The following is a 72089-nucleotide window of genomic DNA, read 5'->3' as shown; positions in this document are numbered from 1 at the left end:
GAGGAGCAGAGACTGACAGAAATAAGCTGCATGGAGGAGGCAGGCCAAACCAGAAATAATCCATCATGTGCCACAGTTCCCAGATTCTTCAGGATCTTTTATGAGGAATCTGATGTCAGGCATTGAGCATGTCAGTACGACTTGCACTTTGGTGATTTTCCATCTGTACCTGCTGTTTCTGATATTACACACAGGGTTACCACTGACACATATCACTTTATGAACAGCTGGAGGAACAGTGGTCAAACTTCCTTTGCATACTGGAAGTTTTGCGCAGCCAAAACCCACAAGACACACCATATTACTCTGCAAGCCTGGGAATACATCACCCAGGCAAGGATAGCAGCTCCGCTGGAGTCTTACTGCTCTAGTGTGTGTTTGCACCAGGCTGTGCATACAGTGATAGCAGGCTTAGCTCCTTCCTGGTTTACTGCCAGACAGATCTGAAGTCACAGAAAAGCCTCCAGAGCCCCACAGGCCCCCACTCCTGGTTATGTGACATGGTCAGTGTGTGAGGAGTTGTACTTACAAGGCAGCTGTGTCTCCAGAACCACACAACCACCTTGAGAAATATCAGGGCATTACTGAGGGGAGTCAAGTTAGCAGCCAGAGACAGACAGATTTGTAGTTCCTTAGTCCAATGCAACACTTGGAGCATTTTTGAGGGGAGAGTAGCTCAGAGTTTTCACTATCTGGTTTGACCAGCAAAACAGCCCTTGGAGAAAGCACTAGCACAAGAGGACGAGGATGCTACACAAACCTCCTCCCCACTTTGCCTGCTATAACTGTCTAGAGTCACACAAGATGGGGCACCCACTATTGCTACCTTCCTCCCTCCATCACATCAGCATTGCATTTAGCTCTCAAAGTAGCCAGCTACTTGTACAATTCCCAGCTTTGCAGGAATGTCCAAATACCTCTCAAAGAGTTAAGACTATCTTAACGGTGTCCAAAGGGTAGGGACATCCATCACAGTAACCATGTTCAATGGTACAGAGACCAGTCTTGCATGTATCTCCAATTTGCATCTCTCCAGCTACCTCTGTCACCAGATCCCCTCCTGAATGGGACCAAATTCTCCTAGCAGATCCCTTTGTTAAAAGTTTTTGGAAGCAACAAAAGCTCAAGACTCACACAAGTTCCTCCATCAGTAAAGAGCAGAGACAACACTCCTTTTCTGCCCCAAACCTGGCCATCAGTCTTGTGCTTCTCGTTCGCTCCAAGGCAGATGCCAAATTCCTGAAGATCTTCCATGGCGCTACACTCTGCTGCCAGCCCGTTCTGGCCATAGAAAGGGAGAAGGAACCCAGAGCATGTCCCTGCCCTGGAGACACTAGTCAACAAAACAGTTCCACAGAAATTGAAGTCTGGATCACCCTCAGTGCATGCACACACATTTCACCATTGCTCTTCCACGCACTCTTCATTGCCATGTCTGTCTATTCATAGCCACGTTAGATATTTAAACTAGATGTGAGGAGAAAAGGATCCATGCAAAGGAGGTAGTTTAAAATTAACTAAAATTGTACAGTTAAGATTATTTTGGGCAGCAGAATAGTCTCAGGAAATAGCAGTATTAACAACTAGCCAGTTTCATCTCATTTCTGTTTGCCGTATGGTTGGAGCTATAGCACAAGCTTTAGAAGGTGTGGAAAGATGCAACTCTGACATGTTCAGAAGTAAAACACTCAAGGTCAGTGGAGGAGACACCAAGCAATACATTGAACAAGAAATTAAAAGGTACCTAAGAAATGCCAGCAGTCACATTTCTCAGCCACATGTCCCAGCTGAACTTTCTGTTCCCTTCTGTCATTTAATCCCAGCTTTTCCCAAGTGATCAGAGTGCTTCAAAGGACTCTGCTCACCAGAGTGCCCAGAAGCTGCACAGCCGTCCTGTTCCAAATTCAACACCTCCTGAGCTACTGCCTTTCATACCATTAAAAGGGTCTTATGGGAATATTTCAGGTGCTAAGCAATCCTTTGCAGCATTCACTGCAACAAGTTCACTGCTGCTCCTGTTCTCACCTTTATCCAGGGAACTTTGGTTTTTTATTTTAAAAACCTTCTTCTCTGATTTCAGATGGTTTTCCTTCCCCTGTCCACTCCCTCATTGATGTTTAATGTTCTTCCGCACAGTCATGCCGCCCTCCTGTGTTGCTCATTTCATTTTCCACGTTATCCTCCCTTCCCCCTCCCGCCCAAGCCTTATATGCTTCTTTTCTCTCTTCTCATTCAGTTGTTGCAATCAAGTTCCTCTAGCCAACTAGATACAATGGAGAGATTCCTGCACAGGGCTCTCCTCAAATCTCAGCCCCCTCCCTGCCCAAGTGCACTCAGTGTTCACACAAAGAGAATTAGGTCATCTGATTGTAAGTGTACACAACAAATGCTACAGCAACAGATGTTACAGCAACACAGAACTGTGGGCTGTTCAGTGATCCAGTTTACCATGACCCGGTTTTGAGCAGCTATCTATATCACTGGTGTTCTGAAAAGCAGGGGATTGATTTAAAAAAAGGAAAAAACCTGCATGTATACAAAGCTCCATGGATAGTTATATGGCTGAAGCGCTCATACAGCCAAAGAGGAGCAAAAAAGGCATTTGTGCAAAATAATATGCAGAGTTGCAACCGCTAGCATTGATTTCAAGCCATAATGCTAACATATGCCACCTGAGGATCAGGCAGAGGTTCAGTACACGTTGCAATACGATGACAAAAACCACACTCACTCTAGACTGGGGTAGCCAAGCCGTGGTAATGTGGATCATCAGTGGTTTGTAGAGCTTGGTTCCACCACTGCCAATGACTTTCTGCAGTCATTGCTGCCAAATGAAAAATGTTTGTCGAAGCCTGAACTAAACCAGTACAAATCAGTGTAGACTAACCACTGCTCAGTCAGCAGAAGTAGGTTTCTGCAAGGTAAAACCGCATCCCATGTTTGAGAGCGTGCTCTTCCATCAGTGCCTCATCTGCTAGTAAGAATGAAGGTGACAGTAGGATCAGGACTACTGGAGGACCACCATTAGAGAGGTTATTTGGCTTTATTTTCCGATTCCCACACTTGCAAGCATAGGAACTGCAGTTTTCACCAGGCCCCGCAGGAGAACAAAGCTGCATCTCTCCCTGCCTCATTCCCTGCTCCCTAGCACTGCCATGTGATGCAAGAGCTGGACAGTTCAGCCCTCCATATGTTCAGCTGTTTATTGTCTCATGCACCACAAGCCAGCAGAGACAGTCACAGCAACATAACCTTTTCGTAAAAGTAAATAATAACAAGCTATTCTATCTAGAGGCGTTTTTGGAAACAATCCCTTCACTTCTTAATTAGGAAACTCAACACCCTCTGAAGTAAACACAGCACAACCTATTGCCACTAATTCCCAGCTCTGGCAAAGGAGCTGAGGTTCGTATTTCTAATCAAGTCCACCACCAATGTTTGGTTTTTGAGTGACTCACTTGGACCTAGCAGGGAACCCCAGAGGAGAATCCAGGCATGGAGATCCCATAGCATCAGCATCCTTTTTTTAAAAGTAACTTTTTCTAACTTGCTCCCACCCAAACCTTTCCCCCTTTAAATAAATTTTTTCAGCAGTCTAATTCCAGCTCCAACTCCTTTCTCCATTTCTTGCAGGCCCTCTTGAAAGTCTTGGACTCACCAACATTAGGGATTAGACTGTACATGGCTGTCCTAGCACTGAACAGAGAGAACATCATGTAATTTCCATTTTTCTCCCGGTTGTGCTGTTTCAAAGCCCCACACTACTTATGGTTTCCACGCCACATATTCTTCTGTCCGTTACCATGGTGCAGCCACTGGTTCGTCATTAATATTGTGGGTAACTTCAGATCCTTGACCTCAGGGCTTTCAGAGCTTTTCATGGTGTATTTTCCTCTTGATTGAATTGCTCTGCATTCCCAAGCAGAGCTAAAACAAAAATAAAACACTGCTGCTTTTGAATGGGGAAAATTCATTTCACAAAGACAGGCTAGCAAAGGCTGGAAACCCATTGAAGAATAGCAGATTAAAAGGAAAACAGCCATTCTCTGCAGACGTAGTGACTGTGGCATGGATTTAAATTTACCTACAGCATCTGAGTCAAGCCATGGTCCCCAGGGTCTATGCATGAACTCAATATCTGGCCCAGTTCTGACTCTAATAATATGCCGCCCCACTGCCACAGGACCTCAAATCATTCTATAAATTATCATCCATAAAGTTTCACAACAGTTTTGAGAGGTGCAGAGCTACTTGTTCCCCGATTGCAGATGGGAAGACTGAGGTACAGAAATAGTAAGCTAAGTGACAGATGTAGCTCATGGCTTCCCATGCATTTGCTTTACCTTGATTTGTGTTCTTGCCTAAGGGGGCTACAGGGGTATTTGCAGACCTAGGGATACCTTACTCCCAGAGCAGGCCTGTGCAAATACTTTTATACCTCTGATTTTTGCCCAGTGGGATTATTACCTAGACAGCAATTGGTAATTCAAATGCTATCTGTCATTCTCCATATTCAAACCTTGAATTTACTGAAAGCGGAATTTCATCCTAAGTATTTTTTAATTCTATCAATAATTCTCACTTCAGAAAGCAGTCCATTTCTAAAGTCCATTATAAATCAGTAAGTTCACATATGCTAGACTGAGTTAAGCAGGTTAGGCCTGCTTAACAGAAGTATGATTTAGGGGTTTTTTCAGGCTGAAGAAAATAGCCATTACCATGGAAAATGTGATAATTGTCATACCAACAGCCAATTGCCAAAGCTAAACTACCCTTCAAGTTAAGAGATTTTAAAAACTGCATACCCCTTAAGAAGTTGCTTTCATATAAGCTCTTTCTGTTAAATGAGCTCCCAGAAACACAGATTTGCATTAAAAAGGTCTAAGCCATTGCATTTCTGAAGATCCAACCCTCCTGCCCAGCCTGGTAGTAGTTTATTTGGTGAGGGACCCTTCAGGATATAAAAACCCAAAGGAATAGCAGCACTAGCGTTTTCCTTTCTTCTTTCAGGTATTATTTGTTTAAAGGGAAAAATGCATCTATTACCTATTTTGAGAAGATGCTTCAGAAGCTGCAAACAAAACTCCTGAATCTACATGCAATGTAATACTGCATACATCAGGCAGGCAGTTTTATGCACTTAAAAATGCCTAATAGCAGGTCTGGGGATGACAATAACTACTTGGTTATATCAGAATCAATACAAACACCTGCCTGGAAAAATAAAGAGCAGAAAATGGACAGTAAGATGCAAAGCCTGAGGATTTTTCTGTAAATGCTGGGAGAGCAAAGAACAACCAAAAGAGAGAAGCAGAAGTGGCATAAAGGTACATCCATTCTCCTTGGATTTGAGGCCTGGTTGAGCTCATGTTGCCACTGAAGCAATTTTAGCAATTTGCTCTCACTTCAAGTCTGTCTCCCCTAGTTCCCTTACAGGGCCAAGAAAGCCTTAGCCCTGAGGACAGAGCGTAGCCGTATCACACCGTGTTTAGGGACAAAACCCTCTCCCTGCCACGGACACGTCCCTCTTGCCAGAGGCTGGGACTAAAGCCAATCCCACAACTTCTTCCCAGCAGAATAAGGACTCCCTTTACGATTTGCTCAGTCAAGAGGACACTCCAGCTGGCTTCGCTCCCTCGAGAGGCCTTTGCTCCTGTGTATCTGCCTTTCCAGGCCAGCTATATCAGAGCCCCTCTTTTACTATTGCAATGAAGGCAAGTTTGCTGCAAGATCCCCCAGGCAGCCTATTTAAAAGCCTTTCATTGGGAAGGCCGGTCACATTCCACTTTAGACAAAAACGCTGCCTGACAAACAGTCTTGTTCCTCAGATCCCCGACTGAAATAAGGAGAAGAGAAAGAAAGAAAGAAAGAAAGAAAAATAAAAGAGGAAAAAAAAAAGGAAAAAAGGGCTATGAAATCCCATAGCTCCTCAGGGAAAAGTGTCTCTGTGTGTGTCAATGTCCCTCACGACCTGCAGAAGGGCTGTACCTGATATTTATCCTTATAAAAGCCATAAAAAAATGCTTCGTTAAAAAAAAAAATAAATCTTATGTTGCGGATTTATAGAAGCCCAGTAGAAATAAGGGGAAATGCCAGATATCCCTTCCTGGGTTAAATCCTGTGAGATGCTGAACATTGCCACCTCCTTATGAATGAGGCAGTTAAAACCCCAAGATCATAGTTTAGTTTTCCTCATATTATCAGCCCTACATCTGCATTCAAGATGCTCTCTTTGGATCCAGGTACCAGCCTACTGCTTCCCAATATCAGAGGTGGTTTGTTGGTTTGTTTTTTTTTTTTTTACGCATTTATGAACAAAATAATGCTACAAGTAGGATCTCTGTCTATATATTGCAAAAAGCCACATCTGTTCCCATGCAGCGAAGCATGCAGGATTACCCTAATAAGCTCTGCAGTAAATCAGACTCAAAGCATCTGTACTGTGCTTAGGAAGAGCAAAATGCAGGATACCTACAGAAAATGAGCTGCCTGGCCTTTTCCAGGCCCAAATCCATCCATCCATCCCAGAGCATAGCCATGCTATCCTGAAGCATGTGGGGGCTTTTCATCTCCAGTACTAGGGCTGTCTCAGTGTCCAAACAGGGACCTGATGTGACTCTGAGTCCAACAGAGAACAGACCTGAACACAAACCTTCATTTACTGTGCTGACGCACCTCAGCAGCCTCATCTTTCTGCTTCTCAACATACTGACCCAATTTTAAGAGATTAATGCAACTGATAGCATTGCATGGAAAAGTCATTGCAGAGGCCTGTTAATGCCCTCAAGGAGCTGTTCTTCTATCCAAGGTTATGTGGCTCTTAAACATAAAAAACTGAGAACTTAATGTGTATTTAATTTCCACACTGTATACATTTTTGCTACCATCTCTGCTCCAGAAGGGTCAGGATTCAGTGTGGAAATAGAACTGCACCTCCTTATCACAGAGGAAAGAGATTAATGAGCCTCAGAACAGAATTTTTCACTTGGAAGCATTTCATTAGGCAAGCTTTCTCCCACGTGGAGAACATGATGTTGGAATGGAAATAGCTTAACCCATTTTATAAATTGGCATGAATCAAGGTAAACAGCAGGCGTTGAACAGATTCCAGTCGCGGTGTTGCATGCTTCACTTACTGGATGATGATATCATTTCATCACTGTTGATTAACTAATTTTGTTAGCATCTACTGTAGTCATCTATCAGTGCCTTGAGGTCTTCAATTATTTCTCTGCCAAAGTTGTGGCCTACTTATACATCATCCAATTACCTAACAGTGACAATAAAAACGACACTTGGTAGTTAAACTGCAATGGTGAAAGTCAGAAAATAGTTTTGTCCCAGCTCTGTTACTCACTTGCTGTTTGTGACCAATTCACTTAGGCCACAGTTTCCTCCTGTCCACTAATCTGGGGAGTCCTGTTTCAGACAATCAAGATTTCCATATGACATCAAGAGAAAATACAGATACTCAACAAATCAATCCCTCAGTGCCTCCAAGTGAGCCCTCAAAAGCAGCAGAGTCTCCTAGAATTCAATTCTGTAATGATTCCTTAGCCATTTAATCAGATATAGCAAGCTTCATCCACCAGCTGGTTCCTGCCCAATGTTCCCCCTAAAAGATGCCTGAAACACTTGCAGTGCAGACCCCTCTCTCCTGATCCAGCATCCCATGCATTAAATGCACTGTGATAGCCACACAGCTATGTTTCTTATGTGGAGTCAAGAGGAGAGGTCATAGCTTTGCACTGCTTGGGGTTAGGCCACTTAACAGCCCTGAGGCCACAGGGGCCCCAAAAAAAAACACCCAGACGCATCTGCATGGTGAAAAAAATCCCACAATATGCTGCCTCATGCAATGGGGGGAAAAAAGAGCTCTGCAAAACAGGGACAACCAGTATGCATGTATACCTCACCCAGACTCTGGCAGATCTAATGAATGCAAACAGATTTTAGTTCATTTATGGAAAAGGGCTGCACAACTCTCCATTCTGACACTGTTCTCTAGTGTAGCGCAGCAAAACGCAATGTTTTTACCGGTTGTTTTTAATCCTGTAGCCTGGTTAAAAGGATACACGGTTCCACCAAAAACTGTATGTGCTCTGGACAGCAAATTTAAAAGCACAACTTTGTGCTGAAGCTAGAACAAGGTGAATCCTTTATACAGTGGCACATACCCATGGTATAATGTTCAAGCATGAAAAATTAAGCCAGCCAAGTTTCGCACAAAGCTTGTGTGTGTGTGTGTGTCTGATGTCCTCTGTGAATCTTTTGTCACAGCTGTCTCCAGAGAGGGACAATTTTTTCCCTTCCCTCAACTGTGTTTTATGGTTTTATTCTAATTTTACAACACAATCTGTGACAGCTGGTCACACGGTGTGTCTGGGTTGAATAAAGCCCAGGGACCCTTTGCCAAGCCTCTACGCAATGTGCTGAGCTTAATGAAATGTGTCAGCTCCACTGTGAATCGTGCATTCATGGAACTGAATGAATCTGAGTTTTCAAGGAAAACTTAAGGGATACATAACTGCACACAGCAAACCCTGAGGGGTGGAGAGAGGCAAGGAATCCCAGAGAAACACTCACCAGCTCTACTAATAGCAAAATAGATCCTTATAGCTGAAATTTAATCAACCCGTTTGAGTAATAATTTAAAACTATCAGTCACTGCTGAGGCCTCAGAGAAGAACAAGTACAGTTCAGTGGCTGAGTTAAAATGCTAGGTCCCAGTGGTCTAGGTTATAGTGCAGCTCTGCCACATACATCCAGCACAATCCCAAGCAAGTCACATCATTTTTGCGCCTCTCTCTCCTGTTTATATAATGGGAACAAAAGTACTTCCTTCAGGCTCAGTTTGTTTCTCATCTCTATTGAAGTTACCAGCCCAGGAGGACACTGACCGCTCCTGGACACACAACAGTGCCTAGTTGGTACTTGAAGCTGTTACCATATTTGGGAGAGGATAGCCACCTGTGAGAGTCCTGAATGTGGGGAATACAGCATTGCAAGGTACACAAAGCAAAGTGAATAATATAAACTAGGTTAACCTTACTTTTTCTTCACCCAAAATGCTGTAAAACAAAGAGGACCCTGATGAACGTGAAAAGTGATGATTTTAACAGAATAAGAGGTCTTCAAAAGGTTTAAGATTTTCCTGCATCATGTCAATCTGTGAAAGTCACCATCCCATTGCATTTCTCCTCCTTGTAGTTTCTTGCTAGAAGTCAGTCTATCAGTAAACAAATTAATGGCTTGATTCTCCATTGGAACAGAACAAAACAAAACACAAGTGCGCAGCATCCCTGAAAATCACGCAGCATATGCTCTGGGAATTTTTCTGACATAAGAGATTCACAGGGGAAAATGGGTAAATTGTCACCCTAATTGCTGTAAAGGAGTTGCTCTGTTCTTCTTTTCCTCAATGTTTTCAGCTACCTGTCAGCTGAACTGCCCCAAATCCAGACCTAGTTGTGTCATCCATGAGCACACTGCTACAAAGTGGGGAAATGTGTAACAAACACTTGATGTCCATGGTTGGGCCCCACTGCAGTTTGTTGTCAAAGTCAGTCTGACATTTCTGGATCAGACAAGAAGCCATCTGACCTTGTCACATGAGTTTAACCAGGAAAACAGCAAACACACCACTTGCACAAACATTATAAAACAGAAGTACAGATGCCAAAATGTGGATGTCCTTTGGGGTACAGTTAAAAGTCAAAGACAGAACTCCTGGATGTGTGAACATTGCTTTCCTTTTCTACGTCTCACTAACAGCTTTTACCTCAAAAGTGCTTTACTAAGGAATTAAGCCTTAAAATATCCTTTTAGATAAGAAGACGCTATTATTCTGTTTTACATTAAAGGAAAAGGAAGGTTAAATGACTCCTGCAAACCCTACACCTGTGTTGGGATCAGAAGTAAAACTCCAGCTATTGTTGCTCCACTCCTTGACTTTAGCCCAAGGTCATATTTTTCCACCTCCTAACACAGGCCCTGCAGAAACATGCTCAAGAAGAGAATCTTCCCCTGCAACCAAGAGCCCCTAGCTGGAAACACAGCACTGAACTGCGCCAACCTGCCACGTGTGCCAACAATAAAAAAAAAACAAACCAAACACACAGCCATTCAAGAAGTACACTTTCAAATATGGCCCAGCACCCACCACCCTGTCTCCAGCCACCTTCTTTTGCACCTGAAGCAACTGCACCATTCTCCTTGTCCCTGAACTCTCCTTCTTCCACATCTGTTGTCTGCAAATCTTCCTGTCACCACCTCCTTTCTTAAATGCCAAGGTCTGGACTGCATCCCCATTCCTTCAGGCCACAATCACTGCTGGCCATGGACAACAGCAAACTCCTCTTCTCTTATGGACCCTCCCCAGTTGCCCGTGACACCGAGCCCACCAGGTGCAGTGTGTAATTTCCCACCTTCTCACCCCATGCAGAAGGGCAAGATGAGGGCTAGACCCATCCTGATCAGAGCAGACACATAGCCTTGTAGATTTAACTGCATCAGGAATGTGAGATCCTGCATGTCATAGGATGGCATCTAATGCAGTGCTAGTGGGATCCAGGCCAGGACCTACAGCCCTCTGATTTCCCCAATAAATCTTTGATCCAAGACAAGCTTTGCCTGCAATATCTTATCTATACCCCATTGTTTCTAGGATCCAGTTCTGGATTTTCTACTCCTCTCTCTCATCGCTCCCTCTATTCCCAGCTCCTCTCTGTCATGACGCAAATGCACTGCTGGTGCAAGACCCCTCCATTGTCCGGAAAGCCACAGGGTCTTCCTCTCATCTTCTGCTAACAAGTTTGTGAATATTCAAATATATTCTGTGTATTTTTTTAACCAAAGCTTTATGTAATTACCAGCATCTATTCTCTGCCATTCTGTACATCATTCTGGAAATGGTTTGGGAGTGAGATTTATTATAGGCCATTGCAGTGTGCTCTTTGTTGAGCCTAATGAAAGCAGCATTTACTCAAGAGAAGGGATTCATTTAAGTGTCCTGTATCTCAGCTATAGCAATACTTTTAATCCATATGTTTGTAGACAAGCCAACCTGTTCAATTCTAATGACCTGTGCAAGAAATACATTTTTCAAACAAATTCTCAGCAGGATACTTTTCTTCAGCATCTCTGGCTAGAAGGGGCTAAGTGAGGTGATGGAGTTCTGAATCTTACATCTTGCTCTGGAAGTGCCCTTAATGATGGTTGTGTTCTGAGCTTGTAGAAGTGTTTTTAATTACTAAGGGAAAGAAATGAAGTCAAAGCTGAGCCAGCTGCCAGAGCTTCCAGAGGACTGACTACATTCACAAATCTTGTAATCTTTTTATGTTCATTATGAGAATACTACAAAAAAAAGGGCAATCAGATCTTGGCCAACAAATTGAATGCTTATTCAAAGATTAATTCACATCATCTGTACTCCATTAGGTGTTCTCTTTTGCCAGGGAATATAATGCAATATTTTCAGGGGGAATAGTTGCTGCTATTGCCAAGAGCTTGCAATTTACTGGCTCTTGCAGCATTGACATGGGAGTCACTGGGCTATGGGCACAGCTAGAGCAGATAGTGTAGCAATATACAGTACAAAACATATGGAGTAAATCTGCTTCATTCTGGTGTTAAAAGGTACTGATTATGACTCTGAGATGCAGCCAAGTGACAAGGGGGAAGCAAACCCATAAACCAATAAAAGTTTATCCTTCGTTGTATCATGAAGAGAACAATTTGTTGCTGCTGGGTTTGAGGTTCTTCCCCCCCATCTATAAATACATCGAGATTTCATTTGAAAATCAGAAGATGTGGCCGAGAAAAGTGTGACTTAATTTCGATGCATCTAACCTGAAGCATCATAACAGGGCAATCTTTCCAAGAATAAATGCATAGTACTGCTAAAGGCAGATCCCCATAATAATAATAATAAAAAACCAGCTTCCCTAATCAATTTATAAGAACACACAGTGCCAGAATGCAGTTCTTCTATCCTGCCTATTTTTACATTTACTAAACATGAAAATTTTACCTTTTGTTTCCTAACAGCAAAGGCCAGCACTGTAGTGCCTACCTTTGGGGACCTTATGGGTAGATGCCAGATTGGCATATATACAAGAGTGCGATTCATGAAAGCCACCATGCTCAGTGCAGAATTGCCTACATTAGCTCATAGGAAATCATAACTACTTAATTTTTGCCCCTTAGGGAGCTATTAATACTGGATTTAAATAGCTACAAGGACAATTACACAATGCAAAGGTGTTTGCATCTTTCACTGGATTTAGCCCCTGACCCCTTTTCTGTGCAAACATTTCTAGAGACACCATAGCAATAAATATCCCAAAATAGTCATTAATTATCCAAGATCCAATCTTTTTTCATTGTTTCTTGGTTTTTGTTTTGCATCCAGGGTTCCTCACATAGTAAGCACAAAGAACTCAGAGAGGTAAGTCTTTTGTGTAAAAGCTGGCAGCATCTAAATGACAAAGATAGTACTGCAAAAGCAAACACAGAGTTCATCTGGGAAGAAGGAGCAGATAATTCCAGCTGCTAAACTGATCTTGAGAATTCAACTGATGAGATGTAGGCTGACTGACAGACTGCACCGCGGATTTAGGTAGGCAGGTCTTGCTAGTTGAACATATGGTCCTTTCCAGATGTTCTACTGTATCTGTGTTGTTGAAAGACATGAATGTACAGATGTCACAGAATTCGCCTGCAGTTATATTCTTTTCATTCTACAGTATTTACCATAAACAAATCACCATGAAATCTAGGTGCCACACTGCCACATAGTATACCCCCTCAGTCACTTTGTCTGAGGCCCAAATCAAAACCAAATGGCATCCTTCTATTGACTTCCCTGGGTACTGGAAACAACCCTGCTTGTATTTGGCTCCCTCTGGAAGCCAGATGCTACGAAGTGGCCATTTTAAATTGTTGAAGGGCAGAACTAAGTAATGGAAAGTTGTTTTTTCCTGTAGAAGCTATACAAGATCTGAGCTACCTAGCAAGGCTTTTAGATACAGAAGTAAATAGGCAGTATGTTCCCAAAACAATTTTGCATAAACTGCTCCTTTCTGCTAGATAGATGGAGATTTAATCTCTATTCCCCGCTACAATGTGCACTGCCTGTTTCTGCCACTAGCCTCTCAGAAGTAAGGGGGGAAATGCAACTGCTCTGTTTAATGAGCTGCTATTATTCTTATTCTCATTATGATGCCCAATAAAAAAAAAATATTTTCCTGAACTCCTTCCTTTAGGAAATGTCAGCCAAACATAACCCAGCAAAAGCGAACACCATGTTTGCCTTGGCTTCTGGGACACGCCATGTTCCCAGAACAAGGGCAGAACAAAATACTGGGGCCTAGGCACACCGCCTGGCTTGAAAATTGGGCAATGTCTAAAGCTAGTTTGCAGATATTGAAAGCCAAACCTGTACTCTGGGCTTTTCCAAGTCTGGTGCTTTTCCTTCAGTTTCCCAAGTCTGTGGTAGCCACATCAATATATGTATTTGAGAAAAGTTTGAGCACATCCAAGGTGTTTTGCAAATATCCTCTCATGTTCTGCTGCAATACATGTATTGAAATAACCTCTTGTAAAGCCTTTACAGACATCCACATTTTTGGATTAATTACCAAGCAAAAGCCAAGAGTTTTCCTGCCTTACTATACATTAATATAACCAATTAGTAGTGTCTAGTTGTCAAGCAGTGTTAAAAATCAGGTGTCATGCCAAGTCTGTGAAAAACAATTTGGACACCATGCTCTCTGGTTTTGGCCCATGTATTGTAAACAAGAGGACACCCTTATTTCTTCAAATGTGCCCCTGATGGAATAGATTCATACTATAAATCACTCAGATTTAAATTGCGTGTTTTTATTTTCTGCATTAAAAATTCCAGAACATGATTCATCTTCTTGTCACTATGTTTTGACATGAATACAACTCCTCCACAATCAATGGAGTCACACCAAACCAGGGTGCTAAAACAGGCTTTTAGGCAATACTGGTTTTACTAAGTCCATCCCCTAAGCAACTGCTACTTTCACTAGGACAACAAGACTGAACTACAAAATTATTCCATTCCATGATGTTTATATGTGAAATTCTCACAATTCAAGTGTGGATTCCTTGAGGTTGTACTAAACCCACACACAAAACCAAGCAAACCACAAACAGGGCATGAATGCTAGTTTGCCTCTGTACCCCAAGATCTTCTGCTTTGAAGGAAACCTGCAAATGAGGATGGGTTTAAGAACTGTGATCCCAACCAGCTTTCTCAAAGGACAAGAAAACTTTAAGATTTTATCTTTGGATAAATAAATTTGGCCTGGTTTTCAGTCATATCTGTTGTAAAACAATCCATTCCTACAAATGCTGAAGCTGTTAAAAAAATGGTCCACTTGCTAAGCCCAAAATTTTCAGGATATAAAAGCATAACCTGCTATACAAGCATAACCTGTTTATCCCTATCTTAATCAGGATACCATAGTAGGAATGGATGTGTGTATCGGGTTTGTGTGGCAAGGTTTTGGTACCGGGGGGGCTACAGGGGTGGCTTCTGCGAGAAGCTGCTAGAAGCTTCCCCTGTGTCTGACAGAGCCAATGCCAGCCGGCTCCAAGACAAACCCGCCACTGGCCAAGGCCAAGCCAATCAGCGCCTCTGTGATAACATATTTAAGAAGGGAAAAAAAAACAGTTAGAGAGGGCTTTTGCAGCCAGAGAGAGAGGAGCAAGATGTAAGGAACTGCAGACACCAAGGTCAGTGCAGAAGGAGGGGGAGGAGGTGCTCCAGGCACCGGAGCAGAGATCCCCCTGCAGCCCGTGGTGAGGACCATGATGAAGCAGGCTGTCCCCCTGCAGCCCATGGAGGAAGGATGAGGGGGTGTAGCGATTCCACCTGCAGCCCGTGGAGGACCCCACACCGAAGCAGGTGGAGACACCCAAAGGAGGCTGTGACCCTGTGGGAAGCCCACACTGGAGCAAGCTCCTGGCAGGACCTGTGGACCCGTGGAGAGAGGAGCCCACGCCAAAGCAGGTTTGCTGGCAGGACTTGTGACCCCGTGGGGGACCCACGCTGGAGCAGTCTGCTCCTGAAGGTCTGCACCCCATGGGAGAGACCCACGCTGGAGAAGTTTGTGAAGGACTGTAGCCCGTGGGAAGGACTCACGTTGGAGAAGTTCGTGAAGGACTGTCTCCCGTGAGAGGGATCCCACACTGGAGCAGGGGAAGAATGTGAGGAGTCCTCCCTCCCTGAGGAGGAAGGAGCGGCAGAAGCAACGTATGATCAACTGACCGTAACCCCCATTCCCCATCCCCCTGTGCCACTGAGGAGGAAGTAGGTTGAAAACCGAGAGTGAAGTTGAGCCTGGGAAGATGGGAGGGGTGGGGGGAGGTGTTTTAAGATTTGATTTTATTTCTCATTGCTCTAGTCTGTTTTGCTTGGTAATAAATTAGATGAATTTTTTCTCTAAGTTCAGTTTCGGTCTGTTTTGCTCATGACGATAATTGGTGAGTGATCTCTCCCTCTCCTTATCTCGACCCACAAGCTTTTCATTATACCTTTTCTCCCTTGTCTAGTTAAGGAGGGGGAGTGATAGAGCAGCTCTGGTGGGCACCTGGCCTCCAACCAGGCTCAACCCATCACAATGTGATAGCAAAATAGATGTGACCGTACATCCTGCCTTTTCCGAAAGACTCACCAGCTCCTTGCCCCCATCAGTTGCTGCTCTATGGCCTAACGTTAGAGTCCCTCCTCTGAGATGCTGTCTGAAGACTGTTTCATTAATTTACATTGTCTTCACAGATGTTGAGACTTACAGTCCCCCAAAAGCCACGTGAAGTTGTGTGCTTCAAAAAATCCAAATCAGGTCAGGCTTTGAGGGTCTTACCTGGTTCTTTCTGAGTGTATGTTCCAACATCTCTGTACATTACCGTGCTAGACCAGAAAACTTCCAGCATAATTACTCCTTCCTAACAGGAGAAATTGCCAGTGTTGTGGTATCAGACCGATTTTACCATACGCCACTTTTAAACGCGGATATGTTTTCATTGGCATAATAGTAATCTGAAACATGCTGGGCCTTTGGAAGGAAAACCTAGGGGGACAGAAAAAGAGAGAGGAAAACAGTCTCATTCTTCTAACAGGTTACCTTATAAGTAACCAGATTTCCGTAGCTGCCCAGGATCCTGGCAGACTGGGAGCTACTCTAGGGGACAGAAGCGGATGCTGAGACCTGCGTGCAAAACACAGTCCGTCATGTGGCAATGGTGTTTATCATTCACACTGCACTCCTGTACCGTTGGTAACATGCACAGACACTAAAGTTGGACTTTATCAGCACGTCTATGTTCCTACACATGCGACCATCATCAGAGAGCTTTGGCAACAGCTGAAGCACTGAACAAGAAAAAACTGATGATAATCCTGGGCTCCATAGTTTTCTCTTAAACAGCTTTGACAGGACTTGTTGAATAGGCAAGAGAACCCTGAAACTTTCAAGATGAAAGCAGAAATACAAGCATAACTGTCAAACTTCATTTGAATTAACACCTCTAACATTGTGTCCAGAAATACTTTTCCAGAGAAATGCAGGCAGAAAAGTAAATTTGTAACTGAAAGACATTGCTCCTGGCCTGCAATCCCAGTTCTGCCACTGACTTGTTCAGTCATTTCATTTGGGGTATCTAACCCCCCATTATACCGCCTTCCCCACTGGCAAATGAACAAAAGGATATTGAACTTCCTGGGTGAGGCTAAGGTAAGTGGATATATTCTGCCATACGTTTCCAAGGCAAGCACTGTACTTGTGTAAAATATTCAATATGCTACCCATATATTCATTCCTGCTTCCATTTTGCTAGTGCTGGCAACTCCACTATTTATTTCAAATGAGAAGCTTCATATTCCTTTTTCCACAGATGCACAAACTATACTACACCTCATGGGAAGCTGCTTCTAATAAACATCTCTAGATATACCTCATTCTTGATTTAAATCCTTATTTAAAACCAACTCTGCCACAAAATCACTCTAAAACATCACAATGACAAGGCAAGCTCATAAGCTGAAACCTTGTATTACACCAAACCGGCTATGTCTGCACTGCAATAGGAACATGAAAGGGAGATGTCTGATCTAACACTGCTCCACATTTGAACGAGCCAATGTGTTCCCACAGTCCTGTACACGACAGCATGGAGAAAGTAGCCTGGGTCCAAGTAAGCTGACAGCAGGTTTGAAACAAACCAGAGGAAAAAGTTTTCCATGCAATACAAATGGTGGAGCTTGTGACCACGTGATATGAGTTCAAAATTGGATTAAACACATTCACAGAGTCACAGTCTATTAAATCTCCAACTCAGGATAAGGCTAACCTGATGGTCAGTGTTGTATCAGGGGACAGACCACTCAACACATGGCCTGCTCCCTCATCTCTTCCTTTCAGCCTTCATTACCAGTCGTTGTCAGAGAGGATGTCAGGCTAGACAGACCTTTGCTCTCACCCAGTAGCATATCCTTTAAGTTTTTAGGTAAAATACTAAGACTTGCTTTTCAGCAAGAGCTTATTACCTCTGGCACAATGTCATGCTGTATTGCTTCTAGCAGCCTTTATGGAGTTGGGCGTCCCTGCACACTCTTGTTATGTTCCTGTGTTTCTTGTCCCCAATTACTTGCTGATATATTTTTATTCAGTATGCACATTATAGGGAGTGGGACACTTGTTTGGTCCTATGTTTATTGAATGGTCAATATGACTATGTATAAATATGAGGCACAGGAGATACTAAGGTAAGCTGTCAGAAAGTCCCTGTGGAGGGAACACATGCAGGCCTGACCTCCAGCCCCCTCGATCCATCACACAAGGTTAACTGATATGATAAACACCATAAATAGAAATGACTTGTTCTGAGCAATAGCTGTTAAACCAATAAACAGCTAAAACTTTGGAGAAAAACCACTATTTTTCCTCATTTATCAAACAAGACTCTGTATCTTTTTTTTTTTTCCTGCACCTTTTTAAACAAGTTCAGTTTGTGAAGATCGAAGAAAAACAAGACGTCCTTTCAAATCCCTTCTCTGGATCAAACCTCATTAGGTTTTGATGTCAATGGTGCATAGAAGGCTGACCGCTGCCAGCAGAAGTATTTGGCAGCCGGACTGTTACATAATACAATCCTGTCTTTCACAGAAGAGAGATCTCTGTGCTACTAAATGTGCTAAAATTTAACCCACTGCTTTGCTCCATCCAGCCAAAACAACTCCATACACTTTCCATAGTACTAAACGATGGTTATTAAAAAAAGTCAAGCTTCTGCTTGAAAAATAAAATACCCATAAATACTGAAAACACATATAGGTATTTATTTAAGGAAGTACACATTTCCCTTTCCCCACCTCTGACCAAAATCTGCTCTGAGAAGAGAGATGTTTGTCCCTACAAGCGAGAGGAGTGTTTTAAAAAACTTGTACATCTATTAGAAAAAATACACTAATGAAAAGAAGTGTGTTACTCTCAAACTGTGTCACTGCTTCATGGAAATGTTTGGATTCAGAACTCTGGAAACATAAAATGTTTTCCAAGGCTGTTTACAGTAAGCTTGAGTTTTCAGCTCCCATGAGTAGGAAGAAAATGTCTAACTTCAACTTTTTTTCCAGAATGGCTTTTTAGCTGTGCCTGTGTATCCTGTGATGCTAAAAAAATAGTATCGGCTTTGAGTGGTGTAAATCAGGGGCACTTTTGGTCCCGTTCGTAGTTTCTGCCAACAAACTGACATGGCAATTTACAGATGCTGACAGGTGATATTCCCACTGAACCCAAGTTTTAAAAAACAAATTATCTTCTCTGAGCCCAGTATAAAACAGCCCATATAATTTCACCCAGCCATCTCTGGACTAGTCCCAGTATCTTGTGTTCAGCTAATGAACACCCTCCAGCAACAGTGATATTAGCAAATCTGGGAAAGAGAAATCGCAGTTATGGGACTGACTGAAACTGGAAGAAAGGCCTTCAGGATTTGCCCCACAGGGAATCAAATGGAAAGAGCCCAGGAGGCCCAGCTCTACCCAGTTATAGTTTATAGTCACCAGTAAAGATTATTCAGTGGGCCTCTCAGCTGAAGAAATACTTTGAGGATACAAATTCAGATGCAGGCATAGAGTTAAGGGGAACTGTGGGGTAGAGCAGAGGGAAGCCATGTGCAGTCAACTTCATAGTGAAGACATCGAGCATGGTGTGACCAGCTGTGTCTCTACTCTCTGGCTAGTGCCAGGTGGACAAAACCTTTCCCCAAAAAACCCTGGTGTCAGCTACTGATGAAAGAAGATGTTAGAGTTACAGGCATTTCTTTACGCAGCATGGACGCAGGTAGCCACAGACTTCCAACACACAGCATGTGCCAGAACCGACTGCGTCCCCTGTCCTGGGCTCCTACAATAGCAAAGATTGATCCTGAGGGAGCAAAGATTCACTGAGGCAGCTAAGGAAACTGCTTACCATATGCCCCTCTGATAGGAAAGTCAATAAAGGACAGTGATATATATAGTCTGAATTATCCACTGAAGGAGCCTGTCCATCCATGGACAGCAGAAGGCTAGAGAGACCAGGGAGATCCAAGCTCACCTCTTAGAACATACCAGCCCAAATGGCCCAACTCAGCAAACAGGACAAGCAAAGCACCATCTCCCAGTGGATAGTGGCCAAGTGGGCCTGTGTTACTAGAGCATTCCCATTTAGAGAGGGTGTTACTGTAGTTTCCAGCAAAATTCTTCTCACCATGGCCTGAAGATCATTTCTTGGTACTCCTCCAAACCCGGATTGAACCCATTATGTTTTCAATTGAGCTGCATGTTTCATGGGTGGCCATTTTACTGTAGGGAGGAGCGCAAGAGGAGAGAAAGTAGGTGGGAAGAGTTATTTAGCTTTAGGAAAACTTAATTTACTTAAGAATTTATCTTTTGTTTCCCTGAATCAGGAATTAATTAGCCCACATTGCGCTCTGCAATATTATGTTTTGGTAGGCAGATAGTGGCCTAGAGCAACTACTACATAAACAAACACTTGTTAATGGAGACTTGGAGCATGACAGAAAATCTGGGGACACAAACCAGCTAAAAAGAGAGACAGACCAGTCCTGCTCTGGTGAACGGGTATTATACACACATCCAAAACCCTCAATACTCCCCTTTCACATGCCATGATCCCTACCACCGAGGTCCCACATGACAGATCCCACTTGGAGCACATTCCCATGGCCTCATGCTGCAAAGGGTGCCAACGTAGCCTCCTCTGACGGGAGGGTTTGGGGAAAGGACGTCCCTCTCGGCTCTGGGAGCTGAGCAGCCCCTGTGAGCCCCAACCCTGGCCCTTTTCTCCCGCCTGCCCAGTCCCTCAGAGGGATGATACAGCAAAAACCTGGCTCCCACCAACTGTTGTTACAGCCAGAGAGCTCAGAGGTTTCTCTTGGCTCGGTGGCTGACTTGTGTAACCTGGGTGAGGTGGTGTGGGGAGCACGAAAGATGAGAGACCGGATCTGCAGTGCTATAGAGAACGGAGGGGAGCTTAGCTGCATTTTACTGGGTGTGAAAAACATAATTAGCAGTTTGGAGTCACTATGGCTGTGCATGGACAAGGGCTGGGTTATGCAAAAACAGTGACTATACTGAGAGAGCCAGGGATCGCCTCTGTGGGCAAGGACACAAGGAAATCTTGAACCAACAACCCTTGTGCAGGTTCCCTTCCTCTTCCTACTTTACTCAAAAGCAGCACGATTCTCCCTCATCTTCAACATTTTGTGTTGGTTTAAAGTCCAACTCCTTGCACAGGTCCCCATTGGGGCATTATGAGTATTTTGAATAATCATCTGTATATGATTTCCTTATAATCATGGCCAGGAATCAAACTGCTTTTCTTTTTTTAACGTGAAGGAATTTGAGTAGATTGATAGAGATAGGCAGCACTTATTCAGACAAAGGACACCAGTCTCTCATGACACGTCCATCTTCTAGAAACCATATTGCCTGCCAGAATTTGCCACATTTCTGCTGAAACCAAAATCTTTATTGTCATCTTATTATTACAACATCAGTTCATGTTCACTCTTTGTAACGACAGGTACTGAATTGTAATTTTATGATAGTCTCTTGATGCAAATAATCCAGCAGAAGCCTAATTGCATGTTATTCATGCTTGGATATTATTAAACTTCCATTGCCAAACAGAGTAAGTCTTTATGACTATACATCTAAAAGGGGAACTATTTCAATACCACACAATATTTTCTTATGCAAACACTACAGTCTACATGCATCACTCAAGGTTAAAGCATGCTGAAGAGTATTCGAAAGCCTTTGGTGCCTAAATCACTTAAAATCACTGGATGAAGTATTTTAAATCTCACTGAAATCTAATCCCTCTCAAATCCCCTTTTTCCCCCTCCTAATATCACATTACACACTGTTGTAGCCTACAGACATGTTAGGCCTGAACTTCAAGCCATGCCAAGTAAAACTCTGATCTACTTATGAACATCTATGACCACACAAGAGGGTATTTTGCATGTAAAGCATTGTTTGCTGGCTGAATTTATCAACATCTAAAACCTTTGGGCCACCAACTTAGTCCTCAGCCATAAAACAGAAAATCTGGCTTTGGACTGCATTTAAAAACCACATAACACCTTTGGTATTCACATTGCAATTTGGCTTCCTTGCCCTTGCCTGCAATCACCCAAGAAATTAAACTCAAGACATTCATTTAAATCCTCTGACTTCCCTAAGATTTGGGGTGTGCTGAACAATTTAACCTACAGACCTGTTAGCTGAGCACGAAGGTACCATATAAGCGATCACGTTGTTACTACTGCTTGGTACAGATTTGTTTTCCAGGTGAACAAGTAGACAGCAATGACTAGACAAAAGCATTTTTAAACTACTCTCCCATTATATCATCCAAATACTTCAGAAACACTTTAATTAACCACTGATTCATTCATTGCATCCTTGAATTTGGACTCCTTTTCTAGATATGTCCCCTTATAATTATTACATATGCTATTCTTCTTTGCAGATAGCATATTCAGCTGTATCCACATCAAATAAGGATAGATTCATATCCCATAAAGTCTACCCAGAGTGACAGCCTTTGGCTCCAGCAGTTCCCTCAGAAATAAGAAATGAGGCTTTCGGCTGGTCCACAGGCACCATAATTTACAGGCTACTAGTTACTGGCACCTCAGGACAAGGAAATCCTCGCAAAAATCATTCTCCTCCAATTTTTTCTCAAATTAAACAATCTGATCTAATCCTAGTTTTGTGGGGGGGGGGGGGAAGAAAAAATCACACCAAAATGAAACAGCATTCAGGACTTCAGGCTGGAGGCAGATTTGAACTGCACAGAAGCAGACGCTTCTACATAAATCTTAGGTGAAAAGACTGGTAAAATATTCAGTTTGACCAACATATTGAGGATCAAAACAAGATCTTTAGAGCTTAAGTCATTTGTCACCATAACTCAAACTGGAAGTCCAGTTTCTTTGAGCTAGACCTATAAGACTCAGTCTCTAGAGACTAAGCAGAGATCTCTATACTGTGTGCTCAGCAGACAACACATGCTCCCCAACATCTTGTACTGTAGACTGAAGCGGTGCCAGGACTCACCCCCACTGCCCACACAGAGAATCTCCTGCTCCACCCTCAGAGAGAAAGAGATGTCTCATTAATTCATGAGTGCTAAAAATTAATTCAAAATTAAATAAAAATTTTACCAGGTTGGGATATTTTGTGCTACAATACCACCTGACAATTTATTTTTTTTCTTTTTAAAGCTTCAGTGGCAAAGCAGCCCATTTCCCAACATGGACCAGGGACCCTGGGTTACTTCAGAGAGAATGTAAACAAGCCAAGTTTTTCAGATTTGCAAATTAGCTACTGCACATGTACATGTAACATTTGCAGAACAATTTCCCAACACGTACATTTGTACTAAGAGCCTTAACGTCCCTATGGTGCAGAGTGATTTATATCCGAGGCGTGCGTGACAGATTCATGTTACCCATCCAAAGAGGCTGTGGTATACACCATATATCAATTCTCAGGCTTGTTTTCTTTTCATTTTCTCTATTAAAAAATTAAAGAAAATGAATCAGGGAATTAAGAAATACAATTTGCCAGCCTCTCAGATTTTTCACAGTGGTTTAAATAAATCAAATCAAGATTATAAAGGGCCAAGACCAAGAATAACTATTGCATTAAAGAACATTGTTCTGAATCTGGAGTGACTAACAGAATAGCCTTGTGTCTTGACTCTTTTCTTTGAATACAAGCTATACAGGAGCAGGGTTCAAGAAATGAGCACAAATAGAGAATTGTCTTCCTGAAACTGTATTAAGTACCAACTTTTTTATATAACAGCTGGATATTTACAGCTTGGGAAAAACACTACAGTGAGCCACATTGTCTCTGGCCCTTACATGGGACAGGCATGGCTGGGAAAGGAGAAGACGCAAGGAGATGGCACCATTACACATCTTGTTAAAAGTCTGAAGACGATCGCAATCCCTCTGCAAACTTCTGCTTGGGAATGTTAACGCCAGGGCTCTGCCTACATCGCACACTCAAAATCAACTCATGCGCATGTACATCCAAGCATTGCCTGTTCTCACCAAGGGGAGGCCAGATTTAAACACTCCTGAGTTTTGGGAAGGTCTGGATGAAAAACCACATGGCCCGGGTCCACTTCTCACTGCAGCCAAGTGCCCAGTCCTGATCTCATTGAAAACAGCAAAACTCCTGGAGAACAATGCTGCTCAGAACTGGCCAACTATCGTTTTTCTCACTACATAAGCTCTAATTTTTACTATTTACCTGACTAGACTCTCCAAGTTGTGGGTTTTTTCCCACCCTGATCTCACTTGAATGATGTCAGATAGAGGGGTAGGGAGACAAATACAGAAATACGGTAAATGACGAAGCTGGAACCAGCAAATCCAAGAAATAAATATAATAAGTAGACACAGTGCCAAGGCTGGATACAGCAGCCGAGGAAAAAGGGAAATGTAAAACTTTCTTGGCAGGGGCACATGGATTCATCCAGCTGAAAGAGGCACATTCCAGCCCACACCATTGTAAGCAATAATCTATGTCTCCCTCGAGAAAATACAGATGTTTGTAATTTTTTTGATTTTTTTTTTTAAACTGCTCATATGAAATAACCTTGTTGTCTTGAAAAATTCCTCTAGGACTTGGTATTGCAAATGTTACTTCTGTACAAACTGTAAACTGCTGACTCAAACCAAACACACACAAGATTACATACAGGGCAGTTTTGAAATGCATTCTAATAATAAAAATGTACTTGAACATTGATTGAGGCTAATGAATTAAAAATGCACTCAGGCTAGAAAAGATACAATTAACAATAATAATAAAGAAATTGCAATCAGATCTTTTCTTGTCTGCAACAGTGTCCTCCTCCTTTGCATCATCTATTTCTGAATCTTCTTTGCAGAAATGAAAGCCATGAAAACTGAAAACTACTCTAATCCTTTTATTTCAATTGAGCAGATACTGCAGTAACTTCATTGTCTTTTAATCAGATGTTGCTGATTTACAGGAGTGTAAGTGGTTGAAGAGTACAGTCATCACATTCTTCGAGAGGCTTACTGAATTTGGCACCAAGGCCTTTGCTGGCAACTCCTATGATCTGGGCCAGAGAAATATTTTAACAGAAAAGGCCTGATTCTTCTCTGCTCTCCACTGTGCATTGTTGTTTACATCTACATATGGTAACCGTCAACTGCAGCAGCCCTTCTGATTGTCACATCTTCTTGTGGATGTGAACAGCTGTGTGCTCTTGAGTACACAGGTGAAAAAAGTTCAATGTGCAAACACATTTTAGTACACAAGTTTTCAGTTTTCATAATTATTCTTTCTCTACATTAACCAGAAGGTTTTTTGTTTTGGTTTGGTTTGGGGTTTTTTTTAATCTGGCTTAGAAGTGCCATGGCTTCAGTCAGCCTCCTGGCTGAAAGTCAGCCATTGGTTTTCTGTCTAGCTCTAGGGAAGATGATGAATTGGAGAATTTAAAATACCTCTTCAGAGAAGGCCCCAAGAGCACAAGAGTCACCACTCAATCTGTCAAGCTCAGAATTGAACCCCAAGGCAGTCGCTGGGAAGAAATGTCAAATTTGCAGCTGCTGTAAATCCTTCTGGCTTTCTTGAACACTGACAATTTACATTAGCAGAGAAACCAGCCCAAAAATTTGAAAAATGCTCAGGATGGACCTAACTGTGCTCTTTTGTGCAGTTAGAATATTCAGAGAAGGGTGAACCTTTGAGTATCTGTAGATGATAGACACCTTCTTCAGATCACGAACATCAAGAACAATAAGATGAACTTCTGAACTCCCATTGAGTAGTGTGCACATCCTCTTCTACAAGCATTGCAAGTGACAACAGATTCTAGTCCTTTCTTTGACCAAGCCCTCAATGGGATGAGGTGACAAGGAATTCTCCACGTAGGTTATAGATGCTTTGTATAGTATTCCCTTTTATGTATTCCATATGTTATCTTTTACTTGCAGTAAGCACCTCCTTAGCCATAGTGAGACAGACCAGGAGGGTGCAGGTGAGCGGAGAAGTGGCTTACCACATTGCTCTTCATTCTCTGCTTCATTCTCAAGCAGATTTTAAGTGTTTCATCTCTTCTACCTGAACACTTCTCTGACAAGCCCTCAGTGACATCCCTGGCAAGCAATTCTGTTGTCTAATTGATCACAGAGTTAAAATGTTTTTTAAAACTTCTCATTTAAATCTACCTGTGCTAATTTCACAATGTAAATCTTTGCATGCATCACCTATGTCTCTCAGACATCATCTCCTCCTGGCTTTAGTTTTTTTCCACTCTCAATTATTCATATCCTGGTCCCTCTCCTAAGCCCTGCAGGAAATTAAAATTGGTCATTTAAGATGCACTATAAAAATAGGACCACTCCTTCCTGCTAAGAGGACACATGGTTTATTATTTTCCAAGCTCTGCTGTGTCAGCAGTTCCAACCAACAATTATAAAAATGAAGCCACCAAGGTTGGTAAAAGTCACTTTCTTATTAGCATCTAATTATCTACCAGTAGATCTGGGTCCAGTCTTCAGTGCCACTGCATATATCTGATATTGGCTGTGGCAAGTGGAAAATTTACCATTTCATTTTTAAGGAGTCTTGTGAACAGAAATGCAGAAAGACTTGGAAAACACAAGGAAAGCAATTAAAAGCCTGATGCAAACTTTGTGTATTGCCAGAATCCATGCCCATCAATTCATTTCACTCCCCAGATCATCCATTATGTCTAACAGACTCACTTTTCATACAAGCTGCACTTGTCCCACTGGTGTTACCCCCTGGACTGAGAGTGCTTTTGAGTGTGGAGCTGTATCACATCTTCCCTTCATCTGTAAAAGTGGAATCAGCGAGGAAGTGATCAGACTGGTTTTCCTAACAGTATCTCCCAAAATACAACACTGACTTGACACAACAGAGATATCTGTTACCTCTGAAGAAGACAAGACTCCAGTTCAGCATGGGGGGGATGTGGCTCCTCACACAACAGGTAACTGACCTGTGTGATTCCCTGCCAAAGCGTATTTTGGATACAAAAAGTTTACACAGGCTGAATGGAAGTAATTTACTTGAGAAAAAGATTCATTGAGGTTTACTAATTAGACTATCCACAGAAGGCTCATGAGATCTTCTCAGTGAACACAGTTGAATGTTGAAAGACTATGATATATGTTTGCCCTGTTCCTGATCTTCCCTGAGTATGCACTTGGACATCATTAGAGATGGAATATTGACCGTGGCATGTCCTCAGCACAGCCATTTTCATGCTTTTAAAATTATGATATACTTAAGGAGAGACTAGATGCAGTGGTCACATTTCAGGTGTGTATCATCCTCCTTTTTGGCTCAAGACTGATCTATAGTCTAAGCCTCACATCTGGAAAGCAAACATCATCCTTGACAATTTGGTTCCAGAAGTGAGGCAGATGACAGGACAGTTTTTAAGCTCTTACAGCCTTGGGGCCCCAACCTTCACACCAGTATGTTTCCAGGCACCTACATCAGGATGCCATCTACACAACGATACTAACTTTGAGCCGCATCTCAGGGTCTGAACCTCCTCTGGCCTCCTCCTCCTTGAAGCTGAACTCTCCATGGAGTTGCAAAGCAGTGTTCTTACCTTCCTCCCCCCATCCTGTTTCTCTGCAGTTTCTTAATCACGCTCTTCTGACCTCATGTTTATAAGCCCTAAGATGCTCCAGTTTATTGGAGCAGATCTTCAGGGCAATGGTAGAAAACTCAGGAAGAGAAAGTGAACACATATTTCTGAAATCAGTCACTTTTACCCTTGAAATATGCACATATCATAGCTTTCTAGCCAAAGCAGCAAACACCTGCCTCTTCTTCCTCTAATGTGTTCAAGCCCTTTTGTTAATCCACAGACCCACGTGATGCCTCCTGTTACCAGGAGTTAACCTGTTACATGGTTAACAAGAGAGAGGGGCAAGCTTTCACTGTCATTAAACCATTTTTCAATGTTAAACTCAATCAGGATCAGTTAGAGAGGCCCTTCTTGCCTGAAACCCCAGTCCATAGACAGATGTCTCCCTTTGAGGAAAATCCTTGCTCTGAAGGCAGACACTTTTCCCTCGGGAGCCATCACAGCGATTGAAGGAGGATGGAGCACAAGAAAAAGGACTTCCTCTTATTTTCCACACTCCCATGGCAACCCTCTCCACATCTGTAGGCCTTGGAAAGGTCAAAGTCATCCTAGGACTTCTCTCTTTATACCCACAAAGGTTTAAAGTAAGAACTTACTCCCCCGCTGGTTTTCTGTGAAGACGCTAACCTGCCTGAGGAACAAGCTCTGAGGGAGGCTGAGGTAGCTCTGCTCCTGTCAGCCTCAGCCAACAGATCCTGCCAGCAGGAAAATATTTTTAACTTACTTTTCCTGCTTCCTTCCAGCCCACACTCACCTGTAAAGAACAAAATTCACTTGATAACCTTGTCTGAGATGGTCTTTTCTCTGTTTTGTTTCATTTCCCATTCCTCTGAGAGAGTGTGAAGGGGTGGGTGTTAGGAGCTCATCTTCTGTAAGGCCTTACAGGCCCTCTCACACACCTTCCCCTGCACAAGGGATCCACTTGAGTGCTGAGGTAGCATACAGAAAACTGCTAACACACTGGTTTGTATCAAGAATCTGCATGAGAATAGGTCTGGGAAGTCCTTCCTCGTTCCAGTTTCCTTCCAGCCTGCTAGAGCAGTAGTTTTCAAATGGGACAAATGAGATTAATAGGGTATCACCACATAAGGGAACAACTCCAAATTCAGCATGAAAACACAGCAGCAGTTTCATTTCCCTCTAGCATGCTTACTCCACCGGAGCTGGGAAGCCCTGGAAACCGTGTCTCAGAAACCAGAACGACAGAACAGGGGCACCTCTGCACTAGCAGGTTGACGAGATCTGTTGGTAGCCTTCACTGGATGTTCTTTCTTCTGGTCTTCCTCCACTGAGGGGTATCAGAAAGCCAGATCCTAAAAGAGGGAAGAAGCAAAGCTTCACAAGCTGTGAGAGCACCCTGTCTATCTACGTACTCACTCTCATTTTTCTTAAGGCCCATTTCTGTCACTCAAGTCCAGCAGCACCTTATGCTGTTGATGGCACTGTAGTTTTAGATAGCTCACCAGGAAAAAAGGGACTAACCCAAAGTCCTTTGAAGTTGACTAAAAGCCTCATAAAGGGACTTGGAACCAAGTCTTTAGCCCAACTTCATTCAGTCACTAAGTGATGCCATGCCGGTGAACCACTGCAGAGTGGTTTTAACACTTTCAGATCATGACTCAGGAATAAACATTAAGTACTAAAAAAAAAAATCAACTATTAAAGTAGATAGTGAACCACCATGGTAATAGGTAAATTAGAGTATGTAGCTTCAAAGGTCAATGCAGAGTACTCAAAACTATGTTTGAATAACTTGGGATAAATTCATGTAAAGTGGTGGTTTCTCATTGTACTGAGAACTTAGACATTTAACAAACAGGGTTGTTCTCTGTTACAAGTAACTAGTGGCTGTTAAGACCATTTTTATCTTTTATTTTTCCATCAGCAATGGATTCAAGACAAACAGTTTAGATCCAGATCCAAACAATCCCCAAATTCAGGGAGCTTGGATCTAAGATTTGAATTCAATTCAATCCCCTCTTTTTTATTTCCTTATATTTTGGTCTATCTTTAAGCATTACCAGGACCAGAATAACTATTTCCAGGATCCAATTCAAAAGGGAGCCCTCAAGCTGCTAAGAAAGGGGTTTGCCATTAAATTACCTCCTCATCTTCCAATTTTGCTGCCGAATGAAATCTTGGCAGCTATTAAAAGTTTCTTCAGGGTCCTGATTTGTAGAGTTACAAACTGAACAACATGTAGCTTGTACACAACTGCTGTATCTGAATACTTGTCAGACACAGTTCTTATTCAAGACTGGTTAGCCATCAAGAACTAGAGAGAGATTTTCCTTCCTCAGCATGAGGAAACTTGTTTTTCTTTCCTGAATTCATTGCGTCAAAAAGCCTGGCCAGCAATTGTAAAAACTTAACTCTCTAAGGATGGTGAAAATTATCTACTTATTACTTTGTAATTATCTGAAAGTTTTGGATGAAAATGCCTGCAGTTCACTATCCACATTTCATCCTGGCTGACAAAGCTAGCAGATGATCCAGCACCAAGAACAGAAGAATAGGAAATGATTTGGAAACATGCTAAATCTGGAAGACAATTCTTTGAAACCGCAAAGGAGTCTCTGATTAAGTGGTCACTCTGAGTATTCGTGACTGATTCAGGTTAGAAGAAAGAACAAAAAGCCACCTCATTTGGGACTTCTACTTTGAGCTGAACTGAACCCAGGGTTGGGAACTGTCCTCATCCTGAGGGTGCCTTAGCAAGGCTGGATCTGTGAGGGCAAAGGGGAATAGGAAAGCCAAATATATAAATGTTCCACTTTTCAGAGAGGAACAAGGGATTTAATCTTACTGCTTTAAATTACCTCCAGTTTATATTCTTGCGCCTCTGGACTAAGATCTCAGAACCACTGGCCATCACACCTACACAGGGGTTTGCATTACTCACATCCCACAGCAATCTACTGTGGGTAAAGGAAAAAGGCGCAGTAGGTAGGTCTCTTGGAGTTGAACTTAAATATTGTTTAAAGACCTTGATGCTACAAAACCCTTGCACACATCCAGTTCAGAGAGGAACTCTTCCTCTCCACTCTTCCCCTCTATGCCTCAGCTCACAACAAAAAGGAAACTGGGTCAGGCGAGGTGTGAGGGAGGGGAACGTTGGCGGGGGAGGGCACAGCTCATTCCCAAGCCCGTACCTGCTGATTAGCACCATCAGTGTTTGCCATGTGATGTGGTAGCAACTATGTGGTTTTTCAGTCTCCCTCCAGCTCCCAGTGCAGCTGCTGCTACCACCAGTCAGGCCACTTGCTGAGACAAGTTACATGGATGCCCATCACAGCTCGAGACAAGCACTGAGAACAAGCCCACAACCTGCCTTGGGAACTCTTTCTTCCTTGTTCAGCAGACACATTTCTCAAGTGGTTTTGTTCTGTTGTTCCCCTTCAATCTAATGTTTCCCACACATCAGCACTCTTGAACAAAGCCATCTCTTTCAACACTCTCTCTCCATCCAGGCTCACTGCCTCTGCAGTGCCCACAGGAAGCACTCAAAACATGTTTTACAGTGATATTTACTTAGCTCTGAATGGGTCCTACCTCCGCTCTTCATTTCCTCTCTATCAGATGACAGGGATAGCATCTTGTAAAGCAGCCCTTCAGTACACTAGCAAGGAGCATTATAACTAATAATCCTGAATTTCCATCCCCATTTCAGAGACTGGGGCAGGATGCACAAATTAGAAACTAGACATTCACACATGCACACCTGCACACACCATACCATCTCATTTAAAGAAATATTCAATTTCTTTGCAATTCATTTAAGCATCTTATGAAATTAATCCAAAATGTTGCTAAGTTATGAATAACCTGAGAGAAACTTAAATGCCATTTTTTCCATAGCGTGAACAGATTTTTTAAATTTTTTTAATAAAAAAAATAGTTACTTTATTTCAGAATTTAATTGGCTGGTGTCTCCCCATGACAAAGTAAAACCACATTCATGACATGACATTCATTTTATCTTCAAACCATTCACTTACACTCAGTGCCATGGAATATGGATCTCATTGAGCAGCGTGGAAAACAACCCAAGTATCTTTTGGAAAGAATCATTTTATTACAATTACGGGTTTTCAGAACTGCCTGAAATCTGATGATTTCCGAGCAAAAGGACACTAAAGCATTTCCCTCCAGGGAATTAGCTTTTGTTTAGGGACATTCCAGGAAAACAATCTGAACAGATATATTCTGTTTGCTGTAGCTTTTTTGCAGACTTGGTTCTGAATGCCATTAATTAACTGAAGGGGCCTCAAAAGATAGTCTATTCCACATGAAAGCAGCAGCACACCAGAAAGCATGCAGCTCAGACCTCCATGATGAAACTCCCAATGCTCAAGTTGTTCCTATCGAGTTCCATTTTGCACCTTCCGTATCCAAATTTCACTGCTGAACAGGTCAACAGATTTTTCCTGAACAAAGTCAAAGCTTGCTTCTTGCTCTGTTTTTTCTGCCTACTCAACCACATTGAGGCAGCCACCTCACTGTAACCTTTGGTAACCATATCTATCTTAGGAGCTTTCTTCTATGTGCAGCACTTGCTTCTCAAGAGGTTGTCTTCAAGAGAACTGAACAGTGCCTCAGACCTATTTTAGACCTCTCAAGTGACCCTCCTAGAAACACACCAAACTTTCTGCACCTCGCTATTAGAAAGGGGTCTGGGGGCTGCTATGTCCACCATTCTTGAATACATAAGCACTATGGACCCATAGCTGTGGTAGCCATAAGGCCTCTGGCCCTTAGATACACGGGAAGAGTAAGCTGTCTCAAAACCAGACTTTTCCTTTGATAGAAGCATTTATCCTTTCTCCCAACAGTACAGAGCGCTTAGATCAGTAAGTGATAAAAACCCTAACATTCAGGTTTTACACTTTCACATCTCACAATCTCCCCTTTGCACCCATGAACACCACCTCCAGCCTGCCTTCCTTGCACTCTGAGAATGTGTGAGCACATGTTTTTATGGTGGTTTCGTGAGACAGTGTATCAGACTGTCAGCCTCAGTGACAGCTGGACTCACCGCACTACCCCTTTCCTTTTCTAGGCTAGGTTATAAAACAGTGCTTTACTTCTTGCTTTTCAATTTAGGCAAACCAATTTTACCAGCACTAAAGCTAAGAAGTTTCTTCTTCCCAGCTATTTAACCCAGTTACTGTACACAAGCAAAGTGCTGCTTATCTCATCTACTGTTTTGCATTTCCTTCCTGATTTCTTTTGAACTCTGTAAGTACACAATAGTAAGTTACAAAATCATAGATGCATACTACCTATTTGGAGGTGACAACCCCACAATCCGTCCATCCCCCCCCCCCCAAAAAAAAAATCAGTAAAGGAATATCTGCACACAAATCAAATCACGCTATCCTCCCAAAATATTATCTCACTTTAAAACGTGTTAGTGAGCTCACCTTAACCCATCATTAGCTGACTCACAGACTGCATCTGCTCCAGAAGAGCAAGAGCAAGTTCGCAAACACAAGTGTATACCAGATTCATGCTTGCCCCAAGGCCATGCTTCATTTCACATGGTGGCGGTATCTCTTTGATTAGGCCGTACAATGGGCTCTCTGTACAGCCAATATATTCTGTTTTTCTGGAGATAGCTATGCCTCCAATAATTTGGGAAAAAAAAAAAGAGAGCGCAACAGCTGAAATCCAGATGACTTGAGTACTTCGCTAACAAAGAAAGATTGTTGGAGGCTAAATGAGACTGATCCTTCCTAGAAAGAGCTATGAACAAGTAAGTACTGCATGGTTAAATGCTAGGTTAGGATTCAAATGAGGATTTCTGCATAGATCATAAATCAAACTTTGCAGTGGAAAGCGTCTGTAGAAGAGCAAAGCAGATGTGGAATGTCTGCCTAAGTGTTCTGTTATGTCCCTTCTAACATAAGCGGTTTCTGGTTTAAGGGCTGGAGTAAAATTTTGAGTTATTCTTAAGATTGTGCCAGTTTTATAAAAGGCCATGAACAGGAAGATTGGGGGATAACATTTTAGATTTTCCCCTTTCTGTTGGATGCAGCCACTTCCTAGTCATAGTCTGCAGCCTCAATCTCCACTTTGCTCTGGGCAGTCCAGCTGAGTTCCACCAACGCACATTTCCCTGAATTTCCTCCCTCTAATCCTGATATCAAGCCTGAATGTACAGTCATATGAGATGTGTGCATGTCTAACCTGGAACAGATACAAACCCACATGTGAGGTCTTATACAGGAGAGGCACATGCCTAGCGTTTGGGGATGATGTAGCAGGAGGCTGTAGCCTGAGGCTGCTATGAGGGAGCATGCAGAAGGCCTCCCTCACAAGTACATTTCTTGGCAGTCTGAACATAAGAACTGAAGTTAAAAGAGCTTATCAGGCATCCTTTTTCCCCTAGGTAAGAGGAGCTTGCAGCTGCGGGACCAAGAGCTCCCAGTCTGCAGGTAAACTACGGTGTTTCTTGGAGATCAGTACCTAAATAAAAATGAAGGCCAAATATATATATATGTAGGGGTTTTTTAAAAACAAGATTTAACTACACAAACCCAGCACCACAGTCTGAACCTTAGACTTCAGTCTCCCAAATCACAGGCCTTTGATGAAAAATGAAAGGGAAACGTCCCTCAGCTCTAGCAGTCTGAAGCTCTTCTCATGAGGCTTCCAGACTCAAGAGTTCATCCCACATACTTCAGCAGACCTCCTTTCCAGCTGGCAGTGAACAGTGTTGGGACCAGGTATTTGATCAGTCCCTGTGGGTACTGCCTTCAGATATGCACTTGCTGCACTGGACATGGAAAACATGATCTTTCTACTATGTTCACCAATAAATAGGTGGGAGGGGTTTTTCTTCCAAAAAAACCCCCAAAAATGTTATGCTGCAGTGGCAAAGTTGCTTGTGTGAATCAAACTTGGTCACCTTGTGCATATACAAAAGAAATTGGTTTGCTATCATGTGGTCACATGAGCCATTTTCTCAGGAGGCCTGTGTGTAGGGAATGGCTGGAATCCAGCACCTTTTGGGCACTCGACATTCTAGGAACTTCCTCCACCAAATGTTTCCATCCACAGGGAGCCACTCACACACCCCAGAAGTGAGCCTGTGTCCTTTCTCCTTAGACCGCATCAGTTAACAGGAAAGTTTAAGAATTTGTCCTCAATTGATGTCCTTTTCATAGGGCCCCTTCATTCCCTGACAACTGAAATCTATCTGCTAACAAGCCACAGCCCCTGCTGAGAGACAGGGTTTATTAGCACAGGCTCGGTCCTGTTGTTACGTGGCAATGGATCATCAAGCCAGCTCAGGATGTGGGCACAGCTCACTCAACTTCCAGCCAAAGATCTTCTGGATGGAATGTCCAAATTGCTATGGAAAAATTACAGCTCCTCTGGTCTTCGGGGCTGTAACTGCCTGTCCAGCGCTAGCGCCTTGAACTGACCAACCCATGAAGTGAAGAACACACCATTAGTGGCCATCCACAAGGAATCTGGCTTCAATAGCTTCCCTAATAACAAGCAAGACTTTTGGGGGCAAAGGCTGGCATAGACTCCAGCACAGCAAGGTGCTATTCAGCTGCCTTCATAAGGTCACCCTCCTGTATCATCTCAGCCTCTTGGCCTTGCTCCAGCTCACAACATGTTCCCACCTCTCTATCCAACACAAGTTCTAGCCCAGAGTATAACCACCCTGTGCCTTGAATGAAGCAGAGATCTTCGAAGACGTAAAGAAAGAAAATTGAACAATGAAAGACTGTACTATATACTTATTCAGAAAGTAGCCAAATTAACCTTTCCTGTCCTAAGGAATACATGCCCTTGCTTGAAACAGTTTAATTTGTCCCATACATCAGTCAGAAACAGTAAACAGATGTAAAAACAGGTAAAAAGTCACGTGCTTTAAGACAAGACTTTGAAAATCTGTCAGTAGAGCCACTACAGCCCAAGTTTGATAGGGGTTCAATTTTTTTTCTTTTCTCCAAATAGCCACATATGTGGCTGAAACATTTCTGTGGAGACAAATACATCTTTATTTTAGTTACTGGAGTCCTCTCAAAAACGCGCCTATAAATCCTCTGGGAGCGAGGAGTCACAATGGAAAGAGTGATGGATCTGCAACACTACAGCGGCTCACACGGTTCAATTGCCATAACTGTTCCTTTGTGGCCGCAGCGTTAGCTGTGTGTCACCAAGCCTTAAATACACATTTTGAACCGTCATACCCAACATAGTGGACCCTGGTGGATAGTTAAAGACAAAGAAGAAAAAAAATGAGCAGCATGGAAATGTGAAAAGACTTACTTTTTAAACAAGAGAATAGGAGCTGTTGTTTAACATGGTGCCTGATGCTTTGCATATTCTGCTGGCCTTGAGGAGATAAAGGATTTAGTAACACAGCCTTTATAGGTTTACTTAGTTGTACACTCTGAATGAAGAGCTGACAGTATTTGGAGGCTCTCCTCGCTCCTTTTTTTTGTGTGTTCTCAAGACCAGAATACTATCCAGCATTACCATATCCAGCTGACCTATCCTGAGGCCAACTGGAAACAATAGAGAGAGATTAATGGCCTAGGAAACTTTGAAGAGAACAATAGCATGATCTTGGGATGAACTAGAACACGTGAAACGTAATAATCTTGGGGAAAAAAAAAAAAAAAGCAGTTCTGCAAACAGAAACCTTTTCCATGGCTTATTTAGCAATGAGAATAAAAGGAAAACGTGCCTGACTGTTTTAATTTAAAATTTTCTGGCTATAAACAATGATTTTGAAATAACATGAGTCAATATTATTTTTCTTAAAACGTGACACAAGGTCTAAAAGCCAAGTTTTCCTCTGGGCAAAGCCAATACCAGTGTGATCAAGAACAGAATTTGTGTTGATTGCATTTGGCACCTGGTGATGCTCACACCTGAGACATAAGAGCAAGAACTCCTCCATGAATGAATGCGTTTGATCTGCAAACGGTAACGGGTTGTTCAAAGAGGAAACATGCTTTTATTATCAGTACAGAATGACTCCACAGTAAATAAATCATTTGTATTGCAACCAAAATATTACTCCATTACACATCAAGGACGCGTGCAACCTTTTCACTTTTTTTTTGTTTTATTCTGATTTTTTTCCAGCTTGTTAAGTACCTCTCCAAGGATCTATGAACTAGCAGCTAGAGGTTTAAGAAAAGACAAAACAAAAATATCCTAAGTAGTATTCATATTATAAAGAAATCCATCCATGTCATAATAAAACAACACTTACGGAACACAAAAACTCTTTAACTGATCAGCTTAAGTTGTCTTTCAGTCTGTCTTCCATTGCACTACCCAAAATTCAGCCTTACAAAGCATTTGTGAAGAAGGGTAACCTTTGTAGAAGCAACCAAATCTAAGCCTAGGCTACCTAAGAAAGCAAACAAACATTTTCAAGAGTCCGGCAAGTGCTTCCATGACCTCTGGAATAAGTCACACGTAGCTTTCTATATCATTGAATCCTGATGGTGGATCACTTAGTGCCACTTAAAAATCATTTATGACATATAGCTTCTCTGGTATCTCTCACATCTTTTCATGCAACTTCTCTGACACCTTTTCGAGGTGCTACACACTTTCCTCTCTCTCTCTCTCTCTCGTAGCTGCTTGCATTTCTCTGAAGCAAGTAGAAAGCAAATTACTACCTCTCTGCCCAGGACTGCTGAAATCAACCAAAAGGTCCTAGGAGGAGGATGAAGCCTGACACAAAGGCCTAAGTCATACTGCTTCACAAATCTAGATTAAAAACACTATATGGGAGGTTGTATGCAAGGTTTCTCAGCATGGATGATTACACTTATACTAGATGTGCAACAAGGAGCGCAAGATCCTAAAGTATTTTTTAGTTAAGATTGGAAATACTCCTGGAAAGCTCTGAAGTCAGAATCTTTTAAGATTTTGTTGCTTGTATGTGCTTTGCATCACCTTCCATCCAAAGCATTAATGGAAAAATAAGACATGGGTAAGAGGAGGAAATCCCCTAGCAGAGAGAAAAATCTGGGCTAGATGCTGATATCCAGCTGTTGAGGTCTCCTAAAGGCAAGTGAAATGCAGACTTAAATGAGCAGTGTACTCCCTTTGTCTGGAGCTGAGGAGGACGATCTCTCTACGTTCTACTTGCCTCTTGTCCACCAGATTGCATCAACTTTATCCAGATGAAGCATGAGCCAGTTTACCAATAACTAGGTGCTGGAAAAATACCAGGGTTATCCTTCCACTGCATCTGTTGCATTTGCATAATAGGGTTCAAGGCTTTTATGAACTTTTCTACTGGCCTTGCATCCATGCTAAGAGACTCGAACTGTCTCTCAGTAATGCCACCAATGTCAGTGGGTTAGGCAGACAAGTTACCTTTAAGAACTCCCTAAGAACAATGAAGTCCCAAACACCAATCCATTCATTTCTACCATCGTCCTAGTGAGCCCTTTGTAGTCAACATATCAAAGCTGACTATCAGATGAAAAAAAAGGAGCAGAAGCATTATCTTCATTTATTCCCAGGAGAAATCAGATGCTCTGGTATCATCAGCAACATATATGCTTTGCCCAGCTGAGAAGGATTTAGGAAATTTAGAGGATTTCAGAAGTGTCCCAATTGCATCTGCTATTATTTTGACGACCTACTTCCTATTACCAGGCAAAGATATAATGTGGGTCAGAACAAAGAGGAACTTACTATGTGTCACAAGTAGAGTATGTAGTTCTAGTGTTTTCACTTTTTTTTTCATCCAGATTAAGTCTCATGGCTGTTTCTCCTTCATGTGAAAGAAAAAGGATAGCTCATTTCACCCATCCCCAAGCATTTCCACATGCACAATCAACCACTATATGCAAAAAATGAAAAACAAGTGGGGAAAAATCAATCCAGCCTGGCAGAGGCATACAAACAAAATTAGCATGGACAGCTACAGAACATCTTGAATGCTTAAACATTCTTCTTACGTTGGTATGTACCGTATATAATAGACAACTGGTGAAGGAAGTGATCTGTCCTCTGAAGAATGAACAAGTACAACTAGAGTCAGAAGCAAAGGAAATAGCAGAAATGTCAGACATTTATCTTGCATCTGTCTGTGCTACCAAAATGAGAGATTGTTAACCTACATTAGACGTCAGCTGCACGGCAAGGCTGGAAGAACACAGATTGGGAAAGAATCTATTCACCAGCTGAAACCAATGTTCCAGGCTACACTATTTCCAGTTTACAAATACTTGGACAAGTTGCACAGTATGGGTGAGCAGACACATCCTTCCCTCTACTTTGAGAAACATTCAGGGTAAAGCAACAAAAAAACCCACTTTTAAAGGATACTCCCACCACAGTACAGACCTTAAGGTTCACAGATTTCATACACTCACTTCTGATGAGGCTTTAAAGGCAGGGATGTTGGTCTTATTCTCCTGTGCTACTTTAGAACATGTTCTTCGTAAAAATGTCCCTGCAACCATCTCTTCCTTTTTAGGAGAAAATGTAATGAAGGCTGTTCCACAGCATATTGTGATTTAACTTTAATCAACCCAGACTACAGAGGAGAAACACAGCTCCCAAGAAGGACAAGAGAACATGAGTAGTAACATAGTTGTTTCTTCCCTCTTTCTTCATTTCTCATTTGCAAATTGTTTGAACAAGTCACAGGGATGAAGACTTGTTGCAGAATTGTTTTATGCTGTTCATACATCCCACCATTCTCTGGGGCAGAGAACGCAAGCAACTTCAGCTCCCAAATCCCTGTCAAATCAGTGCGCTCACTTCATTAGCCTAGTACACATCAAAAAAGGAAGACCTTTCGTCAGTACTGCATCTGAGCAGCAGCAACTACAGAGGGGGCTGCAACCCCTGACAATCCAGCCCTGGGCGCTGGCTGTCCATTTAGGGTCTGGCACCAATAGTAGCAAGTAAAAAAGCAGCTGGATAGCAGCAGAAAAGATAGAGAGATCACTCTGCTGTTAGGCAGATACGGGCATGGCCAGATTCAGCATATTTCAAACAATACCCCAGAGAGCTGCTTAAGCAGGAGTTAGCACTGACATTTCTTTGCAGCTTTTGGTTTTGTTGAGGGTGGAGTTGTCACCATCAGATGGGTACTTCTCCAGTGCATCCCATGATGGAAAGGAGAAGCTGGAAGGGAAAGTGATGAAGGTGGGAACAGGAATCATTTTCCATTGTGTGGGAAGGTGAGCTAGACATTGACACTTCAGAGGAATTTAACTAGTTGGATGCAGAGCCAAGAGGCCACACTGGGTGGAGTGCTAAGTATACAAACTCAACCTGTAGACAAATGCCTTGCCTGATCTGGGGACTCTTCTCTGTGCTGCAGAACATTCCCAGCCTCCCCTTGAGCTCTGTGCAGAAGGGCCTCTACTCAACCAGCAAACACTGGGCCTGAGCAGACACAAAGCCTCAGCAGCATATTGTTCTTAAATGAGAATACTTGCTTTCAAACAGCACAATGTGGTTACCTCAACATATTTGGCATGAGAAGGCACTAGAGTTGAAGGCGTTGGTGGTTTTGGAGAAACACATAAGGCCTTATTTCACCAAATACCTTTCTTTTTCTTTTTTTTAATAGCAAACTTTTTTCCTTTTGGGGATGTTATGACTGGAATGTACAGATTCCATGAGTTTGTTTTCTTCTCTTTTCTATTCCCTTGGACTTTCTCCCTCAGCTGCTTTCTCCATCAGAAGACTTTGCAGAACAACTTTCTTTGTGTGCATCTTGTTTTCTATGTGAGTAAATATATGCTCTGGTATCCAGTTTAGCAGAGATGCATCCTTCCTCCAAGACCCATACTTACACACATTAAAACAATGAAACCTATTTCTCTTCTAACTTTTTCTTGCTGCAGTCACTTCATGCTTGATGCACTTACAAGCTTAAATCTAAGAACAGCTTATCCATGCTGGAACTGGATCTCCTGGGCATATGTGAAAAAAATAATAAAGCTTAAGTTCAATGAAGATAGGACACTTGGCTAGAGCCAGAGGTTCTGCCCCTTCCATTCTATTCTAGCACAGAAAGTAGAAATAAAGGAACACTAATAAGTAAATTGAACATCCTGGCTCCTTTGGTACGTGTGTTCCCTCTTCGTTTGCTTTATAGTGCTTTGGCTTGCTACTCTCAGTCATGTGAGCAGTACCGAAGAAAGCCAGATCCTTTTTACTTGGAAATTGATGATGTATGTACCCGAGTGTTGATCCAACTGTCTTTATGGCCCAAGAGTAACATGTTTATCTTTTTTTCTCCCCCCAAGCTTCTTAATATTAATAGGATGGGTCTATTCAAAGCCCTAGCATTTATAAATGCCTTCGCTCAAGCTTCCTTTTCTGACGCTGCCATGCAGTTTGAACACAATCCCAGGCCAACTGTTTCCACATCCAAACATCCCACCCTATTCTTACATTTATACCACTTGCCCTGCTTATTGTAAGTTTCTCCTGGCTGATTTCCCAGAATATCCTTTGCCTCTGGCAAGATAATTGCACAAGTCTAAAATACTGTCACCACAGACCTTAGCTACAGTATATGCTGTTCTCAAAATACCCAGAGGGCTGGAAGCCTGTGGGAGAGAAGTGCTAGGTCCTGAAGAGTTAATTCTCCTTCATGTTCCAGAAATCACGTGGTTAAGAACAGTTGATCCAAGTTTAGGGTTTAGGTTTTTTAAACCTGGGGGGAAAAGTTGAGTTTTCATCTGCCAAGCAAAAAACAGTGAGTGGGGGTAAAAGGGACTGGTCTTTTGTCAGCAAGAAAACAAACAAAAAAAAGACTTAAGCAAAGTGGATATTTTCACATCTTTTATTCTGTTTTAGTTCAATACCTAGTCTTCTGCTGAAGAGAAGGGTAAACGGAAAATTTTAAGCTACTGTTAAAGTATTTGATCCACGTACGCTCCACTTTTCTTAACTATGTCCTTAATATACTAACAGAGAATGAATGTTACCAGCCAAATGCCAGTCAATGACAAAGCAGAGACTAAAACCTCAGGTCAGTGACCTTTCATGGGGACCATTAAAAATTCAGTCCTCTTTCCAAAATTAGGGGGTGGGGATGCTGATAGACAACACAGGCATGCTGGCAGACAGCATCTGAGAGCTGGAAGTTTCAACCTTTCATGAAGGCAAACATTACCATCAAGCCATTCACCTCTCTGCAAGGTGGCAGCTGCCAGTTCCTGCTACTTTTCGATCTCACCAGGGTCTGGGACCCATCTCATTTCCCAGGCCTGCTCCAGCCCATCTGCTGCCACTCAACATTTGCCCACTGTCATCTTTAACACAGTTTCCATGGTAAGCGGTCACTGAATTATACTCTTTACTACTTCTTTGCAGGCAATTGCAAAGCATCCTTCACATAGATTTTTTCACATTAAAAAGACTCTTTCTTCCAATTTGCGTGCATTTCTGCAGTTTGAGGCCACGTCGTACATTTTGGTGACACCAAATGTTAGCACAGAGAAGTAGTAAACGAGTTTTTACTTGTACTGTTAAGGGCAGACTCTATTCTACTGTTTTCACTTGCACTGTTCTTGTTTTTCATGTGTAGTGGGGAAGAAAATGAAGGGTGGGTCTTGGCCAGCAAGGTTCCCTGGCACTCAGGGAAACTTGAGGGCAGCCCCACAAGGATTGTTTGTGTGATCTTGGGGTAGGAAGCCAGACATAGGCGGATTTACAAGGACAACAGGCAAGGCATGGCAAATCCTTCACGGCCCAAGCATTTGTTCTCCCCATGTCACAGCCCTAGAAATCCACGATGGTGGCTGCTGAGGGAGGGCATAAGGCACCTAGAGCAGCAGGCACTGATAGCAGATAACGGGAGGGTAGCTTCTTGCAGAATAGCAGTTAGCGCCCTCAGCCCCAAATCTCCCACTTCTAACTCCATGTATTCCTCATACCTTTCTCACTGCAAGAGCAGTCTGACACTGTTTGGGCAGTGGTTTCCAACTCCGCCCATGCCCTAGCATTGCGCCAGATCTGTTCACAACCTCAAGGATACTTAGGTATTTAGCCTTCCCTAAATTTAAGGTGAGCTGGATCCTTTGAAAAATCTGGGCCTGAATATCTCAGATCCTTGCTTGCACCTTGGACCTTTGGATATACTAGCTCTTCTGATACTCCCCAAAGTTCACAAATTCTTCAACCTACCATCCTAAACATCTTTTTAGACCAGAATTATATGCTTGTGTCTCCCTAACTTCAGCCCTGTAAGGCATTCTCAAATGCTGACCTTCCTCCTACCAGACTACAAGATGAAAGCGTACCTTCCACAGAAGAAAGACTGTTGGTTTTGAGCTCCCGATGATCACAGTTTGGGCTGGTGTCACTACACCGGAGCTGGATCACTAACTGTTCTCTACATCCCTCATCATCTCAGAAAGCAGACCTCCGAGTTAAGTCTCACTTGTGTACAGATGCACATTCTGGTATTTAAAGGAAAGCACTTCACTTTACCAGCAGAGTAATTGCACTGGGGGGTGAGAAGAGTGCTTTGCTCAGCAGAAATCTCTATTTAGGAATAGAGAACTTATTATTCAAACAAAAGATTAAACAAAGAACAGTGATTACCACACTGCTCAGCAGCAAAGACACTGATCAAATGTGATTGAACGCTGTCCAGAAGGATATTGATTATAGCCGCTTGCTGTTCACTTTGATGAAATTAAAGAGGTTGGATTCTACTCTCAATTACACCACAAGTTTCAGTGAAATCACTTTGAGTTTGTACTGCTGTCACAGGACAGCACACACCCCAAGTCTGTAAATCTTCCCCTCCTCAGTTTAGCTCCTCTCATGTACTTTATGGCTGAATCTCCACTGCTGAGGTTTAATAATAAGTACTGAATGAAAAAGGCGATTCTTCAAATACACATTCAGGAAAAAAGTTAAGAAAGTAATAAAACATCCGGTAAGTCAGAAACACAAATTTTGTGGTGTGTCAGAAAAGCAAATTTTTTTTGGAGCTTGGGAAAGGAAAATATAAAACAATTCCATCGCTTGGTAGCAACCCAAAGAACAGTTTTATGTTAATACCCCAAATTCAGAATTGCAAATTACACTGCAGAGTCCAGCATTGCTGGCTGGGCTGAATGAAGCACAAACGGAGAGAAAAAATGGAGTTAAACCAACTTGCACACAAAATCCAACAACCCTTATTCTTATTTTACTCATCCACATGAGCAACACAGCTGAGGAGAGTATTTCAACAATCTGTGTAATTTTATCTTTCCTGTGTTCTTCTTTGGATATTATGTGTCATCCCTGTTTGCACAATAGCCAAGTGCCTGATCCTGCTTTCTTTGCCAGCCATACAGATCATAAATCAAAGAGCACAGTTCATAAATCATGTGCCGCTGAATCAAAATATAACACCCAGGCAAAGACTCCACTTGGTAGGAGCTGCAGGACTTTAAGGGGCCTGGGGGCAGCTGGGGTATCCCCTGAATACATGAGGATAGGCACAAGCACAGTCGTACTCAGCGGTAACCCTGATAGGGTGCCTCGGCCAAGCTGTCTGCAGGGCAGCTGAGGCGCGACCCCGCCTGCTCCTACTTGGCCCTTTTCAAAAGTCCCTATCTACTCCCATGCCATGTACATGAACTGGACAATGTGACTTTTCTACATGTCCCTGTAATCTAGTTCGTAAGCATTCTGAGTGAGGGAAAAGGAGTCCATAAAACATTCAGACTTCTGCGGCTAACAACTTTTGCTTTCAGTGACATTAAGGTTTCTTTCAATTTTCTTTTAAGCCCATGCTTATGGGAAGGCAATCAGTTAGCAAACAGCCCAGTTCTGCTCAGTGAGGCACTCCAGAAACATCCTTCTTAAGCTGTAACATGGCCCTGAATGTACCACAGCTGCTCATAACATCCATCCAGCCAGGCTGCTCATATGAACACTCCTCAGTCCAGGCAAAAACAAGCCAAATCAATTTAAACGTGAGATCTTTACAACCCCTTCCCTTCCCATCCATCCCTTCTGCAATGTATGATGGAGCACCTGCACTGATGTTTTGCCACAGCTAAAGAACAACTATGCAACATGCAGCTACAAAAAACATGCAAGGAACATCAGGAAAGGGCTCAGCATCCAGCCCGCACCCCTTCTCACAGCTCTTTGCAGCAATACATCTCTGGATGTGGGTGGGGTGGGGAACATGCTTGTGCTTTGGGGAAGAGCAAGCTTGGAGTGACTCAGTGTTGTTTTTGGCGTTCTGCTTTTAGAGACACGGGGAGGAGAAGCTCAAAACATCCCCAGTGAGCTGAGAAAGTTTTCATTGTAGGTCTTTCTCAGAGCCTGATCTCTTCTCCTGAGTAGTGCTGAAATACATGGAAGAAGGTCTCTTACAGAAGGTCCTAGAGGATACTGGATGGTAGGGGAATAAGAATGATAGAAAGCTAGAGGCATGGGCACAAAATCATGTGGCAGTGCCACTTTCTCCACAGAAGCCTTTATCAAGCAATAGGCTACACCACTCTCACGTATGTTCAATGCCATTCATGTGTAAACACTCTTCTACTTGTGTGCCCATACAATGATCTCAAGAGAGCAAGGCAACTATTTCAGCATATCGTGATAATAACTATTCCTACTATTCCACCTTGCTCCTCTGAAGATCCTGACTTAAGTAACACAGGGAAATTTTACAGACAGAGAAGATGTGAGTGCTGAATAGTGCCCAAAGATGCACATACCCCCACTGTCCTGCTGGGAATAGAGCCCACATGCCTCAAATTTCCTAATGCTTTGCTCAAACTGCTCTCAGCCATACAGAAGAAAATTAAAAGCAACAAACTATAAGGTAAAACATGCCAAATTCCCAGCTGGTGGAGCCCCACTGAAACCTGGGGAGTTATGCAACAGCGGAACAGGCCCAAAATTGAATATAAATATTATTTCTGCAAAGGAAGGCAAGATTTTGTTCCCACTAATCTTTAGAGGTATCCACAAGCCAGAAAAATCTGCATTTGCATGCGATTCCTTTTCTCCCACCCCTCAAGTTCAGAAGAGCTTGGATCTATGGGCTTGGTTCAGTTGTGAACTCAGATGAGGAAAGGGCTAATGTTATCTCATAGGCTGCCAACAGAGGTAATACTGAAATGCATACGCTGTCCACAGAAGGTTAATCTCCGTTGGTAAGGGAATTAGGCTGAGGCAAAGGAATGACTCTACTAGGAAAAGAAGTTCTGCTGTAGCTGTCATACAGAGTTTTATATATGAGCAGGCTTGCAGTTAATCAGTACTTTATTTTGAGTCTGAAATGGTTGAGACTTTGAGGATTTTTTTTTTTTTTTTTTAGGTTTATTATTTCTTTTCAGAGGCTGAATCAAGCTCCGCTCTGCACCCATCTGTCAGTTACGCAAGGGACTCATTTGGAGCTATGACGGTTTTCATTACTGGAAACACAGACCTTCCCTCTGCCGAGGCAGGCTTCAAAACAAGAAGTTGGTTGCCTCGGGACACACAGAGACACACGCACTTCATCCAAGAGATGTCAGAACCAGCATTCAGAGGCTTAAAGCCTAGCTCCTGATGGACACTCAAGAGGAAGAAAAAGCCATAGGAACCTCTTCTAATGTAACGGCATAGCTGAAAAGGCAGGTATAATAGCAGCCATTGGCCCTATCTGGGCTCTCCTCAAAATGTAACCAGCTGTGGAGAAAAAGCACAGCGCAGTCTCACTGAAAGCCCATGCAGCAGCTGCAATCCTCTAGCCTTTGTGGTAGCTCCAGGAAGCACCATACTACCTAAAGATCTCTTTGAGCTCCCTCAGTACCCAGCAACCAAGCTCATCTGGGCACTGTTTTGCCCGACAGACATCTGCAAAGCACTGTTTCTCACTGGCAAAATTTTCAGTGCTTTTAGCAAGCACAACATATCCATCACCTGTTTCAGCTTGTCTCACAACCATCCATCATAGGGTGCGGGCCTACCAGAGACTTGTTATACATTAAATCCCACTCAAGTTTTCAGGATGTGACGTAGTGGAAACTGCGTGGGTGAAGGTCACCATCATGGCCAAAACACCGGAAGTTTTTATTCACTTGAGTACTGTCCAGCTAATGTGCCAAGAAGTCACCCTTTATGGATTGGACACCCGGAAAGCAAGTCAGATGCTGACCAACACGTTTGGTGGACTAGCCCGTATCAGTGCAAGACCTGATGTCCAGCTTAGCAGAGCTCAGGTCTGTGCCTATGTCCCACCTAAACTTTGTTGGGAATTTTGGAAGGCGGAAGAAAAACTTGTTTTGCTTCCAAAACCCCAGCAAGTTGCATACAACAAACACAGACATCTGTCACAAGCTGCTGGAGGATTACATATTTGGGGTTTTCTCACCTTAAATATACAGACAGCATCTAGAACACATGAAGTCACTAAACCAAGGTCATTCATTTCCCCAACAGCAAGTTAAACTGAGCTGAAGACATTGTCCTGGTGGATTAAGACTAAGTAAAAATTGTGGTTTAGCCACAGTCCACTGATGATATGCTCCTGAAGCTGAGCTGGGACAAAACAAAGTCTATAGGTTACAGTGAGAAAATTGCAGTTTCTAGAGCACAGCTAAGACCCTTCTAATTCTAGAAATCAAAACATAGTATGCGGAAATACCACTACTATTTATTTCCTTATCTTCCTAAAAGTAGTATCAGGTACCAACATATTTTCATGCCTATATTCTGCACTACAAAAATCCATTCTGCTTTAAAACAGACTGTTTTTCCAGGTACTAGATACCCACATTTCAAGATAACCCACATGAAATAAGGGACAGAGAGAAGGATTGACCAGAGGAATTTGGCTCCTGGGACAGATCACTGTGGGTTGCAGAATCAGCACAAAGGCAGCTAATGGGAGTTGAAAAATGGAGGCAAACCCCTCGCTGTATGGGGTAAACTCCCACCACATGCCTGTATCTACCTTGCTACTCAGTTACAAGGTTTTGCTTTAAACTGATGAGTTACAGTTTACACCAAAACAAATGTAGAGTGCATACAGTTACTCTGTAACTGGTTGCCTCTAGTGCAGTGTAAACACTTCAGGATGCACAGAAAAGCAGCTTTTTCTCCTTACCTTACTTTTCTTAAATTCTGGTTTATCTGCTTGCTAGTGAGAAAGAACACTAAGTAGCAGCAATAGCACAGTGCCTTCCCGCAACAGTATTCTGAAAATGACACTTGTAAACAGTTCCATCAAGTAAAGAACAATAATGCAATCTGGCAGAAAGAATCTTAGAAGCCAAGTTACACAGAGAAATTATGGTTAAAATTACATTAATCAAAACCAGTTAGGAAAAGATGAGAGGAAGACTCTGGCAGAACATGTCTGGGATGTTACCAATTAAACTTGTTTTTCTTCCTAAAAGGCAATAGCATTCTTTTTAATTAGCCTCTGTCATTGTAATTCTAACAATAACCCACGGCGCAATTACTATTTGAGCTACTTGAAAAATTAAAGCATGCGCCCAGTTTCTTTTAAAGACTCCTCCATGGACAACCAATGAGGCTGGGCAGAGAGGCGTAAGCAGTTTACTTTTTTATTTCTGAAGCTAAGTTGTATTACAAGATTTATTCAAATGCTGAAAAGTCATTCTGGGAATAGTAAAAAATGATCTATAACAAATAAATCAACTAGTCAGAAATAAGCAGAAAGATGTTTCTCTCCAGATTTAACTTTAATGTTCTCTGTGGAGCAACACATTGGCATTTATGAACCACCACAGAGCTCTGCACATACTATTGTGTTACATGAGCTCACACCCAGCACACACTGGCATTGCTCCTATTCCTGCTGATGCCATCGGCACTGAAGAAGTTAATGCCTGTAGGTTGCAATGCTAACCCCAGCCTGGCTAATCCTCTGGCATTACTACACTTTGCAGCATAAATGCTCAGCTGAAATGAGATTAGAAAACTTAATGGCATTAATGAAAGCCTGACCTACAAAAACTCCTTAAAACACAGAAACATTGCATTTTATTAAGTTCTCTGGGCTAAAACACACAGATTCTCCAGTTTGCTCCACTGACACAAGTTCAGAACTACAAGTACAATACTTCAGACCTTTCAACATCACCAGAAAAATCTGTGATTCTAACAAAGAAGGTTCATTAATAGGTTACATTTTGTCTCACTGAATTTGTACTAGATTCCAGTCTTCACAGTTCTTCTCCTTCCTCCACCACCAAGGACACATCACTTTATTTGTACTCACTGTGGTGTGAATTACAGAAGATAGGGAGGACAGGAAAGGTGACAGTTTTATAAAAGTTTCATCATGTGTCATGAGAAAATCTCAGTTAAAAAGACAGCTGATAAGACCTGCTCTAGAAACACATATTAAACCAATTACATATTAAACTTGTGAAATACACCTGTTCTTGTTGATAGGCCCTTTTATATCCTGATTGTGGCCTACACTCTATGCTGAAATATCTCAATAGGGAAAAAAATCTGCAATATTTTCAAGTTCTTTCTTTTCTGTGGAAATGAGTTATTGCTAAAAAGGTTACAGAACTCTTCATATCTTTACTAGAAATCAGAACGCAGAGCCAGAAGATGTATCTGCTTCCCAGCTTTTTCAGTGCTTTTCCTGCAGCCACCCATACAAATGGATAATTTCCCCTTAGACAATGTGATTTTCTGAAATCCATTAAAGATCTAAAGAAGGCTTTTGCAGTCAACTCTATGTTATGAATGTTCATGGCGGTGCCCTTTTCCCCAAATATGTTAACTAGCCAATTCCCATCTGGCCACTTTTAACTTCCTTCTATTGTCACAGAAGGACAAGGCATGAAGCAAGATCGTAAGTCAGGAGATGTAAAATGGTGGAGATTATTTTTGCCTACACAAAATATATCCCCTCCCTCCAACTGGTGAGACACTTCTCCCAACACACGGTAAGAGATAAAAGTAAAACAAGTGCTATGAAATATAATGAAGCACATTGGAGGCTTGAATGGTTATACAGATAATGAGAAAACATTCACAGTAACACTGTGTAAGATATGAGGTATCTGCCTTCAGGCTCCAGGATGCCAGCCAAACAGTAACTGCCAGGAATTCAGAGGAAAATGTCTCTAAGTAATGATACCATATAATTATTTAATAGGATTTTACACCTTGCTCTGAAGCATCTGGTAAAGTATTGCTTGGATGGAAAACCTGGCTTTACCAACTGATGTTCAAAAGGGTGGCAATACTCATATTTTGCCCTACAAAGGAGTAGCATGCGACTCATAACAAAAGCTATACCAACCATGCTTTACAGCTTCACATATTCTAGTCATATGCAGTTTCCATTAGATGCTAATAGGTATTTTAAAAGCGTCTCAGGTCTTTTACAGAATATAGTCTTAAAATAGCCCAGCATAAGACTTGTGGTATGCTGGCAAACACTACACATTGGCAGCCAGTCTAAGACCAGTGCTGGCAAAAACAGGACACCTGTTGTGAGTATTCTATCAAACACAATCATTTTAACATTGGGAAAGTTTGGCACGTCTCCATGAAAACCTGTGTGATGTCAAATTAGCATCCCAGCCAACCAGCAACTGAACTAAGTTTTCAAAGCATCATCAGCTGACTAACAGACATGAAAAATTTAGATAGGCTTATGGGTGAAACATAGTGCATGTCAATTTGAAATATTTACTTGCAAAAAAGGCATATGCTAAAAATAGCATTTGAAAGACACCCAAATGTTGCGAACAGGTATTTCTAGTGAAAGCCCCAATCAATGAAAGGGAAAGACTAGAAATGCCTGGTGAAGCAGTCAGAAAAACGTTTTTAAAAAAGCCACGTCAGAGATTGAAGTCACAGCCCCAAAGCTCCTGCTACTAATCTGGGAACTGACGAACAAACAACGGGAATGGAATAGCCAGGATTCCATCAGCTAGGCTAGTTCTGCCCTTCTGTGCCTTTTTTGTATTTTCTTTTTGGAAACAAGTACCATGACTGTCTGTCTGTACAAGTCAGCATGATGGTAGCTTGAGAACAACTTCAAACTAAAGCCAAAGAAAATGAATCTGCGAGATGCTCTAGGGAACAGACACATTTGGCAGAAGCATCGTGCATCAGCTATTGCAGCAAGAGGGCATTTAGAGGAACCTAGCTCAGCCAGAGCAGAAATACCCTGGGCACCACACGTTCTATTCCAAGGAATCCCAGAGACAGTACTGTTTATTTATAAGGCTACCCAGTTAGAGTTACCCTTAGGCCAGCATCCAGAGAACTTGCTTTTTCCAGAATCTGCACTGCTGCAAATTCACCTGAGGCACTACTTCCAGAAAAAGCCTGCTAGAGGAAAACATCTGTGATTCAACACTAGTGATTGCAAATATGCATCACCATTAATGTCTTCATGATCTACCATGTATGTAGCACTGCCCAAGACTGCCAACATTGTAACACCAGTTATGCTATGAGTTTGATCAATAGAACTCTGGTTCTCACAGGAGCTACACTCATCAAACCCCAGGCTCAGCTAAGACTGAGGATGCACCAAAGTACTCTTGAGAAACACTCATAAGTTTTCATTATGAGAGATCCCTAAGTTTTTGAGAATGCATGGAAAAGGGAGCAGCAGAAAGAAAAAGCTATCCTATTCATGTTCCCAAGAAAGTGAGGGCCTTGATAGCGTGCCCTTGGTACAGTATCTAGTATCTGATGGAAATGATTGTGTTATGTAGTAGAAGTAGCTCCAATTCCTCCAGGCACTGGATATCACAGGACAAGAGTTTTACTGCCATCAGCCTGAACTGGTACCCTGTGGATAACAGGCAGCTCCCAGATGCAGACTCAGCTAGATAGACGTAACCTGGGAATGACTTTGCTCATCTCCACATTTATGTTGGCACAGTCAAAGCTGAATCGGTGCCTTTGGAAAGGGCTCAAAAGGAAATACTGAGCAGAAGGGTAAGGCAGATCCATAACACAACAGAAACAGACAGGCATCCAGCACAACAAAAACAAAAGGAAATTACTTTCACATATATTTCTTTTGTATCCTTTGTTATTATTAATTCAGTAGCACTTTAAGGCTCCAACAAAAACCAAGGTCTCATTTTGCTAAGCACTGTATAGACATGCAAGGTGAAATCTAGGCTCCAGAATCAAAGTACAGTTTTGTTACTCTCATCAGCAGAGGCAGGATTTCTCCCAGAGCAACAGGCCATTCCTGCCCTAAGGTATTTTTATCTAAATAAGCAAGACTAGTAAAGGAGGGAACAGAAGAAGAAAAGCAGACAGAGATGAAGTTCAAAATTCATAGATCAGATCAGCAGCAAGAGAGAACCAGAACACCAAACATTGCTTCACGCACTGCAGTCCATCACGATTCAGCAGCAAATTCTGCTAAACTACGTGATACCAGCCACAGATAACACAGGGGAAAAATCCTCCCCACTCTTAAGCTGGTACTTAACATTGAAGAAGAGTAAAATTATCTCAACCTAAGCTGGTGAAGGTGGTACTAAAGGATAGAGGACAAAAGCACTGTGGCAACAGGAGTCTGATGTCCTCTGGGTAATGCAGGGAGCAGCTACAAGACAAACCTGCCATTGAAGAGCTGCCTGTAAAGGTCAGATAAGGCTCTATGGTTAGGTTTGTCTTGACTTCTCCATATACACAAAGTCTACTTACTACCAAAAACGTCTGGGATCTTGACATAGAAATCCCAATGGATAACATTCAGTTAGTATGGCAAAGCAAGCAACAAATCCATAATCTCTGGGGTCAGTTCCAGCTCCAGTGCACATTTCCTGAACTACTTTGGCCTTCAGTTCCTTTACTATAAGCGCAAGCAAGTTGAATAATGGAAGATATCCACAGAAGAGGGGCCACAGACCAGAGCACAATCCTTAATATAAAATCTTACACAATTTGTCCCTAGAATGATTTTCCTCCCCAGCAGCACTAAGGTGCTATGAGTAGGCAGTATTTGGATGCACAGCCTGTGGCAAAAGGCCCCAAGGGGTATTCAGACAGCTGTCACTTCTTGGGTACTGCACAGAAGTATAAAGATTGGGTCCTCCACAGCTCAAGATTATTTGTACAAACTGTGCTAAATGCCTGTGCAAAAAAATAGGATACCTTTTTCTTACAGATACAGTGATAGCATTGTTACCAGTAAATCAGTGACACCTGCCATAACCCTGCAAGCCAGAACCTCCCAAGTAACCCTCCCAACAAGGGTGTGCAGCACTTTATCATTTTTTATGGTTTATTTTGACAATGAAGGTCCTGATCTGGCACTATTCTGCAATATGCAGCTGCCTGGCTGGCTTCTGATCCTGCATGGTCTCGGTGCAGGTTCCTGTTTAAGTGCCTGGCTGTTGTCACAGCACAGCAGCAGCTCCTCAGAAAAATGATCCAACAGTGTCAGCTACTCAGCCAGAAGAAGAGTGGAAAAGGTCCTAAACATACCCGGCATGTCATTCAGATAGAAGTCTCTTTCTCATGTTATTACACAACTAAACTGTGTTCTCAGCAGTGGGCATGCACTAAAAAACAGTTGCAATTAAAGCTATGAACTTTCTCCACCCCAGTCTGAGAATTAGGTCTGATGTGGGAGATAGCTTTAGTTCTCACTCATTCAACCCACTCTACCTCTCCAGGTTGCAGGAATTAGTACTCCACAATGGTCTGAGCTGCCTGCAGTGCTACCTCATCACGAGAAAAACACCATTTCCTATGAAATAAATCAGGTCATTTCACCTGGGTGCCTCTTTTAAACTCATAAGCAAAAATACTGGCAGGATGATAACAGTTTTGTGATGAGAAAGACCTCTCTGCTTGTATGACCGCTTCATCATGAACTGGTGAGATGAGAACTTGGACACTGCAGAAATATTTTAAGCCGAGGTCAATGAAACACTTGTACAGTCCCAGCTACTGGTGCTAAAACACACATAAAAATAATCACATGCAGACACACACAACAAATCTAAACCAATTAGAGAACAGAGTTACATCTTGTTTGTTAGTTTGGCTTTAATTAAGTTCAGCGTCATGTCTTTGTGAGCCATTAGTTTTGCTGGAGGCCTCCACTGTTTTATAATTAACATTCTTTAACTATTCCATGCCCAGTCAGCAGTAACTTTAACCAGGAAGTTTTCCACGCAAACACACAGCCAGCTGTCTGAATTTTGTACTACACCGTTTATCTGCATTCCCTTTTTTTTTTTTTGGCTTATTTCTTAGGATCTGTCATATGATACACTCAGGAAGAAGGCAGGGTCAGCATCAAGAAAAAAATAAACCACTGTTTTCTTTGGATAGGCAAGATCAACATGATTTTCATGCACTTGTATGTGTATCCATGATCCCAAAGTAAAGAGTCTCTTAGTCTAAGAGCCTGGAATGCAAACACTATCACAGCTGTAAATGTGGGTGAAAGGTAAGGAAGGGCAGAAAGAGATGCTGAAGAAGTGTCTTCCTTTTGCAGGTGGTGTTCTCAAGCACCTGACCTGATTCTGGTTTCATTTACACCAATGGAATACTGCAGCAATCAAGTTTCACGTCTAAAGCAATACAAGCATGAGAGCAGAACACACACTACAACATTATTCCTTTGTGAAACTGTACAAGTCACATCAGTCTAGACAAGGAGATGCTACTCTAGCCTGAAGCTGATCTGGAGACCTTTATACTTTAAACACCATCCCTTAGCTTTGTTATAAGGAATTGAGCCTTTGCACATGAATTTCCCTCTCCATTGGCTAACCTCCCTCTAAGAGGTTTTGCAGTGTCAGGAATTCAGCTAGAAAGCAGTTCCCTGCCTTCTGTCTTCCATTTGATACTAGCTTGCAGATGAAGGGCTCCTTTTTGAATTAAATGACTGAGGAAAAGTAACAACTGCTCCAGCATAATCACTCCAGGTTTATTCCAGGGTAACTGCAATCACATTTTGTTACCAATCCTGTAGGTTATGTAAATAGCCAGAGTAAATAACAGGTCTGCAGCAAACAAGCAAGCAATGTAGCTGTCCTCTGACCTAACAGATGAAGCTTGAACACATATGAATGAGGATTTCCACAAGAGGGACATGGAGTCATGACCCAACATGAAAGAAACACCATCTATGTCTTTATCCTGATACCCTAAAGTCAATGTAGAATGGGCTCAATTCCAGCATATTCCAAATACGATGCTAGGTATCTACACTGATGTCTATAAATGCTTGCAATTTTGCTGTCATCCCTAGCAGTATCTGTAGTGGACAGCCTCATTACAGCCAAGTTGCACCTGGCTCTAAAACAGTCAGGATTCTTCAATTCAGTATGTTGCAAGAGGGACTTAAATATGCCAGTTCTGGCCAAATATCTGGGAGAAAGATGAATGTGTGGTCCTGCAGTACAGAGTCTGCTACAACTGCGTGTCTATGGACCCTACACTGTCTCCCCACTGTGTGGAATATGTGGCTGATCACAAAGACACAAGGAAAAGAGGTTTGCCAAACTGGATCCAAAGATCATGCAGCTCCTTATCAGAAATCAGAATCCCTCACATTCAATAGCATCTCCTAGCTTTTGTTAAAACAGGGAGCTAAGTCTGCACCTCAGTTACCTGAGCTGCCTAACAGATGTCTTCAGCTGATCAAGCCACCAGGACTACGGTGGTATTATTTCAAATTCCATCATTTTGTCATATGTAAACTATTGATAGGATGGGATGTGCACTCTCTGACTGCTGCCCATGTCTTTTAGTGCCAAGACGGAGATTTTGCTCAGGCAACAGGAACTCAGACTCTCAGCCCTGAAGCCCCTCCATTTGTTCCTCAGATTGCCTGGAAAGATGAAAAGCCCTGCAGATGTATCTCATTTTCCGATTTTTCTTACAGCTGATCCCTCCATCAAAGCAAAGTGTAGTGCTTGCCAATTACAAAAACACCACCATATGGAAGTGAATATATGACAATAAGGAAACTGAAGCCTCTGGGATAAAAAAAAAAACCAACCCAACAACAACCAAGCAAACACCCCCCCACCCCCCAAAAAAACCAACTCACAAAATTATTAAATAATAGTGGGATATGCAAGTGAAAAGAGATTGGGGACACTTCTCTTACACCACATTTATGCCAAGATAATACAATTAGCACTGTTCCTTTTGAACAAAGATTTAGTTCTGCATATACCAGATTTATCATTACACATTTGTTATGTAGCAATAATCCTTTTAGTGAATAAGTTCATTTAACCAGTAACATTATGCCTCTCCCTTGTAGCTTCCTTTTTTGGACACAACTGTTGACATTGTGCCTTCAATTCACATGTTTTCAAACTTTTTAAGGACATAGGTACTAGAGGACTGTGCATATTCTTACACTTGTGGTATGAAAGGAAAGTAGAGAAAGGTTTCAGTGAGAGTGTTGCACTTTTTTTTAATGTATTATGAAGAACGGATCTCTTGAACAATTTCTCAGACATTATGTTCATGTCCTTCACACACTCAAGGCCAAACTATGGTCCAGATTACCACAGTTGCTTTGGATTTAGACAAATCTGCTGAGGTGCTCAGAGTTACTGTGATCCAGACCAAGATTCATTTCAGGATGCATTACTGCGCTCAAGTGTGTAGTTTAAGTACTTCCAGTGAAGCATATGCTCCATTTCAGGACAGCAGTTACAATGTGACAATAACATATTTGTAACACCAAATGGAACCACTAAAGATAACCTCTCAAGTATCGTGATACACTCACTCTATATGAGGATGTTTGTTAAAAGGGCCAGTCAGCAAATCTTAGTATTTCCCATGAACTACAGAACAGATGTCGAAAGCAGTACATATGATGATCTGTGGCATGTATTTATAGCTTCATCTTCTGGCAATCTTCACATAGGCCTGGAGTGCAGAGAACTCCTAAAAACATTGCCACCCACTTGGTTTCCAACCAAAAAATGATTAAACCAGCCACTCGCATGTGCTGTGCTCTACATTTGTTTCCCTTCACCTCCCAGTTCTCCTGCCAGCTTTGTCTGCACAAGACAGAGTCCGATGATTAAGGCATCCCACCCTGAACTCCTAACCTTTTCCTTGAACCTAACCTGCTGCCCTATTCCATCAAAGCTGACTATGTTGCCACCCTCCTTGTCGTCTGGACCTCAGCCCAGCTTCAGGGTAGCTGAGTCTTCCTTCTTACATGTACATCACTGCATCCTGATGTCCTTTTCTTCAGCAGTTTTGAAGTTCAGTCTTGCCCTTGCTCCATCACAAAGGAGTGCTAGACTAGACAAGCTCAACTATGAAAACTTTGTTCCTGCTATTCTACCTCAACTAAATCTGTTATTCTACCACTGGATTAACACCAGTTTTTCATCCTACTCTGCTTGCATTCTCTCCTCTCCACCTTGACCAAATCCCTTCATTGGCACTCCAGCTTCTAAGTCCATACCTCTAGAGTCCTTCAATGCTCATCTCCTCCTCTGTAAGATTATGGGGTGCAGAAAAGGAAATGGGTTTAGATCATGTGTATAGTATGTGCAATGTTTTCTACCTCCCAATGAAGTTCTCTAGTAGTCTTGGGCTGTAAGCTCTTTGGGAAAGAGGTAAATACCTCCATATTGCTGTGGTTTATAACAGCTGACTTTGGTCAACCTCTTTGGCTGATGCAGCAGTACATCATCATGACTATCCTTTCTGTGAAAGGGATATTCCACCAGGGTTCTCTCTCTAACATCCTAGATTTACCCTTGAAGAACCCAATCTTTTTTTGCTGAGTAACTTTAATCTTGCCTAAGGAAGTAAGGAATTCAAGGATACTCAATACATCTCACAGGAAGTACACTGACTTTTTTTACCTTTTTAAACCCTGCACTGGTTTAACACATTATCAATGACTTGACAAGAGTTGCTCTTGATTAATTTATTAGTATAAATAAAGCCAAAGAACTAAAAAATAAAAAAGAAAAAAAAGGATCTGATTTGCTTCTCACATGGGGTAGATCTTTAACTATGAGGACCACTGGCATGGAAACCTTCCATGGTCATACTATCAACTCATTTACTTTTTGAAAGAGGCTGATCCCACCTATGCAAACCAGTGCCAAACAGTACTACTCCTGAACCATGCCAAAGAATTGTTTGGGAGAGTGCTAGATGACCAACAGCATGCCAGGGACAATGCCAATTAATATTAAAGTACAGGTGATTTGAGTTTCCATCTTCGAGAACATTTTTAACATGCATTAGCATAGACATAGGCTTAAGGACTTAAGTGATTTTCTCCTGCTACCACTGTGTAAATACTCATGCAAAATAACACAGAGATAATATGCCCTCTGGACTAACAGCTTAGCCACTGCTTTCATGAACAGTATGGGTGTGCATGTATACAAACATACACATATAACAGATTCTCTACCTTATAAAGTCATCCGTGCTACAGACTCAATTGTATTTGATAAGTTTATACATAACATTGTACTTTAAAGACAAAACCATTCAAAAGCAAAGTCTTAAGAGCTGTACATGGTTAGGAAGATTAAAGCTATTAAATATACAGAAGCATACATTGCCCAGTGATGTGTTAATCCATGGTCTATAATAAGGCAGCTACTGACAGTGTTCAGGAAGAGCTTTCACAGCTTACATGGGACTCAGCTGATACAGATAAACTGATGCTGGAACCAGCTTTTTGCACTTCTGTGCAAAAGGTGATATTGATACAAATGTAGATTATGTAGAAAGCCTTGGAATACCTCTCCTGTGACATCAGGTAACCAGTGACTGAAAATATGTATTGTATATTTTAAAGTATTCTCAAACTATGTATTTAGTAAGGACTCTAGCAAATCCTCGCACTTAAAACTTATCCCCTCTTCCCTCCCCCAAGTATTAATACCAACAGTCAAATGCTGAAGGACAAAAGAACACAGTTTGGCTTCAGTCAGACTGGTGAAAATCTGGAGCAACTCAGCTGAGGCCAGTGTAACTGAGATCAGAATTTGGCCCAGACTCAAACTACTAAGCCAAATTCATTACCACACTCTTTCCCTACATGTCTGCATACTAAAAAGCACGATTCTGGTTTTGTGTTTTGTTTTGTTTTTTTTTTCCTTAAGTGCACATTTCAGCCAGTCTAAAAGTACATTCCGTAATTGTTACAAAAATGCCAACTGACGTAAAGAAGCTCCACAGATTTAATAATATTTTGCTTGGAAATGGGTGTAGAAATGCATGCATTTTCTAATCCAGTTCGCCTTGGCTCTGAGCTGTAGGAAACACCTTTCTGAGAAGGAAGAAAAAAAGAAACTTTCCCCCACATAGAAAGCTTCAGCAAAGATCTCAGCAATGACAATTACTTTTACCAATTTGGACATTTTCTTTTGTGGCTGGATGAAGACAATTTAATCAAGATTGTCATGGTTTAACCCAGCAGGCAGCTAAACCAACCACACAGATGTTTGCTCATTCCCCCCAACCCTGCCAGTGGGATGGGGGAAAAGATCAAAAAAGAAAAAAAAGAACAACTAAAACTCCTGGGTGGAGATAAAGATAGTTTAATAGGACAGAAAAGGAAGAGAATGATAATAATAATAGAATATACAAGTGATGCACAGCACAAGTGCTCACCACCCAAAGCTGATGCTCAGCTAGTTCCTGAGCCGCACCACCTCCCAGCCAACCCCCCCAGTTATATACTGAGCATGACATCATACGGCATGGAATATCCCCTTGGCCAGTTTGGTTCAGCTGTCCTGGCTGGGTCTTCTCCCAGCTTCTTGGGTACCCCCAGCCTTCTGGTTGACAGGGCAGTATGAGAAGCTGAAAAGTCCTTCACCGCTTGGCAACAACTAAAATATTAGTGTGTTATCGACATCATTCTCATCCTAAACCCAAAACACAGCACTACACCAGCTGCTAGAAAGAAAATTAACTCTATCCCAGCCAAAACCAGGACAAAGATAAACAAATGAAAAGCAGACAGCAAAGAGACCAGAAGATTTTAGGCACACTACATCAGTCCAGTGCGAAAACCTTTCTTCCTGTCATCTTTTACTGTTAGCAATTAAATATTTTTCTAGGTCCCAGCCCACTGAGTGTCAAAGCACTGAACGAAATGAAATAGTTATCTGCCTGCCTCATTGGTCTTCTTTCAAGACAAAAAGTTAAAGACTTGCCAAGTTCTGCCTCCACATAAGTTCTTTGCTAGTTAGTCTTGATCCATATTCATGAACGTGAGCTGTAAAAAACCTGGGCACAACTCAATCTGAATGAAGCAAGGGGAAGGGGCCATACTCACACAGCTGTAAGTGTACCAGATGGAGTGCAAAAGGCAATGGTAGAAGGGGAAGGATGTCTTCATCCCATAGCTTCACTCGTCCCTGCACACTGTGTCACAATCAGACTTTGACTACACTTTCAAGCACTGACAGAACTATGCTAGACAGTTATTTTGGATTCAGACAACAGCAACTAAAATCAGAATCCAGCTCCCAGAGCCAGCATACAGTTCTCTCAGTAGCAATAGAATCATACAATTTGCCTCTCCAAGAATGAGAGAGGTCATTTATTTCGTTTTCTCTTGTGGTGCAGCAAATTCTGGAAGGGGTGATTGGGACCTACAGGAATGTGAGCTGAGGAAGCATTCTGAGGAACTTTCAGAAGAACCGGATTTATGGTCAGTTTGTCTTTTCTGCTCTATTCCTTCAGTTTTTCCTACTACCTCAATGACTCACACTCTTTACGTGTACCCTTCTCAGGACCTACACTCCCAGGACACTCACACCTCCCCTCTATGCACACTCTATGTAATAACTGTGGACTGCTCCTCTCCACATACCTCCCTTCCCATCATCAGCTCCCAGTCTGGACCTGCTAAACTGCTGGAGTGGGAAAGAGGAGGCATCCAGGTCTGCCCAAGTAAGCAAACTGTATTTATGCCAGAGTACCATGGAGCACAGGTACAGACTGCCACCTTCAAGACATGGAGGAAATGAGTGGCAGAGGCACAAACCCATCTACCAGTCTTCAACCCCAGAAGCTGTAGAGGCATAAGGAGATGGACTACTTGCAGCAGTATGCTGTAATTTTTCCTTTGGCTTAGGCAAAGAAGTTATCTGCTGCTCCGTACAACTCCTGAACCACCTATCACTAAAGCCAGCAATCAGCCGTATTGTCATGCTTGAGATCATCAGCCCAGTTCATGTTCATACTGAGGCGCATTTACATAGCTGTGGCCTCAAAGTCAGCACTAGCGACTTTCACATTCACTTTAAGGCTGGTCCTCACTGCCAGATGTTCTCAAAGTGACTGTGGAGTAAATTAAGTCTGGGCTTAATAAAGCCTATTTATGCTGTCTCATTTAGCAAAGCTCATGTTTATGGGGATTTATTAGGCACTTAACTGCATGGAAGAGGAAAATATTTGCTTGTAATTTCAATTGCTCCGTATGGCACTCTGACTCAGTGGCCTCTGAAAGCACACAAGTATTTTCCAATAAACAAAGAACTGGTTCAAACTGCTGCCCATTGAAACAGAGAGATTGAACACAAACAGATTTGATTCATAAGTGCTTTTTTCCTAAAAAAACCCAAACCTGAAAAGGATCCAATTTTTTTTATTTTTACTGTAATGTGAGAAAGGTCTTCAGTTTGGGTATCTACACAGGACAGTGACTCCTTCAGTCCTCAAGGAGTAAGTGACAGCTAGATAGTGAAACACAGCATTAAGCTTGCTGCTATAATGATCTCCAAGTACAACAGCACATGGTCATCATTTTGACTCTTGCTACTAACCAGCTTCAGTGAAAACTGAACCAGAGATTTCTTGCATGCAAGCATCTTTCAGACTGAATCCAGGTGCAGAACTATTAGCAAGTGATTTTCCTTTGTAGGTCAAATTTATATACACATGCACCCACATGAACAGGACCCAAAGAACTCTTAGTAGCAGAGAGCAACTTGAAATCATAAAACCAGGCAGTAACTAAATATCTAATGCAGTGACTCTGTTAAGTGACTCAGTTTATTTAGTTTAGTTTTACTGAATAGGCAAAAACCCCAAACAAACAAAGGAATCAAAGAAACTCTGCAGGTTTGCATCAAGAACTGTGTTGCATTATCATTAAGGCTCCTTGGTTTTTGTCAACAGTGACTACAGCAGTTTACTCAACAACTGCTATTAGCTTTCAGTTTTCAAGTTGTACTAAGGCTTTTTAGCATGTTGTCAGCTGGGCTAATTTCTCCTATTTATTATGCAAATAATTTTCTAATTGTTCTTGCATTGTAGCTAGTTGTCTACATCTCCCTTCTGACTACAGAACAGCCAAGGTGCAAGCCAAAATGTCAAACTATTTGTAGGCTGGCATACTGAATTGTGTTTTCTCATGAATCAGAACTCTTGGACTTGAATGGGTATTTGTAGGTGGTCACGCTGGGCTGTACCTTCCTCTCCACTCCCTATATTTCAGTATGTTCCCCTCTCAATACACCTTGAAATTTAAGGCCACTGAACCTAGTCGAAGAAGAGACTCAGAGTCAGACTCCATCCACTCTTCCAAAAGAATCACTCTTAATAATTTGGGGGTGTGTGGGGATGTGGGTGTTGTCTGTTTTGGTTTTTTTAACTAATCATTCACTTACTTTGGGAGGTCTTTCAGACTTACAAATAACTGCCAACATAAGAATCATATACCAATATGCAAATTGAGATAAAGTATGAAGTGTTATATTTTATTCAGAGATTATTCATTGTATTATATGTAGGGGATCACAATATATACAGAACTCCTCTGGAAATTGATCCACATAAATTACTTGACTTTAGGCAGACACAGAAAAAAATACTTGAAAGGAAAAGCCCTCAGCATTCCCTCACTTTTGATAGCCACAGTCAACACTTCATTGTTTCTCAGCATTTATTTTGCACCCTAGTAGCCCATTTCTGAGTGCACAGTTTCTATACATGAAATATCCACAATGATTGATAGGATAAGCTGTTACAGTGAATCATATCAGTGGGTTTAAAATAAAAATCAGATTTAGAAAAGTTACTAATAACTTGATACTCTGGGAAGGAGGAAACTACAAAACAAACAGTTACTAGCACTATAGCTTACAGAATATTTAGCAAGCCATGTATTAACACCGGCACTAGTGTCTGCTGAACAGACTCTGATGTCCCCCAGGAATGGATTTCTGTATCTATTTGCTCTTAATACCACAGGGCATCTCTCCAAAACTGTGTACTAGGAAGAGTATGCACATTTTTACATCTCTGAGAATTGTGAAAAGTCTTCTACATGTCAAAAGTTTTGTTCCTAAACTATTTCAATCAACTGGTTCCATTTCGATTTTTCTGGTTCATTTCTGGTTTATTTTTAACAAAGGAATTTGATATTTCATGACAACCTTGCTCATCACATAATTAAGGCAAGCTGCCTCTCCCAACTGTTTTCAATGAGAAACAGGGTCTCTAAATCAACTGTTGTGTGAAAGAGCTGCTCATTATTTTTTTTTTTTTTTTTTAAGGAAGCAAGCTTCTGGATCCAAGGCAAAAAAGTAATTATTTTTCATTTTTTTGACAGAAGACAGAACTCCCCCCCCCCCCCCCATGGGAAGATTTCAAAACTCATTGCATCAATATCTTAACTTTGGATGGAGAGAGATCTTATTTCTCTGGAAATACTTTTCTCAGAGGATGTGATCTTTAGAACCAAATGAGAAATTATAGTTAGAAAGAAAACAATGAAATTCTACAACACACAGCTTCCCACTTATTTCCATTTAAAACAAAGAAGGCAAGTTTCTTTTGTATAGTGGCATCTTCTGTTGAGAAATACTGCTTAAGGAAACAATATTAGCTTCCCACCAAGTGACACACATTTAACATTTTCAATACAGAAAACACAATGGAGGCTCGAATATGACCTGCTTGATGAGCGATACAATTGTCCCTGCTCAGAGCTTCTTTATGTCCAATTTCTTCCCATAACTGCTGACTGTCAGAGAGCATAATTACTGGGGAAGTAGAATGGCATTAAGAGACTGCAGAGACATACACCTCTCTATGCCAGGAGTAGTATCTCCTCCCCCTCCTAAACTGCTCCTATCGAAAGAACACTATCTTGTGTTCACATCCATTTCTCACAGGTAAACCATTACCAGTAATATTTAAACCTCTTCTTGGGTTGCCATGTTATTCCTAAGCCAGTCCCTGAGCTTTATGATTTATAAATCTTATATTTATTATACATCAGCATACTATACATCAGCATATTAACATAAGATTTTTTTGCATTGTCCTTGGCACCATGTCAAGATTAAGCATCACACACAACCATGAAAGAAGACTGATGTATGGAGCATAAGGTTGGCACAACCCAAGTGTTTCACATATTGCCTTTTGATTTTAGACAACTGTCACCATGAGGAAGATTCATTCAGTTATTTATCATTTCTCCTCTTTCAGAGATTACAACAAACTGGGATCTTTACCATGGACTATGAATCATATAAAGCTATGCTACATTCTGGAAAGTCCTTGCTCTCATATGCGTGCAGATCAAACAACTGAATCCTACTGTCAGAGAAGGAAAGAAGCATTGCAAATCTCATGATTTCATCTTGGAGCTTGTGATCAGCTCTCAGTCTTGTGATTACCAAAAAATTCCAGCTTCCACTTTAAAAAGTCAGTGTCTAATTTCACTGTCCATAGAGAACAGCATAATCCTATGGTACCCTTAAATCCCAAAAGGTTCAAAAGATTAAGCCCCAGGATGCAACATTTAACTCTTTATGGGATAAAGATTTCTTTTCACTGTACGTTGGGGTTAAAATCCTTTATTATTGGTTTTCCTGCTTTGTGGAAAATATATCTTCCCAAAAAACTGATGTTTTGAAATATCAAAAGCACTTCTGGATTCTGAAAGCTAATTTAGATTTTTTTTTTCCTTACAGTTCCTCCAAGATTCTTCATTACTCAGTGTTCTGATAGTCATAGCCAGCAGTATTTAAGGAAGACTTAAAACAGTATTTAAAAAATTTAACTGTTGCTCTTCCATCTACAGGAGAATAAAAGATCAATGCATTTTTCAATTTTGCAACAATCACTATGTAACCCAGTGCCACAAAACTTAGCATTTATAAAGAAGTCTTAAATTAAGATCTCATAGCACCTAGAAACTGTAATTTTTAGAAAATAAGTTGTTCCTTTATGAAAAAGGACAGCCTGCAGATTGAAAAGACTGATGTGTCAAATGGCATTTATTTCCTTCCCTCTTCTGATGCTTTAAACTGAAACCTTGATTATAAACTGTACTTACAGTTATTGGGATGGACTTACCCTTAATCAAGCAAATCTATCACTGTGGATTTCACTGACAAGGAATGACAGGAGCAGCCTGGAACAGCACAATGATGGGGCTTCCTCTGTTTTGAGATCACATAGACTTGGAAATACTCTTTTCATTTATACCCATAGTTTTGAAGATCAAATGCTCTCCCAGATAATACTTTAAAAAAAAAAATCTGACTTTTTGATTCTTTGCATGATTCACCCTTATATTCGCCTTAACACAATTCTCTCCACAACACTTCAGAAAAAAAGACTAGAGCCTTACACTTACCGTATGTTCCAAATTGTCACTGTTTGAAGCTTAAGCAGCAGAAAGGATAAAATTAATTCTTATTTCCCTTTAAAAAAAACCCCAAGCTGACAGAATTAAGAGAATTCCCTCCAGCTGCTTTCAGTCTGAAGTCCATCTTGTAGAGTTCAGTAATTCAGATTTGGTTTAGTACCAGAAGTGATACATGGGAACACTAACGGTATGTAAAACACTAAGAATAATAAACTTATTTCAAACTGCAGTGTACTAAATTAGACTGGAAAAAATCAAGTTCTGAACAGGTCCAGATAAATCTAGAGTCCCAGGCCTGATAAAAATAAACACATGAAGATATTAGACATTGGCAAGACGTAGTCTGGTCTCCAAACTAGTTCAGGGAATGACTCAGTCAAACTGTCAGATTTATACTGCACAGGTCAGTTGAAGAGTTTTATGCTTACAATAATAGTTTGTGTGCATCTGTGCCATGACATTCTTTGTAAAGTGCTTTTGCAAGCCTCCCCCATGCAGAAATTCCTCTTCTACCTTTAAAGCAATAAAGAGCAGATCATTACCAGAAAGCAAAGATTGCTCCAACATCCGAAAACACAGAGGGGAAGTAAAAATGGGATTACACAAATTACAATCTGCCAGGGGTCTGGGATTAGAAAAAGGGAGAGAGTTCCAAATCTCCAACTCTGTATCTGCTGATCTCATCACTGCAATTCCTCCCACCTCCCTTAAGATCTTGCCTTAAAAAAAAAAAATAAAAATAATGAGGTCATAGCCAAAATGCATGCTCATTTCAAAACTCTCAATACAGCCTTTATATAAACAGTTCCTGTAGAGACTACTGGAAATTCCACTGTTAGAACCAGGAAGGAAATGCGAGTATTTGACTCTCCAATATCACATCCAGCAGCTTTCAAGGTCCTCAAAATGTTTTCCCCAGCTTCTCCTCAGGACAGAACCTTCTTTCTTTCCACATCCTATGAGCGAACAGCCAAGTGAACAGGCATTTTGAGGTAGCCAAAATAAATAATTCCAACTCCTTGAGAACAAGCACGCTTATTTCAGAGACAAGGAAGCTCCAAGGTAACTAATTCTGCTTTAGCAGTGATGCTAGAAGTGGTGAGAAGGCCCCTTAAACATAAAGGAAGAGGAGAAAGGGAAAGAAGGGTTCAGAAGAGTATGACTGCCACTTTAAAAGTAGCTCCATGTCATCTCTAAAGAAATGCAGCTGTGCTAAAAGGCAAGAGGGGCAAACAACTTTACTGCTCCAAGCAATACGGTCATTTTTTTTTTTTTCCTTACTCATGGCCTAGTATGAAAGGAACACAGCTGTCTGACATCCTAATGGTTTTGTACCAGATAATTCTTTCAAGCTCTGCTACTTCCTTCGTGTTGGATGTACTGTCCAGGGTAACATGTAAGGCTAGCAGGACTGAAACTCAACAAGCTCTTTCCTTATAGCTATTGTGAGCTGCAATGCAACAGCAGAGAGCACTCTAGCCCTACAGGCTACACTAAATGCCCCCTGATCACCCACCAAAGTCCTCTTCCTGCCATCTGCAAGCCTTTCCCCCAAGTTCAATGTTGCTGCACCTCCAACTTCCTTGAAGTAGAGTGTGTTGGGTTTGCGTGGCAAGGTTTTGGTAGCGGGGGGGGGCTACAGGGGTGGCTTCTGCGAGAAGCTGCTAGAAGCTTCCCCTGTGTCTGACAGGGCCAATGCCAGCCGGCTCCAAGACAAACCCGCCACTGGCCAAGGCCAAGCCAATCAGCGCCTCTGTGATAACATATTTAAGAAGAAAAAAAAACCAGTTAGAGGGAGCTTTTGCAGCCAGAGAGAGGAGTGAGAAGATGTAAGAAACTCTGCAGACACCAAGGTCAGTGCAGAAGGAGGGGGAGGAGGTGCTCCAGGCACCGGAGCAGAGATCCCCCTGCAGCCCGTGGTGAGGACCATGATGAAGCAGGCTGTCCCCCTGCAGCCCATGGAGGAAGGATGAGGGGGTGTAGCGATTCCACCTGCAGCCCGTGGAGGACCCCACACCGAAGCAGGTGGAGACACCCAAAGGAGGCTGTGACCCTGTGGGAAGCCCACACTGGAGCAAGCTCCTGGCAGGACCTGTGGACCCGTGGAGAGAGGACCCCACGCCAAAGCAGGTTTGCTGGCAGGACTTGTGACCCCGTGGGGGACCCACACTGGAGCAGTTTGCTTCCGAAGGTCTGCACCCCATGGGAGAGGCCCACGCTGGAGTAGTTTGTGAAGGACTGTAGCCCATGGGAGAGACTCACGTTGGAGAAGTTCGTGAAGGACTGTCTCCCGTGAGAGCGACTCCATGCTGGAGCAGGGGAACAATGAGAAGAGTCCTCCCCCTGAGGATGAAGAAGCAGCAGAAACAACGTGTGCTGAACTGACCGTAACCCCCATTCCCCATCCCCCTGTGCCACTGGGGGGGGGGGGGGGGGGGGGCGGCAGAGGTTGAACCCAGGAGTGAAGCTGAGCCTGGGAAGATGGGAGGGGTGGGGGGAGGTGTTTTAAGATTGGATTTTATTTCTCATTTCCTCTACTCTGTTTTGCTTCGTAATAAATTAGATGAATTCCCTCTCTAAGTTCGGTCTGTTTTGCTTGTGACGATAATTGGTGAGTGATCTCTCCCTGTCCTTATCTCGACCCACAAGCTTTTTGTTATACTTTTTCTCCCATCTAGTGAATGAGGGGAGTGAGAGATCGGCTCTGGTGCACACCTGACCTCCAACCAGGGTCAACCCACCACATAGAGGTTTCAACCATCTGCAGCGGAATTAACAGGAGAGAAGAGATTCTCTTCTCACACAATCATCTCCAAAGCTCTGGTCTTTCAGAAGCAATGATCTTGTTCCTAGGAAGGGGACAGGTGAGTTGAATCTCCTGAAGAGATGGTGACAGTCAAATAATTTTCACCTTGAAAGCCTGAGTAGTTGAACCTAGCAGCCATGGCAAGACCCAACACCTCCCTGCATCAGCCCTGGTTGTAACATTAGGCCTGTGGAGGTGCTTTTATATTTAGTCACAGAATAAATCCATAACAAGAAGCTGAATGCTTGCCCTTTCAGCACAGTTCTGATACAGTTTCACTTCCAGGTAAAACTGTCCTGTCTAGTTCTGGTAAAACAATTACTTTATGGTAAGAAGCAGGTTAAAAAGGCATTTGTTTACGGGTTCCATGACTTCCAGCCAGTTTACTGACAAGTAGAACATGAGCCTCCTCTCAGGAGCCAGCAATCCTTCCCAAAGAACATCAAGTTTTAGTCAAACTATTATTAAAAGCATGTAACAGGGGTTTGGTTTAGTTCAGTTTTGGGTTCATATTATCAGAAACTTCAAAATGAGCGATCAGGCTCAAGCTGTGGTTCGAGAGGCATTTCCACCACACCTCCCCTGCACTTCCAGGATCTGCTGCCATATCTATGCCCCATCAAGATGAATCAGGTGAGGGGGATCCACAAACATTAGACACATCAGCATTATTATGACTTCCTCACACTTCCTAAGCTGCTGAGCAATGTGAACCAGTCTAAAGAGGACAGCCACTGCAGGCAATCTGTATCCAAGAGAAAACAGCTCCCCACACCCTAAATCAGAGGATTTTGAGGGCATGAATTTATCAGCTGGAGAGGACATGTACTACATAGCAACTTTTTTTTTTTTAATACAACTGCTCTGCCTGTCCCTGGTATCAGGGGTCCTGTTGTTTAGCCAGGCCAGGTACAAGGAAGACCTGTATCGTGAGGCCTCCAGGTACAGCACTGTACAGGAATTAACCAGGAGCCAGGAAAGCTACCTAAGCACACTAGTGCCCTGGCTGCTTGGAAGAAGAGATCTGAGCAGGAACATCAAGCCTCTGGCTGTTCTAGCCTTATCTACAAGATGTTCTTTCTGCTTTTTTCCACAAGTCTTTTTTGGTGGAAGGGCTGCACTTCAAATAGCATCCTCAGGCATGCCTCATGTCAGAAAACTATTGCCATCACTTTGTTTCCACGGCTCCTGTATTTTTTCTTCCTCTTCAGCAAACTCTGTACCCAGAAATCATGCCAACTCTTCCCTCCAAGATAGAGCCAAAAGGTATCAACTGCCAGCATGAGCATGCACGTGGCAGTGGCAGACAATGCTGCAGCTGCTCTACTTTGCCCTTTAAAACATGTTCTCCAGGTTCCTGAGTTTACCATTCTTGGGGCTCTGCATAAGACTTTCCCAGTTTGGGGGTTTTTTTTATTGTTTATTTTGTTTTGGGGTTTGTTTTTGGTTTTTTTTTCTTTTACAAAAGGAAGGAAGATTAAACAAAAAAAATCTTGCTCAGAATGCAATTTTACTGCTCCAAAAGTTACAGTTTGCCTGTCAATCTTTCTAAACCCTCTTACTTAGCATTAATTTTCTCTTGATCTAGCTTTCATTAGACCAAGACAGAAATAAAGAGTTTAACTTCTTAAGTTTAAAGGGGCAAGAACTATTTCTTACCACCCTATGCTTGCCTCTCTATTTTTGCCCCTTTTTGTTTGGCCCTGTAGCTGCATCTTATCCCAGCCTGAACCATCCTTCCTTTCTCTGCCCCCATTCCCTTTTATAGCTACTCCTGCATAAATCAGATTTCTCCCAAATAGCTTCTGCTAATCTGACAGCTCAGAAGGGACTAACCCTGTCACTTCCTGCCTGAAGATAAATATCTGCCATGGCATAAAAACCGCACAGAGAAGGAAGGGTTGCTCAACAGCTATCTTTGTAGTGTTGAGGGGGTGGAAACACAGGGGAAGAGAAGAGGCACCTCAAACAGTATCTTTACCACCAAAACAATAGCTCTGTGATATGCACAAGAGGTCAATCATGTCTACTTATTCCCTGGACAACATCAGAACTACTAAATGGTGTACAGTTTTTACTAAAAGCCAATGTGGATCTTCACCATTTAACTCTTTCAACTTTTTTTCTCTTATTGACCATTATTGCTCCATTTTACACTCTCAATGAGGCATCCAACCAGCTATCACCACCTGAACAGTGATAATCTTGAAAGGTTACAACCCTCATGTTAAGGAGCAGTTAGCCAACATTCAATCTAGTATATAACCTCTTCTGCCAAACACATACATCCACTTCCAAATCTAGCAAAAGAGGTTCATACCCTCACTTCTTCCTCGCTTTCCAAGAGGTTATTTACTGCGGGTAGAAGCAGGATGTGAGATGACTGTGCTTGTGGCTATTTCGGGGTGGGGGCTTGCCCTGTTAACCCCAGCTGGCTCATATCCCATGTCACATCAGAGGTGCCACGCAGCTCACACATTCAATCTCTTAAAGCTGTCAGCCTGAGGATATCAAGAGAAAACAGAAGGAAGCCCAGATTTATTATGTTCAAATGATCACACCTTAAGGCACATCCAAGCCTGACACATGATTTGGGAATGACAGGAGCAGATGCTGTAAAATACATTGAAAGGACAACACATAATCATGATAGCTTGTAACACCTTCCCTTCTCCTGGCTGCATTTGCTGTAAATCCTCCTGCTTTTTCACTCCCCTGGCATGTAACAGGAAGCCTTACCTTCCAGTGGAGTGTCTGTGCCATTAGCTAGCTTCCACAAGCAACAGGGAGCTAGCCACCTTGAATAACAGCGATGCCTGGAATAAACACCCTATAAAGAAATCTAGGATGTGATTACCGATCACATGTTTGCAGAAACACACAAAGACTCCAGTCTCAAATGACAGAGCAGGAAGAGAAGCCAACCGCTTAGGTCCGCTGGAAGCACCTGGGAGTCACTGGGTACCCAATGTTTCTGGGCTTGCTACATGACTTTGGTCTTTTCCTTTACACTCTGGTCTCCCACCCAAACCCACGCTGATAGTGGGAATCGGGTTGACCTGGCCTAGAGAGGCATGGGAGAAGCAAAACAGCAATAAGCAGTGACATCCACAAACAGTAGTGGGCCTGCTGGTTTACATGCAAATGCTGAAAACAATCAAGACATGCCATCACACATAGATGAGGTGTCACTGGTGGCAGCTGAGCAGAGGTTTAGAGAATGAGAGACATCTAGTCCCCACCACAGCAGCCTTCAGTGGGCCCTGTCAGCCCACAGACATAGCTTGAGGCCAGTTCTCAAAATGTGCGTTCGCAGATATCAGGAACTGTGGAAGATACTGCCAGCTTCAAGTATGGTTTGAGAACCAAGGAATCTAATTCTTCGTTCTTATCTTAGCTGGCTTCAGTCTCTCCCGTTGTAAGGTCAGCATCTGCAATCGCTTGAAAAGATGGTGAGAGTCTTGGTTTCCTCTTGGCTGGTTGCATTTCCAAGGGAGACCACTGCAAAATCATATCATGTAGATAAATAGAGCCTCTGAGCTGGGCATCAGAGATAACAACACCGGCTTCATCTTATCCCTTAGAAAATGCTAACAGCCTCAAGGAGTTAACTGCCAGGAAACTTTTTTCTAGATATATATCCTTCATTTTCCATTGCTTTATTTATTTTTAACTAACTCCCCCAAGTTACAGCCTTGATCTTGACTGATCCTTGAGCAATCCTTTTCCTCTGGATGCTAATGCCTTTTGGAGAATCTGTAAAGGTTTCACCATCTCCCTGATCAGACTGAGGCAAGAGTCTAGATTTGTCTGTTCAGTAGCTGCTAAGGAGAAAGGCAGGGTAGAAGGCATGAAGGTTCTATGGAGAAATGGAGGAACATGTTTAATTGAAGTGGTCAAGACATGGGAATGGGAAATAATGAATGCAGTAGGAAGACCAGATTTGTGTAAGGCAGCACTACTTCTTGCAAGTAATTTTGCCTCACCAGTTTCCATTAGAAGCTAGGAAAGTAAGTTTGTTGAGTTTATTAAATAATCTACAAGCCAAGAATCAAAGAAAAAAATCAGGAAGAGGAGCAGCAAACAAATGTCACAGTACACAACTATTACTACAAACAAGTATAGAGAATTTAGTGTCTCTGAAGTGCTTTGCACAGTAGTTCAGTAGGGCAAGCCCTACTTCTCAGTGGCTACAGGGGCTCTGCATACTGCAAGAATCTGAACGTCAGTCAGCCATAATGCAGACTCAGGAACGAAGCAGCTTTTATGACCCAGTTCAGCACTTTTTCCCCTCCCTTGCACTGTACTGGGCAGGGTAACCTCAGGAAGTTGCATATGCAACAGAAAAATCATCCGCTTCCTCCCTTAATATGCTCTCACATCAATTGCTATAATATTTACAGTTTCCCCGCCT

This window comes from Grus americana, chromosome 11, assembly GCF_028858705.1.
Source record: "Grus americana isolate bGruAme1 chromosome 11, bGruAme1.mat, whole genome shotgun sequence".
Taxonomy (NCBI): domain Eukaryota; kingdom Metazoa; phylum Chordata; class Aves; order Gruiformes; family Gruidae; genus Grus; species Grus americana.
The sequence above is the reverse complement of the archived record's forward strand: the minus strand, read 5'-3'. Positions refer to the sequence as shown.